Source organism: Quercus suber, unplaced genomic scaffold (assembly GCF_002906115.3).
Source record: "Quercus suber isolate HL8 unplaced genomic scaffold, Cork oak 2.0 scaffold_99, whole genome shotgun sequence".
Lineage (NCBI taxonomy): Eukaryota > Viridiplantae > Streptophyta > Magnoliopsida > Fagales > Fagaceae > Quercus > Quercus suber.
In genome coordinates, this window is record NW_027069564.1 from 154,056 (window position 1) to 223,230 (window position 69,175).

Below are 69,175 nucleotides of genomic sequence, written 5' to 3' on the forward strand. Positions count from 1 at the left end.
ATTTTTTAAATGCCAGTCAACATTTAAATTAATAAAAAAATGCCAGCCCTAAGAAAATTTTAAAAAAATGTAAATTAATTTTTTTTAAAAACCTTAAATCTAATTTAAACTAAAATCATTTTTAAAAAAATAAAAATTCATAATCGTTTTAATTTTTTTTGTTTTTGTTTTTGGTCAACCTCATAGCTTAAAAAAAATCTTCTACACTCTTTACCACTAATTTCAAACTCCCCCTCTCTCTCTTCACCCTCACTTTCTACCACTAAGCTCACAAGCTCAACTTCTTCTCCCTCTCTATTTCTCTATTCTTTTTTCCTCATCTCGTCTCCCTCTCTCCAAATCGGTGATTTCTAGTTGAGTGGTTGCGTTTCGATGGTCTGGCTCCCGTGGGTGGGTTCAGATCAGTACAAGTGGGATTCAGATCGTCGTGGGCTAGCTGGGGCCTTGGTGCTCGTGGGTGGCTGTGGTTTTGCTCACCATAGGCTGTCCAAGTCTTGGGTTTGGTGGTTGTGGCAGAAAATGGATCTAATTTGGTTTTTTTATTTTATTTATTTTATTTTTTTATTATTTGGGTTTGTGGGTATGGATTTGGTAGTGGTGGATGTTGATGGTGGTAGTGGTGTGGCAATGGGGGGATGGTTTGGGTTTTGGATTTGGAATTTGGATTTTGTTTGGTATTTTGAGTTTTAGTATGGGTCTTGGGTTTTGTTTGAGTTTGGGTTTGACTCTCGGCAGTGGGTTTTTGTTGGTGATTTGTGGTTGTTGTGGTTGTGGTGTGGGTGATTGTGGTGGTTGGAGGTTTCTGGGTTTGACATTTTTCTGGTTTGGAGGTTTGATGATTTTTCTGGGTTGGTTTTCTCATGTGGGTTTGGGTTTGATGATTTTTTTTCATGGTTTGGAGGTTTCGGTGGACGATAGGGATTTTGTATGAAATTTTGCATTGTTCTGGTTTGATTGTGCTCTTGTTCTGGGTTTGATTGTTCTTGGATTCAAGAAGAACACGAAGAAAAGTTCTTATGTTCTTACCTCCTAAAAAGTAAAGAAAGCAATAATAATAATAATAATAAATTAGATTTAAAGTTTTTTTTTTTAATTTAGTTTGAATTAAATTGAAATTGAAAAATATAATATTTTTTTTAATTAAATTGAAATGGCTTTTTTTAATTTAGAAAAATGCTAAGTGCATTTAAAAAATATCAAATAAAATATTTTATTATTATTTTATTAGCCACATCAGCAAATAGTACATTCCTTTGCTACCTTAGCATTTTCTGTCACTAGGTTGACGGAGAGATTATTTTAAAATGATTTTTAAAAAACAGGGACTGACCTAAAGCTAAATCAATTTAGGGACCAAATCGAGAATATGCCCAAAATGTTGCCACTCAGCATTTTCTATCACTGGGTTGACGAAGAGACTATTTTAAAAATGATTTTAAAAAACAGGGACTGACTAGAAGCTAAATCAATTTATAGACCAAATCAAGAATATGTTCAAAATGTAAAGACCAAAAGTGACATTTTTGTCTTTTTCAAATAATATTAATGTTATTCCACTTACATCATTTTTCAAATAATATACGCAATTCTATCTTAATGGACGGTACATTTATCAGGCACTTTAATGCACCTTATACTAAAAAAAATGGATGCACCAGATACTAAGAAAATGGATGAGAAGACCAATATAAAACTGTTTCTCAAAATAAATTTTAAAATTTTAAAAATTATGAAAAGATAAATAATGAAAAACAAACCCAAGCTTTCAAAGGAATGCTTTCCCTCATTGACTCAAAGCATGCCATTCTAACATTTTCCTTTAAAAAAGGTTTTCAACAGAGTAAACGTACAGAGGAAATCAAAATCGGTACAATGGAGGGAGGGAGCAAGAGAACCCCTAACGCAGTGCAAAAGCTTTGGTCTCTGGGAGGTCGGAATCTTGCTCATTCATTCACATCAGAGATTTTCTTCTGAAACGGACTCGTTAATAAGTGAGTTTTTCTTCCAGTACCGCTTATGTAACATGCTGAAGTTTCTTTAAACTATTCACCATGGAACTTTTTGTTGTGCCATTAGAGCCCATCAGAATTCATACACTGTTGAAACCCTCCCATCGTTGTTGTTATTATCATCCGTCAGATTCAGATACATTTCAAGCACTTCAACTCAAATCAACACTCTTTCACAGTCTCATACCTCATAAACACATGTGGGTTCTCGAGGGAAGCTGCTCTATCAGCCTCCAAAAGAGTTNATAAACTGTTTCTCAAAAAAATTTAAAATTTTAAAAAAAAAAGATAAATAATGAAAAAAAACAATTCAACAAAGGAATGTTCCCTCATTGACTCAAAGCATGCCATTCTAACATTTTCCTTTAAAAAAGGTTTTCAACAGAGTAAACGTACAGAGGAAATCAAAATCGGTACAATGGAGGGAGGGAGCAAGAGAACCCCTAACGCAGTGCAAAAGCTTTGGTCTCTGGGAGGTCGGAATCTTGCTCATTCATTCACATCAGAGATTTTCTTCTGAAACGGACTCGTTAATAAGTGAGTTTTTCTTCCAGTACCGCTTATGTAACATGCTGAAGCTTCTTTATAAATCTATTCACCATGGTACTTTTTGTTGTGCCATTAGAGCCCATCAGAATTCATACACTGTTGAAACCCTCCCATCGTTGTTGTTATTATCATCCGTCAGATTCAGATACATTTCAAGCACTTCAACTTCAAATCAACACTCTTTCACAGTCTCATACCTCATAAACACATGTGGGTTCTCGAGGGAAGCTGCTCTATCAGCCTCCAAAAGAGTTAATTTTGAAACCCCAGATAAAGCAGACTTGGTCATTAGCTTTTTCAAGAACCATGGTTTCTCACAAACCCAAATCTCAAGCATCATCAGAAGATACCCTCCACTGCTGCTGTCAAATCCTCAGATGACCCTTTTGCCCAAATTTGAGTTTTTCCGATCCAATGGCTTTACAAGCTCTGACATTGCCACAGTGTTAACTAGAATTCCCCACATATTGAAAAGAAACTTGGAAAACCACATAATTCCCTCTTTTGTTTTCCTTAAGAGTTTGCTTGGAACTAATGAGAACTCTATTATTGCTTTGACACGTTTCTGGTCTATTCCCGTGGTTAAACTTGACACTTGTGTGATTCCTAATGTCAATCTTCTGCGAGAACTTGGAGTTCCTGAATCAATTATATGTGGCTTTATTAAAAAATGGACTAGAGCTATTACGACAGATACAGTTCGATTCAAAGGGATTGTTGAGGGAGTGAAGGAAATGGGATTCAATCCTTTGCGTTTAAGTTTTGTTCAGGCTGTTTTGGCATATAGTGGAATGAATAAATCCACATGGGAGAGGAAGGTCAATGCTTATAAGAGGTGGGGTTTGTCTGAGGAAGAGATTCTTGTAGCATTTGGAAAGAGCCCCCAGTGTATTACGGTATCTGAGGATAAGATTATGCGGGTGATGGATTTTTTAGTCAACGGGATGGGTGTGGAGGCTTCCCTTATTGTCAAATGCCCAACACTAATAAGTTTGAGCTTGGAGAAGCGACTTGTTCCAAGGGCTTCGGTTATTCAAGTTTTACAATCAAAAGGTTTGGTTAAGAAGAATATTTACTTGCCTAGGGTGTTTGTGTATGTGGAGGAGTTCTTCCTGCAGAAGTTTGTGATGTGTTATAAGGAGGAAGCGTCTGACCTTTTGAAGCTATACAAGGAAAAATTGAATCTTTAGAAAATGGCTATAAAATTTAGTATGAATCAGGCAAGGAGTAAAATGAACCAGTTATAACCCACATTATGAATCAAATTTCCCTTCTATATAGTTACTTGATCCATTAGAATACTTTGGTGTTAATCTTGCTTTAGTTTACGCCAGAGAACTCCCATTTATAATCACCTAGTGCTTTTTCATCAAGCTCGGAGAAGAGAAGTATTACAGGGTTTTATGGAATTTTTGTTGACTTTTAATTAAGATTAACTTTAGAGTGACTTGTTTGTTTGAGGACCTGGAAAATTATTCCTGCAGAAATTTACGAATTATTTGGAGGAAACCTCTCAGCCATTGAAGCTACAAAGAGAAATTGGATCTTTCAAGCTAAGCAGGCAATTAGTAAGAGGGAGCTTGGATACAGGCATGCAGCTGCTGTAAATATTTATGTCATGGATTCAAAATGCTGTGTTTTTCTTATTGTGTTGCTCAACCCCATTGTTCTTGAACTTGCTTTGGTTCATGTCCAAGAATGTAATTAATTCAAGCTAGTTATGCTGTTTGTGTTTTTTGATTGTCTATTGTTTCTTGTCATGATTGAAGCTTGGGCTTTAACAATATACCTATATATAACCCATCTACCATGCTATAAAAATTGATTCTTGGTGATAACTTGAGATTGTTTGGTCATTTCAGTTATTCTTATTGTATAACAATCCTGTTCTACATGGAAGCCACTGTTGGGTCTCACAAATGGTATGATCTTTTTTGTTAGTGACTTGGCTCAGAATCTATAGGTAACGTGTGGAGCTTTTAAATGTAGTGCTCACTGGGATAGAGAGACATGACCAATTAGTACTGCCCATATGATATAAATTGCTCCTAACACAAAGTTCCTCTTAAAGTGTTTATCTCTGTGTGTGCATGACTCTCCTTTTTTTTCTTTCTTTTTTGCATTTGATTGAGATTAGGCCCAAAATTTGTAAAGACAGTGCACAATTGCTTCATGTTGTATAAGGGAAAAATCTTTCTGAATTTGGTTGGTACACTTTTACATCTATTGCAGTCAAAACTAAGACTCTATCATTGGCCTTTGTGGATTTTTCATTTTTGTGTGTTGTGCAGGTCCTCCAGTGTGAGGTGTTTTAAGGTTTTGATTTGGCAGCTTTCAAGAAAGCTGAATTAAAGTTCAAGTTGACAAAGAAAGTCTTAATAAGATATGAAATTGGGCTAATATTCAGGTAATGTTGTGGAGGTGCCTGGCAAAGCAAATTAACACAAGGTGAGAGCTCGACTTAGTGATGATGACATTTTTTTTAAAAGAAACTTCTGCGAGACTATTGTTTTTGCAAGGTTTATGAGAGGTGATTGGTAAGCTGCTTTAACCCCAATCTTAGAGAGGCTGATTCCTAAACTCGAATTCATGATATATCACTTAAATAGAGGGCATTGTACCAAAGTCTAATCCCCAGAAATGAAACATATTTTGTAACCCAAATCCATATTATTTAAAACACTCAAAATACACCAAAACTTCCATAAGCACAGTGAATATCATCAAAATCCATAATCATCTCCCTAGTTGACTTATTAGATGTAGCACCACCACCCATATTCCAATTACTTTCTCAGAACCTGCATTGGCCAGTAGAAGAAACTTTGCATGGGAAAGTAGAAACTCCTAATTGCTTCCTTGATAATGTTCAGTTGACTTCAGAATTTAAAACCAAGATACTCATGGCAAATGTTGACTAAAGATACTAGCAGTATATTCGAGATCACGATTCACGTGTCAAGTTCATTCTCTCTCTCTTTTTTTCTTTTTTTCTTTTTTTAATGAAAAGTTCAATCATGTTTATATAAATTATAAAGCAGCTTCACAATGTGATACATGTGAGGTTGTTGATCTGCATGACTTTTTTTCATTACAAAATATATGATTTTCGTCATCACTACTCGATGATCCAGTGAGAGTATAAATTTCATGTATGGCCCTATGTTGACACTGGAGAGCCCTCAAGCTAAGGCGACTCTGCATTTTTTTTTGAAGCCAAAACCAAAGTTTCATTCATTGTGAAAAATGGATTAAATCCTGAGTACAGAGCCTCTAGAGCTGGGGGAGGAGAATCCTCTAACCAAATAACATCATCAACTGTATGTTTAGAGAACCAACAGAGGCCTCTAAGTAGACACTGGACATCCTGCACAATATGGCCAGTCTGAGGCAAATGAGAACCTGAAATCAATGGAGATTCACGATGGTAATGTTGTCCCCCTCGATGATAAACTCTCTGAACCCATCATCCATTGCAAATTCAATTGCCTTTCTGCAAGGAAGAAGCTCAACCTCTTCACTATTAGCTACTGCAGGCCCTTTGGCCGAAATTGAAAAAAAAATGTCTTGATGCTCAAAGTTGCCTTTGTTATGCTAGTCTCATACATGTTCCGTTCTGTCTAAAAATTCTGTTCCGGTTGATTAACTAGTATATATATAAATTAGTCAGAATGTGAAATATATATATAAATTTGTTTGGCACAATTGTTATTTTCATTTAGGAAAGGTTTACCTCCAAACATGTTTTTAAATCTAGCTATCAAACAATTAGATACAAAAGTTTTCACAATTTTTTTCATAACTTGATAAGGTTATTAGTTTTTATTAGAATTACATCACTTTTATGTATAAAAATTTGTTTGGCACAATTGTTATATTCATTTAGGAAAGGTTTAACTCCAAACATGTTTTTTAATCTAGCTATCAAACAATTAGATATAAAAGTTTTCATAATCTTTTTCATAACTTGATAAGGTTCTAAGTTTTTATTAGAATTACATCACTTTTTACATAGGTCTAATATTTCCACCATTTTATAATTATTAACTATAATTGGGCCACATCAACAATTGTAAATAAAATAAAAATTCAAAGTTTTTGATTAGATTTATTGATGGTCTTTTGAGATGTACGCTAGAATTTTTTTTTTATAGAAATTCTACTCTAATCTAATTTAAGTGTATATATGTGTGAAACTATCTTCTAAAAACTTGAATCTCGCGCTAAGAATGCAAGGTGGTAAGATTGGACTATTGAGTGAAAAAAAAAAAAAATATATATATATATATATATATATATAAACAATAAATAAATTAATTTTAAAGAAAAAACTACAATGACTTTCCCTAAAGTTTTTCGTTATTCACTCACATCTCCTTTAGTTTAGAAAAAGATAATCACATTTCCTAAAATGTCAACCATTTACACATCCCTAAAGACTTAAAAGGAATTAATAAAATACTTGAATTATCTATTTTGGATTTTTATAACTTTTTTCAAACATTTAGGAGAGATCAATATAAATACTTTTTTTCCTAAAAAAAAAAAGTATAAATACTTCTTCTTTTTTATATTTTAAGGGAAGTTATGTGAGTATCTTCAAACAAAAGAGTTGAATGTCATAATAAAAACCATCAAGGGGTTAAATGTAATTTCACCCAATTTTAAAAAGCCCAAGGAAATTTGTGTGTTTTGGATGAGGCCAAACAAGTTGACGGTGAGGATGTTATCCATAACCGCACGCCGATCTTCCACAATTCTCATAAATGCCACGTGCACGGCCGATGATGCGATAGACCAGGGAAAACCCCGAAGGAGCGCTCACACCCAAAAACCCAAATAATCAAAATCAAACTCCAAAACCAAAAGAAATTTAAAAACACAAAAATCTGAGACTGATGAGGGAGAGAAAATTGTAATTACAAAACTCTCTCTCTCATTCCGGGTCTATTATTATCGCTTTAAAGTTTCGCGGTTATGCCCTCAAATTCTCATTCCCATTTCTCTTCTTCTTCTTCTTCTTCCTCATCTTCATCTTCATCTTCATCTTCGTCTTCGTCTTCTTCTTCTTCACTTGGTGCTGCGCTTCGCGTTCTCGATCGGACGGTGGCTCTGTTCTCTTCTGTCGCTGTTTAAAGCTCGGTTTCGTAGCGGCACATGATTTGATCGGTGAGAGCGCATTTTTCTTGTTGCCGAATTTCTCACTTTCTAGGGTTAATTGCTTAACAATTTCAAAATTGGGAACCGGTTTTTTTCGTTTTCGTAGTATTTTGGTTTCTGAGAAAACTGAGGGTTTGGAATGAGATCAAATCGAAGTGTCTGAATTATGATGTAGTTGTGTTTTGCTGCTACAAGTTCAGTGAGTATTTCTTTCTTTCTTTTTTTTTTTTTTTTTTTTTTTTTTTTGAAATTTGATTTTGGAATTGTGGATTCTGTTTACTTTTCTCGCTATTTGTTCTCTCAGCAATCAAACGGTTTCGGATCATTGATTTTGCTGTTTTTTGCTCTTTTCGTTTTCTGTGTTCTTAAGCTGTTTGAATTTTGATTGGTGTGAATACAGTTGTGGAATCTGAACTTTTTTCCTCTCGTCCTTTCTGTTTGGTTGGCGGGAAATCTGAGACTGAGTTTAGGAAATTGGCGTAAAGAGATAGATTGTTGTGGTTATTACTGTTTCAGCTTGTAAAATGGGAAGGATGACTTTACGTTAGCTGAATAGGTGGAGGATTTTTTGTTTTCTCTGATCCGATGAGTGAACTCGGAAATCTAATTAGCTACTTGAAGGGTATGCGATGCATTTGCTGATCTTGATTTGGCAAGTGGGTTTTTGTAAAACCCTGTCACGTGCTAAGGTTATGCCTGCAATGCTTGTGTATAGGTTATTTACTCCTGTGTTAGTGGAGGGAGCTATGGATTTGAATTTCGGTAGATTTGGCTCTGAAATGCTGGTGTAAGAGGGGTATTTAAGTGAGGGAAGAAACCAACTGAAAATGAGCAATCTGGGGATCTGATGGTATGAGTAACACCTGTTTGCTCTAAACATTGTGTTGAACAGACACACTTTTCGTTGCTTGTTTTTCTTGCAAATTGTTAGTGTGGACCAGCAGTTTGGTTCCCTAGGAAAATGAGGGAAAGACAAGGTTGTATACTTTTGTGTGTGTGTGTGTGTGTATATTATATATCAACTAAGTCAAATATTTTGATATGGGCTTTGCTGAGTCGAAAACTTTTCTTTCCTACATTTTCTGAACCTCAATTAATTGCTCTTTAGCATTAATTGTTTGCTTACACTTTTCTTCATGTTTAGAACACAGATGTGCTTTGATTGATGGTATTGCTTTGCTGTTGCTACTTTAAGGTATTGCCCAAGAATTTGAGCCATTTCTTAGGATTCATTACCTTACATAGGATTTCTATGACACTTAAAGAAAGAAAAAGAAGAAAACAATTTTAAATTTCTGTCCTTTGTCGAATCAGTTTGTATATCTTGGATCAAAAACTTTGCAATATTTCCATTCTTTTCCTAGCTTTGATTAGCAAAAAAAAGCATTAATGTTCTTTCCCTTCTTGTTGCTAATCTAACATTTATGAGAATGTTGACAGATTTGAAATTACTTTTGTAGCTTATTAGAGATTATAGTAGTTCAGAATTTAGCATATAGATGGCGGATGGCGGGCCTGTAAGACTTGATGTTCAAGAGATACCAAATAGTGAGAGTTTTTGATATCTTTAATCAATAATTCATAAAAATAGAAAGGTTCAACAGTGCTTTATGGTACTAAATGTTGAGTTATTAAGAAGAAACATATTCATAAATGTTGAGGTGTAGTGAAAATGAGAATGTTAAGATTGATAAGTGTAAATATAAAGAAAGATAGGATTTGAAATGAAGATATTCTCTTAAAGATTAAGGTGGTCCCTATTAATGAAAAAAGATGAGAGAGAGTCATTTGAGATGGTTTGGTCATATTTAGAGGAGAAATATTAATGCACCAATGAGAAAGAGTGAGTTGAATCAATTTGAGGGAACAAAAAAAAAAAAAAATGTAGAAGAAGACCAAAAATAACATTAATGGAAGTAGTAAAAAGGACATGGCAATTAGGAGAGTAATAGAGAGTACGAATTTGGATATAATAAAATAGTTAAAAATAGTACATGCTTTTGAACCTAACTAGTCTGTTGAGAGTCCGTATATGATGCCAAAATTTCGGGACTATGGCTTGGTTGTTGTTGTTGTTGTTGAGTTGACGAACCAAATTATCTTTTTTCAAATTTTTTTTTGACAATTCAATTTTTACAACAAGATGCACCAGTGTAATGGTGGTAGAATAGTATCATTTTCCAGTCGTTTATTGTTAGTCAATTCAAATATGATTTTATTCTTGACCAATACATTTAAGCAAATTGCTATTTTCAGACCAACCCCCCCCAACCAACCCATTAGGGGGACACGGGTGGTGGGAGTTAAAAATGTAGACAACTCTGGTGAACACATTTTTTTTTAAATGGAAAAGGGGTGGGGGTTAGTGATTGTTAAAACACTGCGTTAACTTTATAAGCTTTTCTTTTCATTAAGGATATTGCTTTGGTAACTCATGCTTTGCTTCTTCTTATTACAATATGATACAGACAACTGAGGAAGTTACTCATGGCCCCATCAAGAAAATCGAGAAGTGTCAATAAGCGGTTTTCTTATATTAATGAGGTTGCATCTAGTAAGGATGGAGAAAATGCTAACAAAAGTAGGCAGCGGGGTAGTCCTGGCTTTGTTCAGAAGGTAATCATGTTCTTAAACTGTTATTGTATATGAACCTGTCCCAGTATATTTATGCTAACAATAGTAGTATCTTCATATCATATTGATATAATTGAAACTGGTAAGAAGCAACTTGTGAAAAGTTGGATGCTTTTTTTTATTCATTACTTCTTCCTATCGTGTGTAGAAGAGGAAGTTGTCTGACATGTTAGGAGCTCAATGGAGCAAGGAAGAGCTTGAGCGCTTTTATGCAGCATATCGTAAGTTTGGGAAAGATTGGAAGAAGGTCGGTACAAACTTCATAACTACAATATAGTATTCTTATTAGATATAGGTTACAATAAGTGCTGCTACCTGGATGGAGCTTTTTGCCCTTCAAGCTTGCAACTTTCAAGCTTGAGAATTTGGATTTTTCTACTTTAATGCATAGCTGGAGTCATGTCCATCTTAGTATATGCTTATAAATCTGGTTCCTGTATGATCTGGTTTCTTTAGGTGGCTGCTGCAGTGCGCAACCGATCTACAGATATGGTAGAGGCCCTTTACAGTATGAATAAGGTGCTCATGGTTTTCAATTACTTGAATCTACCCAGTAACTTAGCTTTATTTCATTATTTATTTTGTGATGCTAAGTATCCGTGATTTTGTTGTCATATTTCATGTTTTAATGCTTATAATGATTAACAAAATACTTCTTATCGCATCAATAGGGTTGCTTCTATTGATTTATGTTTTTTCTGTAAATTTGAAGTTTTTCTGTTTCTAAGTGATGCCACCATTATTTTTTTGTTTTTTGGGTTGCCAGAGTTTGATCTTTTTGCACATTATGGGACACTCTAAGGAGAATTTTCGTTAGCCTGGCTTTAAAAAAAAAATTGTGGTGATTTTGGTTTGTGCTCTGTTTTCAGGCCTACTTATCTCTGCCAGAGGGTACTGCTTCTGTGGTTGGACTAATAGCTATGATGACTGATCACTACTGTGTACTGGTGAGAGTGGATTTCAGTTTTAAACCAGTTTTGTAGACTTTCACATGGACCTTTCTTTTTTAGAAATATTATGCAGCTGGGGCTCCAATTGATTTTGCCTTCAATATTTGTGAATTATGATCCTTTTGTTTTATCCTCTTTACAAATCCTGCAAGAGGAAAGGAAACCTTACTTTTGTGATGAAAAATTGAGAAACAGAAACAAAAAACCTGACTCAATAAAAATATCCCTATGGTAATAGTGCAGTGGTTCACTATTACTTTTCATGGGAAAGGGTTTGGTTTTCTTCATTCTTTACCTACCCTAGTTTTCCTGTTCAAGAGGGGAACCTTTACCCATCTGTGGGATCTTGTCTCGTCATATCACTATAATCTTCTACAGTGGTAGTTGTCAATTTTGTTAATTTTTTGAATCTTAAATTAGGATCATCAAGGATGCAGATGCTAGAATATAGAATTGGTGATTTGGGCATTGGCTGGTTGTAAAATTTTCTGGATTAAGACTTACTTGGAATTTGGTTTGACTTGTAAAATTCTAAGCTTGTATATTCTGAAGGAGTTTTTTTTTTTTGGTAATCGTATCTAACTAAGAAAAATTTCCCAGAATTGTTATTTGCTTAAAGTAAAATTCAAAATAATAAAATGCCAATGAGCTCTAGCTCAGATATGGAAGGTAAGTCAGGTCATAGGTTCGGGACCTAGTCGGTGTGTGTAACTTGTCAATTAAAAAAAAAATAAAAAAAAATAATAAAATTTCAATATCTGGTTGTTGTGTTCCTCCTATATTTATGATGCATTAGTTGGTGGTTTGTGTCCCTTGTATTTGAGTATGGAATGTATATGTTGACATATCTATTAAGTTCATCTGCATGTAGAAAGTGCAACCAGCTTGCGGGGATTGCACTGTTGGGACTAAATTAAATGTTTTGTTGGCTGTCAGGGAGGAAGTGATAGTGAACAAGAAAGCAACGAGGGTGCAGAAGCATCTCGGAAGCCTCAAAAGCGTGCACGGGTTAAAACCCAGAATAACACCTCCAAAGGATTAGATGGGAATTTTCCTGATGTTTCGCGGTCCCAGTCAGTGGCATCAAGTTATGGCTGCCTATCATTATTGAAGAAGAGGCGTTCTGGTGGGAAAAAAGATTTTGCTTGTGCTCTCTCTCTCTCTCTCTCTCTCTCTCTGTATAGGTAGTTTGGCTCTAGATGTTTTAAATTTAATCTAGGAATTGAAACTAGGCCTTCCATGCCTCATGGGAACATGTAGAATCTGTGCCTAGATGTTGATTCTTTTGATATCTTGTTGCTTATTTCTTACAATTGGTCTTTGGGTGAAAAATATCTTATCCTTTTGGGGGAGAGAAAGAGGGGGAGTGGGGGGAGTCATTTTTACACTATTTTAGCTTTCCTGAGTTCTTTGTTGATGTTGTTTGAAATTTCTCTTAGGGATTAAGCCCCATGCTGTTGGAAAAAGGACACCTCGTGTCCCAGTTTCGTATTACGATAAAGATAATGCAGAGAAGTATTTTTCACCAGCGAGGCAAGGTTCAAAACAAAAGGTGGATTCCAAAGATGATGATGTTGCTCATGAGATTGCACTAGTGTTGACGGAGGCTTCACAAAGAGGTGGTTCTCCCCAACTCTCTCGAACACCAAACAGAAAAACAAAGGGCGCCAGGCCATCACCTGTTAAGAATGGTGAAAGGATGGTAAGTAAACATTTTATCTAACAGTTTCTGTTGCTTTCTGTTAAGTTACTTTAAGATAATTGGTTAACCAATCGTGACCCTTTTTGCTAATCAGCATGCTGAATCAGAAACAACCTGTACCAAGCTTCGTGGTAGCCAGGTGGATGAGGGTGGTTGTGAATTAAGCTTAGGAAGCACTGAAGCTGATAATGGAGATTATGCTAGAGATAAAGGGTTTTTAAGGGGTAGAGAACGTGCTGGTACTGTAGGTCAACAGAAGGTGAAGAGGTACCACGTAAAGAAGCCAGAAGTTGAAGAAAGCATAAACAATGATGTGGATGACATAAAAGAAGCATGTAGTGGGACAGAGGAGGGACAAAAACCGGGTGCTGTCAAAGGAAAGCTTGAAAGTGAGGTTGTGAGGTCCCCTTTTAAGGGTCAGAGGAAGAGAAGTAAGAAAGTTCTGTTTGGAGGAGGTATATTATAATTTTTTTTCTTAAACCAAAGATTTTATTTATATTATTGTTCTTGTTTTCTTCTCTTTTCCTCTACAATAAGATCTCTGTATGCTTTTATTGATTGAATTCTATGTGGGGACTATACTTATTCTCCTATAAAGATCTTTGCAGGTAATTGCCTTTGTTTTATTAAGGAGATGGAAGCTGGTTTTATTTTTTATAGGAGAACAAGTTAACCTCCAAAATCCTAATTCTTTCCTAAATACATATTTTATGAAAAAAAGAAAAAAGAAAAGAGAGAGAGAGAGAGAGAGAGAGAATATTGAGCATAAATGACTTGTCATGAGCTTTACAGACCTTTGAACTGAACTGAAATGACCAAGCTTCATGCATATTTTCCTTGGTTTTAGTTTTTTGCATTATGTGGGTAAGAATGTGATAGAGCGTCATTTGTAATTTTTTTAGGACAAGAGGATTCTGGTAGTTGTAACTTGTATGTTTACCACCTCCCCCCCCCCCACTTTTTTCCCCTCCTAAAGTAATTTCATCTCTACAACAGGATAGTTTTTTGATGTGATACAGTCATCATATATTTCTTCCCAGGTTTCAACCTGGTGTTTAATTAACTTGTTAAAACTAATAGCATATTTGGATGAGATCTGTTTAACTTGATCATTTACGAACCTACCTCCTCCCCAGGTCCCCGCAAATTTATTTATTTTGTTGACCTTTAAGTTTGACCTGTTTCTCTCCATTTTGTTGGAGCATGTTTCTAATTCTTTTATTATTCATTTCTCCTCTTCATGTAGATGATGGCTCTGAATTTGATGCCCTGCAAACTTTGGCAAATCTGTCTTTGATGATGCCAGATACTGGTAAGAATCTGCACTTCAACAAATAATTTTTGAATAATAAATCATGCAAAAACTAATCTATGACATGAGGTGCTTCCTTGATCTAGCCTGCCATCTCTTTCATTTTGGTTATCTTTGAACTTTGATTATGGTGCACACTTCATTATGTGTTAAACTTGGATATTTTCTGAATATAAGTGTGCAACAATTGTTATCTGATAATTTTAACATATTCAATGCTAGACAATATGGTACTTCACTGAAGTTGGTTTCAGTAATAAAACAATTATAACAAAATGCTATGAATAGTCAATAGATAGAAATTTTTAAAGGAAATATCATTCCTTAAGACAAAAACCCAATCTGACTAGTAATCTCCAAAGTTGACAATCACATAATCTGATCTTAGGGAAGCTTTTTGTTATGCATGCAATTACATGACTGCTTCTCTGTAAAGTGGCGGGGCTAAAGTATGCTTTAGGATATATTTTTTCCTCCAGTAGATGCAATTTGTGGCATTAAAAATGTAGCTTGTGGTTAACTACCTAATTAGTTGCTTCTCCTCATGGGTTTTTCACCAGTTTGCAAGCAGGTGTGTATAAGTTCTCACATTAATATTGAATTTAGCATGAAATGCAAAGCATCTAATCTATCTGTCTAATGCAACTTGTCCAAAGTCTCCCTAATGCTCCTTTCAATATTCTTGATATCACTGGAGATTCTATTTTCCAAGATGATGTATAATTTGCATTGCTTGTTTGATAGCTGATTGTTTTTCTTTTTCTCAACCACTTCTGTACTTTTGTGGTGTCTTTGTATTAGTTTATTTCTGTGGTATACTTTTTGCTAGCCAGAGAATGGGAACAGTAAACCTTTGGGTTTTGCTAATGCTTTGAATAGATACTGTATTCGGAGGTAATTTTACTCAAGATCTGATTATCTCTGGTTTTCTGTCTGTTAAGAGTCATCTGCACAGGTCAAAGAAGAAAGTCTTGACAAGTCTAAATTGAAAGGGAATCATTCTATTCCAGAAGCCGAAGTCAGTGCTTTGAGGACATCTAAATTGAGCAAAGGATTTACTCACAACATTGGTGCTATTCCTGAAACAAAGGAGGAAGCTCACCTGTCCAATACTGGAATACGGAAAAGGAAACAGAAAACCTCGCCATTTAAAGTAAGAAAACATAAAAACTAACTTAAACCAGTTTGCCTGTATTTCTCTTAATTGGTGATATAATTTTTATTTGGCCTTGGCATGAAGCAATGACCATATGCAAATTCCTTGTCAGTTGCAGATTTTTGAAAAGGAAGCTCATACCAATTCTCATAGTGAACCTAAAAAGATCGAGGTGCGTAATTTACTAATTCTTTGTACCCTGAAAGTTGATAACAGAAGCTGTTACAGTGTCTTCATGATTTTTTTTTTTTTTTTTAATATTGAATATTATAACTTTGAAACAAATTTCCAACATGATCTTGCACCGTAGTATCCTGATATATATGTGTGTGTGTGTGTGAGTGCATTTGGTTGATGGCTTATGACTGGTTGAGTGAGATTACCAATTCTGAAGTTTACAGTGTACTGCTTCTACAATTTTAATGTGCATTAGTATCACATAAATTGCTTTTGGGGTTTGAATTGCACCCAAGTTACTTCATAAAGGAATATGGCACTTATCTTCAAAAGGGAACCAGACTTATGTTTGGTCTGAAATTATTTTTTCAGAATGGAGGGCAAATGTTAAAACTGCATTGTCTGTCATAATCTCTGTTCATAGCAGATTGAAGTAGATATCCTTTCTTGCAATTCTTTTCTTTGGTCATAATTCAGGAATTCATGCTTTGGTCTATATGTCATACTCAATAACTAACCTCTTGGTGTCTGTCCCAACATCTTAAGCTATTAGGAAGTAGGCCAACATTTATATAAAGCAGACCACTGGCATCCCTCCCTACAACATGTCCGGGCTTGTTAAATTAGCACCGAAATAAATGTTGGCCTTGAGCATGTGAAACTTGAGGAATCACCTAAATGGGAGTCATCAAGACTTTTTACCAAAAGACCTTATATACAATGAGATTCAGTTATCATTTTCATGAACCATTATTTTAAACACCTTAAAATTTTGGGAGGTGGGCCAGTGTATATCAAGCAATATATATATATATATATATTGGAACTAAGGCTTTGTTGTTGTATTGGTGATCAATGCATCCATGTGTTTGATTAAATTGGTGAAAATAATGTACTACACCTAAGGAACTGTATATATATATATATATATATTTGCAAGTTTTTTTTTATGGTGTATAGACTTTAAGTTGAAATTAGTTAGCATGTCTCACTTTATCATGTATGGTTTACGGTAACTGCAATCCAATTCTGTTCTCTGCATCTAAGTACCCTGCCCTTGGTTGTAGGCTACTGCTGAAGTCGTCTCGGTGAATAAAGGTAGACGCTCTTCTCATAATTCCGCACAAGCAAAACAAGGAAGGGTGGTGAAACCTAAAGAACGTACATCTTTGAGTACTGATCTCAGAGGGGAAGGAAATGATTCAGCTCTACCAACTGTACAAGTTACATCAGCAGACCAGGTCAACCTACCAACTAAAGCTAGGAGTAGAAGGAAGGTGGATCTACAGAAACCAGTAATACAGAATGATTCAAAGTCTTCTGAAAGTATTTTGAATGACCATCCCAGTATACAGATTCTGTCATCCCACGACAGAGTACTCAGTCTTAAGGTAAAATATATATCATTGTTTATGTTTCAATAAAACTGAGTTTCTTCAAATTCTTTTTAATGTTTCATATATTTTTGAATAACAGGAAAAGCTTTCTAATTGCCTATCTTCGGATCAAGCACGGAGATGGTGCACTTTTGAGTGGTTCTACAGTGCAATAGATTACCCATGGTTTGCTAAAAGGGAGTTCATGGAGTACTTGGATCACGTTGGATTGGGTCTTGTTCCAAGATTAACCCGCGTTGAATGGGGTGTCATAAGGAGGTTTTAATTCTTAACCTTCATTTAGAGTTCATACTGTGCTTTCCCACATGATTGATAAAGTGTCAGCTACCAAATGCTTCAATCACAATTTCTTGTTGATGCAGTTCACTGGGCAGACCCCGGCGATTTTCTCAGCAATTTCTGAAGGAAGAGAGAGAGAAGCTAAATCAGTACCGGGAATCTGTTAGAGGACATTATGCTGAACTTCGTGCCGGTACCAGGGAAGGACTTCCAACTGATTTAGCTCGTCCTTTATCAGTTGGACAACGTGTTATTGCTCTGCATCCAAGGACAAGAGAAATTCATAATGGAAGTGTATTAACTGTTGACCATTGTAGGTGTCGAATTCAGTTTGACCAGCCTGAACTAGGGGTTGAATTTGTCCTGGTACTTTTTCTTCCCTCCCATTACAATTTTCTATTGTGTTTTACATATTGTCTGATGTAAGGCTGTTTCGACTTTAAAAATTGGCACAATTAAGTAGTGTTGTTTTGCATATATAAGAAAGGTGAATAGGAAGATGCCTCTGTTTTTGCTTTTCTCTCTTTTTTTGTAATCTTTGATATGCTTTGTGCTTCTTTGCATAAAGTAGTTTTTTTAATATACATCTTTCTTACTTATCAAAAAAAAAAAAGAATAGGAAGATAATAATCTACCACTTGAAATTTTAAGAAGTTGTTTGATGTGGTACCTTGGTTTCTCATTTGACTTAACTATGTCAAATGGGGTAGCGCTCACACAATGCATTGCTATCTTACATACCCTCTGATGCCCTTTTCTATTAACCTTGTGTTAGTTCATGAAAATTATCAGAGAAGTTGAGTGGTGGTAATTAATCTAGGAAAGTTTTTTTTTTTTTGTTTTGGAAATTTTATTTTGCCTCCTAATGCTAAAGTATAGATGTTTAATATGTATGTGGAATTTTCATGTCATAGGATCACTTAAGTAGTAGGAGTTTATAGTTGTAGCAGGTTGTTAAGCTATTTGTGAACAACTGATTCAGCATATTGTACTCCGGTCTTTCTCACTTGTAAATGTCTTGGATCATTTTCTAGGAGAAAACAAATTTTTACTGGAATTTTCATTGGTGGATTTATTGTGTTGATGCTGCTCCATGTCTGTGGGGTGGGGGTTTGAGCATTTGGAATTTGTATTCTTAATTGGTTTTATGGCCATAACTTATTGTTAAGTATAGCATCAGTTGTAGCTCATCTCTGGTTTGATTGTTCTATATCCTTATAAAAATTTTACATGCATTTTATATTAAATTTCGAATTTCTGTTCCACTCATATTGAATGTTGATAATGCCTTTACAACTTGTTGGCTAACTCTGCTCTATTTAAATTCAATTGTCTTTTTAAATTTAGAAATTCCCTGTGTGAACTTTTGGATAAAAGGTGGTAATATTTTGCAGTTCTCATTACAATAGTAGTATAAACATGGTGATATAGTTCATGACTAGCCTCTCAGATTTATTTGTAAAATCCTAATGAGATGAATTCTGATTGCATCGCTGTAGTCAAAATCTAGAGTTCAAATTTCTCAGAAGTTGAATATGGTATTCCACAACCATGTAACCTTTAGAATGCAAGAATTTATTTGCCCATATTGTAAAAATCAGATGCCAAATATGGATTGGCTTGATTTTTCCTTTAGGCTCCTGACAATTATATAAAGTACTAAAAGCCAATTGTGGCATTATTTTGTTTTTACTTGTTAATGCCTTTGAACTGTGCTGCATTGATTTTAGTTATGATTAAATATTGTATTGTGTAGCAATATTATGTCTTTGAGAGACTATGCATGTGTTCCCTTTCTCAGGTTTGTTTGAGATTTGAAGATTTTTGCTATCAACTATTTCTCTGAATTTCAGCAAATTTCAATGTTTGGCAATCTGTTTATCATTTTTTTAAGGATGACACGGTGTAATACCTATTTTTCATCACAGGATATTGATTGCATGCCTTTCAATCCATTGGAAAATATGCCTGCATCTCTAACTAGGCACAATGCTTCTGTTAATAAATTATTTGAGAACTTCAACGAGCTTAAAATTAAATTTGCCCCGAGTGAGAATCTGGAGAGCACAGATGGTCCTTATATTTCCCCATCATCTCATCACATCAGCAATTTATTAAAGCAGGTAAAATTCAGTACATTCTGGAATTTAAGTTGTGTTTTTTGCTGATATTTGGGCTGTTGTCATACCCATGGAACTGTGGATCATACAGTAATTCTATTATTAGTATTTTTTCTGAGTGCTGGAACCGACGGCCCAACTAAAATTTTGCGCGCTAAGAAGAATTTGATATGGCAATCATCTAGAAACAAAGTGAGCGTGTTATTAACTAAATAGAAACTGTTTTATGTCAGGGTGGTTCACCAAGTTCCAGCTTACAAGCAAAAATAAGGCCTACTGATATTGCTAATACCCAACAAGCAGCAAATTCTCAGCCTTCACTTCTTGCTCAGATCCAAGCAAAGGAAGCTGATGTACAAGCTCTTTCTGAGTTGACTCTTACTCTTGACAAAAAGGTTTTACTTCTTAATTCCTATTTCTGCATCATTGTAAATGTTTTTTACCTGTTGGATATAGTTGTATTTAAATATTGGGTAAAATATATTAACTTACCTTGAGGTTTGAGCTAATGCCAATTAAGTCAAAAACATTTCAAAACTATCCAATTTGGTCCCTAAAGACTAACCTGTCCCTAAACAGCTAAACACCATTACTTATTCCCTTCTCCCTCTCTTCTCTCCCGTCCCCTTCTCTCTTTCACCAGACCTGGCCACCTGTAAAATCCATAAGCCTTCACCGGCATCAGCAACTCCATCAAATAACCATCACTGCCACATGAAGCCCAAGGCCAGTTTTGCATCAATTCACTCTCTCTCTCTCTCTCTCTTCTACCCACCCAAAAATAGTAACACCAACAACAACCCACAGCTGCCACCACCTCCTACCCAGTGCAGCAACAAAAAAAAAAAAAAAAATACTGAATGTTTCAAACGATGTTCATCAGCAACCCCAAAACCAAACCCATCACCACCACAAACCCTTACCCATATCCGCCAACCACATCAAACATTTCTTGATACACAACGCAGACCCATGCTCACGGCCACCCAAATCAAACCAATCCAAAAACCCACAGCAAACCAAACCAAATCTAGCAAGCCACGGCCACCCAAGCCACACGGCCACCGTAAATCTGAAAGGACACTTACCAAAAGTTAAATCCAAACCACAGCGCTAGACTCAAAGACATCCATTCAACCATCATTTACTGGAAACCCCAAAACTTAAATCAAAATACTAAACCCATAGATCTACGAACAGTAGTACCTAAAATCCCATTTTTCAAACCCACACCCAAATCATCTAAACCTCACCCAAATCATCCGAACCTAAAAACCAAAGGAGATTTAGAGAGAGAAGATAGTCAAAGAGAGAAGAGAGGGAGAATAGAATAAGTAACGGCGTTCAGCTGTTTAGGGACCAAGTTGTCTTTAGGGATCAAGTTGGTTATTTTTGAGAAGTCTTGGACCTGGTTGGCATTAGCCCAAACCTTAGGGATAGTTAATGTATTTTACCCTTAAAGATTTCATGACTAGTCCAGTTAGCCTTGGTGGTTAAAAGTGAGCTGATAGATAATATTAAAACTTGTAGGAAGCTGTACTGACTGAGCTGAGGTGCATGAATGATGCGGTTTTTGATAACCAAAAAGATGGGGATAACTCTCTCAAGGAGTCAGAATCTTTTAAGAAGCAATATGCTGCAGTACTCTTACAGTTAAATGAAGTCAATGAGCAGGCAAGAATTTCTATTGACCAACTTTCATATTTAATTTCGTTTCCATTGTATTGCCACTACTTTGCTTTGACCATGCAACAACTGCCTGAGTGATATTAGAGACTATCTTTAGATTAGAGATTGAATTTTTAGTTTAGATTTTTCTCTACATATTGTTCACGTGTGCTTTTGTAATCAGTTAGTTTTAGTTGAATTTTCTTGTACTTTTCTTGTGCTTTTTCTGTTTATATAAGAGAAGCAATTGATATAATTTACACACAATTATACAAGTTCATTTTTCCACTCTATTTTATATTGACCAACTTTCATATTTAATTTGTTGTCCAGCGTATTGCACTACTTTGCTTTGACCATGCAGAAACTACTTGAGTGATATGAGAGATTAGAGATTGTATTTTAGTTTAGATTTTTTTCTATACATATTTCCACGTGTCTTTTATAATTTCCACATGCTTTTGTAATTAGTTAATTAACTTAGTTTGTTAGTCTTCAATTAGTTAGTTTCAGTTGTATTTTCTTGTACTTTTCTTGTGCTTTTGTAATTAGTTAGTTAACTTAGTTTGTTAGTCTTCAATTATTTAGTTTCAGCTGTATTTTCTTGTGCTTTCCCGTATATATAAAAGAAGCTATTGATATAATTTACACATACAACAATACAAGTTCATTTTTCCACACACTATTTTCTAATAGATCACCTTTCATTTTCAGGTTTCTTCTGCTTTGTTTTGCTTGAGGCAACGCAACACATATCAAGAGAGCTCCCCACATTTGTTGTTGAAGTCCATGGCTAATTTAGGTGACCCTGGTGGCCAATTGAGCTCTCTTGATTGTTCTGCTGGTCATGCCCAAGAATCTGGATCTCATGTTTCTGAAATTGTTGAAAGTTCAAGAAAAAGAGCAAAAACTATGGTTGATGTGGCTATGCAGGTATGGAAAGGTCATTTTACATAGTCTGTGTCCTGTTGCCCCTTGCAATTACTGATGATTCATGTAACTTGCTATACGTAGTCCCTAGGATCAATTTTATGATTATTACAATTTGTTCCATTTTAGTCCTTTTTCATCATATGGTTGGAATGTCATGCTTTAACATTGGCATTTGCACACAAATTGTAGAACTTACTAGCCGATCACTTGATGGCATTGTTCCACCTCCATTGTTGAAATGCTCATTGCATTAAGGGGTTCCCATTTTCTTTGATCACAATTTGAGACATGCGTACTTGATCCTAAATTGAGAAATTCAATGCAAACATATTCTGTTGATGTCCTAGAGAGTAATACTTGGCAGAACCAAATTTATCAAATTAGAGACAACAAATATGTTAAAATTTATTTTCTTATACCAGTTTGTTAGAATTTGGGACCAGCATACATTATGTAAGACAAATTGGGGAATCTGTCTATGTGCTGTTGTGGTGGGTTTTGGGACCAGCATACATTATGTAGGACAAATTGGGGAATTTGTCTATGTGCTGTTGTGGTGGGTTTAGGGTTAGGAAAGAATAAAATTAGAGAGAAATTAGGGCTGTTCAGGTGCTGTATGAACATAATCCGTAGACAGTAATTTTAGAAAGAGAAGAGAGGAGGAAGAACCAAAAAAAACCAATGTGCCCGTTGCTCAATACACTCAATTATATTATTCAACTGATTCCATCTCTTTTGAATACATTGAGCACAATATATATAAAGGCTCTTTCTTGTACTAGTAGTAATGGGACTCCTAGTAGTATTAGCCTATTAGGACTACTAGTTTGACTAACCTAATAAATAATAACTTGGACCCAAAGAAAATAAACCTAAGATACTTAGGATCTCCTAGAAGATTCTAGACTAGAGCAAATTTCCGAAATACCCTTGATTTGCAGGAATTGCGGAAATTACAAATTTGCCCCGAATATAAAATTGACCATAACTATAAAATAAAATCCCATATTAAAAACTGTTTTAACCCTAAAAGACTCCTACTTGGACCATCAAAACCACACAACTTCACTTGAATTGGACTTCAAACGAGGACCCAATAAAATAATTCTTGAATAGGCGAATTTGCAAAGTAATAGCATATTCCATGACTACATCAATACATGCATTCACACGAACAATAAATAAAAACATCTACACAGACACAAAGTTTAACATGATTCAACTTCCATGCTTACATCCACAAGCAACACCAACCAAAATATACTCTTAACGACATGGATACAACCATATTTAACCAAGCCTCACAAACACACTCAAAACCTCTCACAAACACAAACTAATCTATATCCCATTACTTCCAAAACAAACTCTCAATACCAACTCATAAATTGATAGTCACAAGCCCAAAACCCTGAATACATCCAGCGGTGATCTCTTACTCAAACAATAGACAATCTCTCAACTAACACGCGCAAATATATTTCAACTCCAAAAGAACTACCAAACTACTTTCAAAGAGAGCCATTCATGTACTTAAAGGAGTCTTCTTTCTCTCCCCGTATGGGAGGACCTCTCGGGTGAAAGTCATAAAATCCTTTATAGTACAATCTATATAGAAGGCTCCAACTCCTATTCTTTGGTTGACAAGGATTATAAAATTACTTCTTTGACCAGGATTATGAAATTACTTATTTGACAAAGAATAGACTTTCATTCTTCACCAAGAAGACCTAAATAGGTAACCAAGATAAAATAGGAATTTGAGACAATTTTTAAAAAAATACACAAAAGATAGTTTTTAGACGATTTTATGGAAATTGGGGATTTTCTTTGTAACTTTTTTTAGACCTGATCTGACAGCATACATTAGTTTACAAGGTCAATCCATCTTGTTTGCCATTTCAGTTCTCTGGTTGTCAGTGCAGTGCTTCTATCTGACTAAAATTTCCTCTTGATTTCAGGCAGTTTCATCTTTTAAAAAGGGGGGAGTTAACATGGAAAGGATTGAGGAGGCTATGGATTTTGTAAATAATCAGCTTTCAGTAGATGATTCTAGCATGTTAGTCGGGAGGGCTTCTGCTCCTACAGATGCAAATCATGTTACTTTAGCATCTCAGGATCAGTCGACTGCTTGTTCATCAGTTTCATCTGCAACTAATAATGCACCTGATCCTAATTTAGACAGATTGGCCAACCAAAATGAAGTGAAAATCCCTTCAGAACTTATTGTTCATTGTGTGGCTACTTTGCTCATGATTCAGGTAATTTCTTTTATATATTCCATAGTTTTCTGTTTACGATCTCATTTATCAAAACAATTTCGGTTTACTATCATGAATCCATTAGTTTCAAACCAAAAGGTTGAATATGCTGCAACTTTATTTTGTTTAGTGGTGTTTCTATATTCAAACCGTCCTGCACAGTGTCTCTTATCAACCATTTTATAAAAACATTCCCTTCATTATATCTGCTTTTCCTGAATGCTTTGTCTGAGGACGTCACTTGTAGACTTTGGTTACGACATCACTGGTACAAGTTTCTGTATCAAATGGTTGTGTTTTTTCCCCTAAAAAATATGTAGCTGTTGGATGAAAGACATTTTGGATATGCCAATTCTTTGGGCCCGATGGTATTTCCTTCCCCAGTAAAATGCTAATTTTTTTTCTTGGCCTTTTGCTTTGTATTTACCCATCAAATACAAGTGAAATATTATATATTTAGAACAGATTTGCAAAGGATCAAAAAAGTGCATAGTGAAAATTTAAGAGATACATGAGTTGCTTATTAAAGTCCTGGCTCTTCATGATATCTTCTGGTTATAATGTTTGGATTTAATATCAGTCATATATTACCAGATTCATGGTTATGTTTGTTCTTGTACTGGAGGGGCTGATAACTTGTAATCTCTGATTCTAACAATCTTCATTAAACAAAATGCAGAAGTGTACAGAACGACAGTTTCCACCAGCTGTTGTCGCCCAGGTACTTGATTCTGCTGTTAAAAGTTTACAGCCCTGTTGTTCACAGAATCTTCCAATATACGCAGAGATACAGAAATGCATGGGAATTATTAGAAATCAGATCTTGGCACTTGTACCTACTACATAGGTACATTCTTGTTCCTCAGTCTGTAAATTGCACAGCCATGAGTCACATTTTGAATGTGATGTGCACTGTTTCACCAAACCCTTTTTTCTCTTCACCGTCATGTATTAAACTATCCCAAGTAAATTGTGTATAATTGTTATCAGTACATGAAGCACCACTCTTTTTCTTTTTCTTCTTTTGCAAGCTTTAAGCAGAACTGTTTTAATGCTCAAGCCTTGTATGCCATAATTGGAATCTGATTTGACAGGTCTGCTGAGGGAGAGTGCCATGATATTAGGCGGAGAGAAGGCTATTATTATTATATAATTCAATCAGATTGTGGAGGATAAATTGGGGTTTGTTTCTCACTAGTGTGTCCACTGGCTGCATCACCTCAGGTCAAACAATCAATCACTTTCGGAAGAGACCAGGTAAAATGCTACGTGGTCCAAACCAAAAATTCATTGGAATGTAAATAAAATTCATGTGGAAGAGGTCGCTTCTCGGAATTTCACCAATTGCGAACTGTCACTTGTTTCATATGAGCCTCGCCTGATACATGTAGCAGAGTGAGAAACCTTTGGATCCCACCCGTAAGGTATGAGGGCGAGATTCCAACTGGTAGCACTTCCCTGAGTGGGGTTTTATACTAAAAGCTACTGCATGTTGGTTATACATTGCAGACTCTTCCAGACGTGAGAAGATATATTTGGCACACTACAAATAATCTGCTAGTTATGTACACTTACAAGATTCAGGCTTACTTAAAAGGCAAGGTAACAAGGGACTTGCTATTAGTCCCAAAATTGATCTGTAAGTACTGTTGTATTTGCCATGCTGGCACCTTGTAACTCTTAATTCACAGCACTTAACTCAAAATTAATAAAGGCAACTTTACTGTGGGTGATTCTTTGGGGCAATATTTGCATCTATAATATTGGACGAATTATTGCGATCTATACATATATATATATATATATCTAAACTAAAAAGACCATCTTTTCAAGTATGAGATTCCAAATATTTTTATATTTAAATTTAGAACCCAAAAGCAGTCCCAATTGTTTCAAAGGCAGAATCTGAGCCAATGCTTCTGCTTCTGGTGGTATCCCCAGATTTATTTTTAAAACAGAAATTGTATGATGATGCTAGTTACATGGTGTTCCAGATATGCTAATGGGATACATATAGTGATTGAGATATGCTAATGGGATACATATAGTGATTGAAATTGCCGAGGCAACTTTGTTGCACTTTCCAACATTATAGAGAGCATTTTTTTTTTTCCTTTTAATAACAAGTTATATTCAATTGTTGCACTTTCTGAGTTAGTTGTTATTATATGTGGCCACTCCAACATATGTTCAGAGCTCGTAATTGTTCATATTAATGGTTATGGGCTTTTGTAAAACCCAAAAAAAAAAGGGTACTCGAAGAGGGATTGAGATTTTTTTAGCAAAACCCAAAAAATTTTGAGAACAAGAACAAATCACCTAGGTACAGTGAGGTAGTGCGGCGGCAAACGTTGGTCTAGCAAGGATTGGCTGGAGATGCAAGAGGTGAAGAGGGATTGAGATTTTAGGGAAACGTGAAATAGGTTTTGTTTATTTGTTTGTTGAGATGTTATTAGGTGTATTAGGATGTATTGATTTTACAATGAGTTTAAGTAAAAGTCTGATGTGGCATGTCTTTATTGGCTTGTGTAAACCAAGGGGTTTACACCCCATCCTGGGTTTTTTTTTTTTAAATAACTATAAATTTCAAACTATATTATTAGTTAGGCAAGTTTTGAAACATATTTGGTTTATAGCAATTCGACATTTCTGGAGTCGATTTCGCCCTTTGAAAATCCATTGGGAAATTGAGTGTTAGAAACTCAATTTCCAAAATCGAGTTTTTAACACTCGATTTCCAAGTGAATTTTCAAAGTGCGAAATCAACTCCAGAAAAGTCGAATTGCTATAAACCAAATATGTTTCAAACCTTGCCTAACTAATAATATAGTTTGAGGGATTTGGTTATTTTTTAATAAAATCCCCCAATCCTTATTGAATTTAATCTCTCTCTCTCTCTCTCTATATATATATATATATATATTAAGATCAATTTAAACTATACAAGTGATTACGGAAAGCTCCTAAAAAAAAAAAAAAAAAAAAATACTGAATGTTTCAAACGATGTTCATCAGCAACCCCAAAACCAAACCCATCACCACCACAAACCCTTACCCATATCCGCCAACCACATCAAACATTTCTTGATACACAACGCAGACCCATGCTCACGGCCACCCAAATCAAACCAATCCAAAAACCCACAGCAAACCAAACCAAATCTAGCAAGCCACGGCCACCCAAGCCACACGGCCACCGTAAATCTGAAAGGACACTTACCAAAAGTTAAATCCAAACCACAGCGCTAGACTCAAAGACATCCATTCAACCATCATTTACTGGAAACCCCAAAACTTAAATCAAAATACTAAACCCATAGATCTACGAACAGTAGTACCTAAAATCCCATTTTTCAAACCCACACCCAAATCATCTAAACCTCACCCAAATCATCCGAACCTAAAAACCAAAGGAGATTTAGAGAGAGAAGATAGTCAAAGAGAGAAGAGAGGGAGAATAGAATAAGTAACGGCGTTCAGCTGTTTAGGGACCAAGTTGTCTTTAGGGATCAAGTTGGTTATTTTTGAGAAGTCTTGGACCTGGTTGGCATTAGCCCAAACCTTAGGGATAGTTAATGTATTTTACCCTTAAAGATTTCATGACTAGTCCAGTTAGCCTTGGTGGTTAAAAGTGAGCTGATAGATAATATTAAAACTTGTAGGAAGCTGTACTGACTGAGCTGAGGTGCATGAATGATGCGGTTTTTGATAACCAAAAAGATGGGGATAACTCTCTCAAGGAGTCAGAATCTTTTAAGAAGCAATATGCTGCAGTACTCTTACAGTTAAATGAAGTCAATGAGCAGGCAAGAATTTCTATTGACCAACTTTCATATTTAATTTCGTTTCCATTGTATTGCCACTACTTTGCTTTGACCATGCAACAACTGCCTGAGTGATATTAGAGACTATCTTTAGATTAGAGATTGAATTTTTAGTTTAGATTTTTCTCTACATATTGTTCACGTGTGCTTTTGTAATCAGTTAGTTTTAGTTGAATTTTCTTGTACTTTTCTTGTGCTTTTTCTGTTTATATAAGAGAAGCAATTGATATAATTTACACACAATTATACAAGTTCATTTTTCCACTCTATTTTATATTGACCAACTTTCATATTTAATTTGTTGTCCAGCGTATTGCACTACTTTGCTTTGACCATGCAGAAACTACTTGAGTGATATGAGAGATTAGAGATTGTATTTTAGTTTAGATTTTTTTCTATACATATTTCCACGTGTCTTTTATAATTTCCACATGCTTTTGTAATTAGTTAATTAACTTAGTTTGTTAGTCTTCAATTAGTTAGTTTCAGTTGTATTTTCTTGTACTTTTCTTGTGCTTTTGTAATTAGTTAGTTAACTTAGTTTGTTAGTCTTCAATTATTTAGTTTCAGCTGTATTTTCTTGTGCTTTCCCGTATATATAAAAGAAGCTATTGATATAATTTACACATACAACAATACAAGTTCATTTTTCCACACACTATTTTCTAATAGATCACCTTTCATTTTCAGGTTTCTTCTGCTTTGTTTTGCTTGAGGCAACGCAACACATATCAAGAGAGCTCCCCACATTTGTTGTTGAAGTCCATGGCTAATTTAGGTGACCCTGGTGGCCAATTGAGCTCTCTTGATTGTTCTGCTGGTCATGCCCAAGAATCTGGATCTCATGTTTCTGAAATTGTTGAAAGTTCAAGAAAAAGAGCAAAAACTATGGTTGATGTGGCTATGCAGGTATGGAAAGGTCATTTTACATAGTCTGTGTCCTGTTGCCCCTTGCAATTACTGATGATTCATGTAACTTGCTATACGTAGTCCCTAGGATCAATTTTATGATTATTACAATTTGTTCCATTTTAGTCCTTTTTCATCATATGGTTGGAATGTCATGCTTTAACATTGGCATTTGCACACAAATTGTAGAACTTACTAGCCGATCACTTGATGGCATTGTTCCACCTCCATTGTTGAAATGCTCATTGCATTAAGGGGTTCCCATTTTCTTTGATCACAATTTGAGACATGCGTACTTGATCCTAAATTGAGAAATTCAATGCAAACATATTCTGTTGATGTCCTAGAGAGTAATACTTGGCAGAACCAAATTTATCAAATTAGAGACAACAAATATGTTAAAATTTATTTTCTTATACCAGTTTGTTAGAATTTGGGACCAGCATACATTATGTAAGACAAATTGGGGAATCTGTCTATGTGCTGTTGTGGTGGGTTTTGGGACCAGCATACATTATGTAGGACAAATTGGGGAATTTGTCTATGTGCTGTTGTGGTGGGTTTAGGGTTAGGAAAGAATAAAATTAGAGAGAAATTAGGGCTGTTCAGGTGCTGTATGAACATAATCCGTAGACAGTAATTTTAGAAAGAGAAGAGAGGAGGAAGAACCAAAAAAAACCAATGTGCCCGTTGCTCAATACACTCAATTATATTATTCAACTGATTCCATCTCTTTTGAATACATTGAGCACAATATATATAAAGGCTCTTTCTTGTACTAGTAGTAATGGGACTCCTAGTAGTATTAGCCTATTAGGACTACTAGTTTGACTAACCTAATAAATAATAACTTGGACCCAAAGAAAATAAACCTAAGATACTTAGGATCTCCTAGAAGATTCTAGACTAGAGCAAATTTCCGAAATACCCTTGATTTGCAGGAATTGCGGAAATTACAAATTTGCCCCGAATATAAAATTGACCATAACTATAAAATAAAATCCCATATTAAAAACTGTTTTAACCCTAAAAGACTCCTACTTGGACCATCAAAACCACACAACTTCACTTGAATTGGACTTCAAACGAGGACCCAATAAAATAATTCTTGAATAGGCGAATTTGCAAAGTAATAGCATATTCCATGACTACATCAATACATGCATTCACACGAACAATAAATAAAAACATCTACACAGACACAAAGTTTAACATGATTCAACTTCCATGCTTACATCCACAAGCAACACCAACCAAAATATACTCTTAACGACATGGATACAACCATATTTAACCAAGCCTCACAAACACACTCAAAACCTCTCACAAACACAAACTAATCTATATCCCATTACTTCCAAAACAAACTCTCAATACCAACTCATAAATTGATAGTCACAAGCCCAAAACCCTGAATACATCCAGCGGTGATCTCTTACTCAAACAATAGACAATCTCTCAACTAACACGCGCAAATATATTTCAACTCCAAAAGAACTACCAAACTACTTTCAAAGAGAGCCATTCATGTACTTAAAGGAGTCTTCTTTCTCTCCCCGTATGGGAGGACCTCTCGGGTGAAAGTCATAAAATCCTTTATAGTACAATCTATATAGAAGGCTCCAACTCCTATTCTTTGGTTGACAAGGATTATAAAATTACTTCTTTGACCAGGATTATGAAATTACTTATTTGACAAAGAATAGACTTTCATTCTTCACCAAGAAGACCTAAATAGGTAACCAAGATAAAATAGGAATTTGAGACAATTTTTAAAAAAATACACAAAAGATAGTTTTTAGACGATTTTATGGAAATTGGGGATTTTCTTTGTAACTTTTTTTAGACCTGATCTGACAGCATACATTAGTTTACAAGGTCAATCCATCTTGTTTGCCATTTCAGTTCTCTGGTTGTCAGTGCAGTGCTTCTATCTGACTAAAATTTCCTCTTGATTTCAGGCAGTTTCATCTTTTAAAAAGGGGGGAGTTAACATGGAAAGGATTGAGGAGGCTATGGATTTTGTAAATAATCAGCTTTCAGTAGATGATTCTAGCATGTTAGTCGGGAGGGCTTCTGCTCCTGCAGATGCAAATCATGTTACTTTAGCATCTCAGGATCAGTCGACTGCTTGTTCATCAGTTTCATCTGCAACTAATAATGCACCTGATCCTAATTTAGACAGATTGGCCAACCAAAATGAAGTGAAAATCCCTTCAGAACTTATTGTTCATTGTGTGGCTACTTTGCTCATGATTCAGGTAATTTCTTTTATATATTCCATAGTTTTCTGTTTACGATCTCATTTATCAAAACAATTTCGGTTTACTATCATGAATCCATTAGTTTCAAACCAAAAGGTTGAATATGCTGCAACTTTATTTTGTTTAGTGGTGTTTCTATATTCAAACCGTCCTGCACAGTGTCTCTTATCAACCATTTTATAAAAACATTCCCTTCATTATATCTGCTTTTCCTGAATGCTTTGTCTGAGGACGTCACTTGTAGACTTTGGTTACGACATCACTGGTACAAGTTTCTGTATCAAATGGTTGTGTTTTTTCCCCTAAAAAATATGTAGCTGTTGGATGAAAGACATTTTGGATATGCCAATTCTTTGGGCCCGATGGTATTTCCTTCCCCAGTAAAATGCTAATTTTTTTTCTTGGCCTTTTGCTTTGTATTTACCCATCAAATACAAGTGAAATATTATATATTTAGAACAGATTTGCAAAGGATCAAAAAAGTGCATAGTGAAAATTTAAGAGATACATGAGTTGCTTATTAAAGTCCTGGCTCTTCATGATATCTTCTGGTTATAATGTTTGGATTTAATATCAGTCATATATTACCAGATTCATGGTTATGTTTGTTCTTGTACTGGAGGGGCTGATAACTTGTAATCTCTGATTCTAACAATCTTCATTAAACAAAATGCAGAAGTGTACAGAACGACAGTTTCCACCAGCTGTTGTCGCCCAGGTACTTGATTCTGCTGTTAAAAGTTTACAGCCCTGTTGTTCACAGAATCTTCCAATATACGCAGAGATACAGAAATGCATGGGAATTATTAGAAATCAGATCTTGGCACTTGTACCTACTACATAGGTACATTCTTGTTCCTCAGTCTGTAAATTGCACAGCCATGAGTCACATTTTGAATGTGATGTGCACTGTTTCACCAAACCCTTTTTTCTCTTCACCGTCATGTATTAAACTATCCCAAGTAAATTGTGTATAATTGTTATCAGTACATGAAGCACCACTCTTTTTCTTTTTCTTCTTTTGCAAGCTTTAAGCAGAACTGTTTTAATGCTCAAGCCTTATATGCCATAATTGGAATCTGATTTGACAGGTCTGCTGAGGGAGAGTGCCATGATATTAGGCGGAGAGAAGGCTATTATTATTATATAATTCAATCAGATTGTGGAGGATAAATTGGGGTTTGTTTCTCACTAGTGTGTCCACTGGCTGCATCACCTCAGGTCAAACAATCAATCACTTTCGGAAGAGACCAGGTAAAATGCTACGTGGTCCAAACCAAAAATTCATTGGAATGTAAATAAAATTCATGTGGAAGAGGTCGCTTCTCGGAATTTCACCAATTGCGAACTGTCACTTGTTTCATATGAGCCTCGCCTGATACATGTAGCAGAGTGAGAAACCTTTGGATCCCACCCGTAAGGTATGAGGGCGAGATTCCAACTGGTAGCACTTCCCTGAGTGGGGTTTTATACTAAAAGCTACTGCATGTTGGTTATACATTGCAGACTCTTCCAGACGTGAGAAGATATATTTGGCACACTACAAATAATCTGCTAGTTATGTACACTTACAAGATTCAGGCTTACTTAAAAGGCAAGGTAACAAGGGACTTGCTATTAGTCCCAAAATTGATCTGTAAGTACTGTTGTATTTGCCATGCTGGCACCTTGTAACTCTTAATTCACAGCACTTAACTCAAAATTAATAAAGGCAACTTTACTGTGGGTGATTCTTTGGGGCAATATTTGCATCTATAATATTGGACGAATTATTGCGATCTATACATATATATATATATATGTGTGTGTGTGTGTGTGTGTGTGTGTGTGTGAGAGAGATTAGATTCATTAAGGATGGGTTGTAAACTCTCAAATAATAAAAACATGTCACAGCAGACTTTTACTTAAACTCGTTGTAAAATCAATACATCCTAATACACTTAATAACATCTCAACAAACAAATAAACAAAACTTATTTCACGTTTCCCTAAATCTCAATCCCTCTTCACCTCCTGCATCTCCAGCCAATTCCCATCAGACCAACGTTTGCCGTTGCACTACCTCATCGGACCTTCGTCTGCCACTGCACTACCTCGCTGGACCTAGGTGATTTGTTCTTGTTCTCAAAATTTTTTGGGTTTTGCTAAAATCTCAATCCCTCTTCAGGGACGATTTTTTTTTTTTTTTGGGGTTTTACACTTGTTACGACTCTAAACTAAAAAGACCATCTTTTCAAGTATGAGATTCCAAATATTTTTATATTTAAATTTAGAACCCAAAAGCAGTCCCAATTGTTTCAAAGGCAGAATCTGAGCCAATGCTTCTGCTTCTGGTGGTATCCCCAGATTTATTTTTAAAACAGAAATTGTATGATGATGCTAGTTACATGGTGTTCCAGATATGCTAATGGGATACATATAGTGATTGAGATATGCTAATGGGATACATATAGTGATTGAAATTGCCGAGGCAACTTTGTTGCACTTTCCAACATTATAGAGAGCATTTTTTTTTTATATTAATGGTTATGGGCTTTTGTAAAACCCCCAAAAAAAAAAAAAAAAAAAAATAAAGGATACCCGAAGAGGGATTGAGATTTTTTTAGCAAAACCCAAAAAATTTTGAGAACAAGAACAAATCACCTAGGTACAGTGAGGTAGTGCGGCGGCAAACGTTGGTCCAGCGAGGATTGGCTGGAGATGCAAGAGGTGAAGAGGGATTGAGATTTTAGGGAAACGTGAAATAGGTTTTGTTTATTTGTTTGTTAAGATGTTATTAGGTGTATTAGGATATATTGATTTTACAATGAGTTTAAGTAAAAGTCTGATGTGGCATGTCTTTATTGGCTTGTGTAAACCAAGGGGTTTACACCCCATCCTGGGTTTTTTTTTTAAAAAATAACTATAAATTTCAAACTATATTATTAGTTAGGCAAGTTTTGAAACATATTTGGTTTATAGCAATTCGACATTTCTGGAGTCGATTTCGCCCTTTGAAAATCCACTGGGAAATTGAGTGTTAGAAACACAATTTCCAAAATCGAGTTTTTAACACTCGATTTCCAAGTGAATTTTCAAAGTGCGAAATCGACTCCAGAAAAGTCGAATTGCTATAAACCAAATATGTTTCAAACCTTGCCTAACTAATAATATAGTTTGAGGGATTTGGTTATTTTTTAATAAAATCCCCCAATCCTTATTGAATTTAATCTCTCTCTCTCTCTCTCTCTCTATATATATATATATATTAAGATCAATTTAAACTATACAAGTGATTACGGAAAGCTCCTGTTGTGTCCCATCCTTATGCAATATGAGGTAGATGTCATGTGACTGGTGCATTCTTGGTTATGATTATAGAGCCAATTGTATGGATTAATTTTTTACAAAAAAATTAAAAAAATAATAATAATAAAATCTAAGGATTATTGGTATTCTCACTTTAATGTTAGCTTTATTAAATCAGTAACTAAGAAAATTTTCATTAAAAAAATATATTAAGTGTTAACTACTCTTTCTGCCTCTATATTGTAACTTCCTGATACCGTGTCAGATTTAGATAATCTATCTCATTTTAATAAATTGGTAAAAAAGGAAAGGGAAAAATTGTACTTAATTGCACCCCTTGTTCACAAGGGCATGTCAGTTAGTGTTAATTGTCATTCTCTCTCCACATTTGCAAAATCCATTCTTCATGTCTTGAGAGATTGTCCTATGGCTAAGAAATTCTGGTCCAGGAATCCTTTACCTTGTCCTTCATCAAAATTTTTTATCCTAATTTGAAAAGTTGGCATCACAGATTTAACCCCTTAATTCTATTGATCACAGTGATTCTTATCCCTGGAAATTATACTTCCTTCATGGCATTTGGTTCCTAGGCTTTAAAGGAATAATTGGATCTTCAGTCAGGCCCAACCCAAATCTCTCTCGAGAGGTTCATAATAGGGCCATGGAGTACTTTCTCATCATATCTCCGAATTTTACCCGTAACCATGGTAGTATTAGATGGATCAGTACTGAAAAACCTATCCCTTTTTAGTACAAACTTAATGCTGATGACTCTTCATTGGGTAATCCTAGTAAGGTTAGGGGAGGAGGCATTATTAGAGACCATCTAGGCAACCGGGTGGGAGGTTGTGCTCGTGCTATTGAATCATCCTCCAGTTTTGTGGCTGAGTTGTGGGCTTTAGAAGATGGCCTTGCTCTTTGCAATCAGCTGCACATTGATTTTCTAATTGTTGAATTAGCCTTTATGATTATCAATATGTTAAATGATGCTGGTTGATGACTGTAGGGTCCTCAGCAGGATTTCTCATCACAAGGTTCAACATTGTGAGGAGAGCTGACTTGGCTATGGATTATACTGCCTGTGAGTTACCCCTCGCTTGTATCTTGAATCAAATTAGGCTTGATGCCATTAGTACTGCTAATTGTAGGCGTTGCAGTAGTAGTGTCACAATTCTCTAGCCTTTCTGTTTTATCTATTCAAGTTAACCAAAAAAAGGTACAAATTTTGGGTGAAAAACTGAAAATAGGGACAAGTAATACGAAAAAGATAACCGCTTGGGGCTCATTAGTCTTTTCATTATGAAATAAGTCTAGTTTATGCTACTTCAAAAAAAAAAAAAAGTGCTAGTTCATGTTTTTCACCCTATCTAATCTTTGGGTTGACAAAAATTTTCCATCTCACTTGACCCACCTGCTTGGTTTTCCTGCTTCAATAAAGTGAAGAGATGGGGATAAGTTCTATCTTGCCCTATACCACCCTAAATGTGAATATAAATATATATATATATATGTGTGTGTGTGTGTGTGTTTTTAATATTTTTTTTATTTTTTATTTTTACATATTCTAATTCTATTATTATCCCAAAACACTTGTTTTTTCTCCCTAGCAATCTCACAATTATATCTTTTCCCTTTCAAATCAACCTTATTAATACAACCGCACAATCTTGACGTGTAGTCACTGCACAAATACAAAGTTCTTGTAAAGGTGGAGGAGGGGGCAAGGACCAAGGTTTAAATCTCAAAGAGAAAGCTTCACACACATTCTCTTCAATTAAATTAGAGTATAATTTTTATCTTGTATAAAATAAATAAATAAATTTAAAAAAAAAAAACCAACCCTTATTAATGTCTAGGCAAAGGAAACAGGGGAAAAAAAAAATATCACTTCACCCAAATGCCTCATTTGCAACTTGACAATTATTTCCTGGGAACAAGACACATTCAATTGTGCAACGAAGAATGAAGAATGTGGATTACGATTATCCCAAGGTGAGTTGCACTTAAAAACTTCCTAATACACATCCTCCAAAAATCAGAGGGTAAATGACTGGTTCTAGATTGCACTCAGCCAAAGAATATTTTACACAATCAAACATATCATAACTAATTTTCAGGTATAGAATTTTCATAACTTCAATCTAATTACAATTTCAATTTTTGTTTGCACTTCTTGACTACAGCATTTCCAGGATCCTCAGCAAACTGCAGCAAAACAAAATTCTTATTAATGAAGAGTCAAAACATAAAACACAAAAAGACAAAAACATCTCTACCAAACAACCTTTCGTTTTTTATTTTTCCTCTTTTCTTTCTTCTCTTTTTTGTTCTTCTTGTTATTTTTCTTGTTCTTGTTCTTCTTTTGTTTCTTTTCCTCTTTTCCTTCATCAAAAGAATCCTGCAAAATTTGCAACAATTTGGGTAGTATTGAGTTATCTCAATTACCATGACAGGATCAATTAAAGGGATGTAGAATCAAAGCACCTCAGTGTCACCAAAGGAGTCTACATGCTGAATAGTGGTTCCTGAATTTGACGTACCACCTGATATAAAAGAGAATTAGGAACTGATTTCCATTTGATGACTTCTGCCTTAAATTATATGTGATGACATTAAAAAAAAAAAGAAAAAAAGAAGCAAACTAGACCATGGATGTGGACTCGTAAGTAGACAGACAGAAAAACCAAAATAACTCCAACTAAAATGTTCCCTTCCCTGACAGAATTCTGTCAAGCTACCTTTTTGGGGGGATGATTGAAAAGGTTGTTTACCAAAGATAAGGGGAACAATAAAGATCAAAGCAAACTTCCATAGGCAGAAACACACACAGACACACACACACATACAGAGACAGATAGACAGGCACAGGGACATGGACGCATAAGCAGATTGACAACAACAAACAACAACCAAAAAAAACCCCTAATAAATTGTTCCTTCCTGGTTGTTAGGTCTCCCTGTTCTGGGGATGATTGAAAATGTTGTTAACCCGAAAGAAAGAGAACAATAAAATCAAAGCAAACTTCCATTGATGCGCGCGCGCACACACACACATATAGCCATGAATTTCATTATAAAAGTACAAGAAGGGGCACAACCCCAGTGCATGGAATGTATACAAAAACAGAACCCACAAAAAAAATTAACACAAAGCCAGCACAGTACACTCTATCTAACTTAAAACACATTCAGCAAGCTTTACAAAACACGCGCATAAAAAAAATAAAAATAAAAATTCCATGGCTAGACACTAAAAAGAGAACTTAAAGGATCAATATCCACTGCAGTTAGGTTGAAAAAAAATTATTCATGTAACCACAATACAAAACACTAATTCAGACAAATGTTCTTAGTTTTGCAAAATTTTTGAAGTCAAAAAAAAGAAAAAAGAAAAAAAAGGAATATGACATGAATCATAGTTTATAAGCCACAAGTATCAAGGCCAAATGGTTCACTCTTTCAAAGTCATTATGTCTCCTCTCCCACATCCCAAAATGGCTCCCCCACCCCCCCCCCCCCCCCAAAAAAAAAAAAAAAAACTTCTCAAATATTAGATTTTTACCCCTAAAAATTTCAAGAGAAATATGGTTAGCCCTCCCAAACGCTTCATATTTTTTGTATGACACTATCAAATTGGATCAATTTTATATTTTTTATTATTTTGGCCCCCCATTCATAAAATTCTAGCTCCGCCCCCTGCTCTCCATTGGCTTTAAAATGGGATATAATCCAATTCATTGTTCGTATTTGGTATTTAACAAATCTATAGACAAATACAGTGTCACGTCATTTAAAATCACCTATCATTATTCCTTATCGAGTTTTAAATGGATCCGAACAATGAAATAAATCCGCCTAGTTAACTTTTTTTTCCCTCTCTCATTAAATCCTTAGCTACATTAAATATCTTAATAAAACCACACAAAGTAGTTTTTCTTATGCTTTCAAAAACTACAAGGATATTATGGGTTTTTTTTTTTTTTTTTTTTGTGGGAATTTGAAACTCGTTAATTTTCCAAAACTACAGCGTATGACAAAAACATTACTACATCAGTAGAAGACGTTGGAACCATATTAAAAATTTAAAAAAAAAAAATTACGACGATTAAAAAAAGTAGTAAAAAGGAATAGTATAAAAAGGAAATTACAAGAAGGCAAAACGGTGCGTTTGGCATTTTGGACAGCGACTTCGACGAGATCGGGATTGATAGAGGCCAAACCGTCAGGCTCCTGTAGCTTTCTTTCTAGAAACTTCGCCAATGCCGCCGCTTTGTTCGTCCTCAACGGTCCTCCTGGGTGCGCCAACCTTCATTTCAAAATCAATTTCCACTATCAATACCACAAAAAAAAAAAAAAAAAAAACTCGAAGAAGAAAAGGAACGAGGGCAAAAAGGTCAATAAAAAAAAAAAGAGTACGTACTAGTACCTGGGTTGGGAACGATGAGAAGAAGAAGGTAAAGAAGGGAGAGGTGCGAATTTGCTTCCTCGAAGAGCTCTTCTTTCTTCTTCGCTCAGTGTTTCCAACTCCGATGGTACCATTCTCTCTTTCTCTCTCTCTCTCTCTCTAAAACTGTTTCTCTTTTTTCTTTTTTCCTTTTTGTATTTTTTGGAGGCGACGCAAATTTGATCTCCTGAGATTATATAGGGTTTGTTTTTTTTTTTTTTTCGGTTGTTGAAGGTGCCTACTTGGCAACGACGTCGTATATTGGCTTTGTAGAAGCCAAACGGCTCCGTATTTTTAAATATTTTATTTATTGTCTGCGTAAGCTGACTGTGTTCCAACAATGCACATCGTTTGCTATGCAGAAACCAAAATGATATTATTTATTTAATTTGGTTAGGTGTTTGGTCTAGGGAAAAGTGACATTTCTTGCTTTTTCTTTTTTGAAGAGTAACATTTCTTGTATTTAATCTTAAGCATACTTTCAGATGGTCACCTTTTTTTTTTTTTTTTGGAAAGTAATTGGAAGGTCACTATTGATATAACTACAAATTCACGCTATGACGTTTCACACACCAAAAGCATTCCCAATGGGTATTGGGTAATGCATTTTGCATTACCCTGTAGATATTATTCATCAAATGCTAGTTTACACTTTGCTTATTTTATTCACTTTCTCCACTTGACTGATTTTGTGTTTTGTTTATCAAAAAAGTTATTTTATAATTATTTTAATGAGATGAATTGTAAAATAAAGGAAAATTTTGGCTTAAAAAAAAAAAAATGCTTACCATTTTGCTCCTTACCGTGGGGTCACACCTTCAACTCTATACTCTTCAGAAACTCAGCTCTATATTCTCTTTAGAAACTCATTTCCTAAACTATCTCTCACTTGCACTCACAAAAAACTCATCTTACACAACACTCTCAGGTAATGTTTTTACAATATTGTGATTATTTGCTAGTTTTTTTTTAAGAAAAAATTTAGAACATATTAGGAAAAGTTTTGTTTTTGTTATTTGTTAGTGTAAATATTGTGATTAATTTATTTGCTAGTATATTGTGATTATTTGCTTTTTTTTTTTTTTTGAAATTAATATTAGGACACATTTATATAAGATCATGAATCTACTTTAGAAAAATATCTATAATGACTAGTAATATTATGATTAATTATTGGGAACATTTAGTAAATGATTGTGATTAAATTACAACATATTGGGAATTTTTTTTTTTTTTTTGTAAGTGTAAATATTGCGATTAAATAATTTGCTAAGTTTTTTTTAAAAAAAATTAATATTGTGATTATTGGGAATATTTAGTACCAAATATTATGATTATTATGTTATTACAACATATGGGAATATTTTGTTTGTTTGTTAGTGTAAATATTGTGATAATATGCTAAGTTTTTTTAAAAAATTAATATTGTGATTAATTATTGGGAATATTTAGTACTAAATATTGTGATCAATTGTTAGGAATACTTTGTACTTTTAGGTCTTTATCATGGATACGAAATGGATTATGAATTTGATACCTAAGATAGTATTTGTAGTCCTTTTACCATAAATTATTTCAAGATATACCTCTTGGGATTTGTAATAGAGATTTCAATGGATAACTGGTTGGTATATAATATTTTTGTTCATCATAACTTATTTGAATGGGTTTTGAAGTCATGCCCCTAGAATGATTTGGAATTGTAAAATAATAGGAAATTGGTAATGAGTATTTTTGTATGTGACCTGAGGTGAGTATATGCAAATTTGGTTGAGGTTAGTATTGTTGGCATTTCATACGCAAAGTTTTGTGATTGATGTTGATTGAGCGTTATAAATTTGTCACTAACACAATCGCACTTGATGATCTATAGGTTGACAATGATCCATATAAATATATACTATGGTGGACCCCTTAGCAATGCCAACCCTTATGACGGATTCCCATTTCAAGGTCCGGGTATGCAGTGCATCTATATGATGATACGCCGTAAGCTAAAGACCCTGAATGATTTGAAAGGAAAAATTATGGAAGAGTTGCAAGTGAACCCTGCTTTGCATGACATACATATTACTTCCCGTTCTCCACATGAAGTTCTCAATCAATGCATTAATTACAGATATATGGCAATAACTGAGGACAAACATGTGAAATTCATGTTTAGTAAGATGCAGAAATGGGAAAAAGTAGCAGATTTTGAGTTGTACGTCACTTTGGAGCCGCGTGCAGAAGTCGGCGTAAAGGAAATTTTACAAGCAACTACAGCTCTACAGTTTGCAGTCCTAGATGATCGATGCACCACATTGGGAGGCTATATACCCCCTTTTCAAGAGACACCAACAACAATTGAGAGCAAACCTGGAAATAGATATGAAGATCAATTTTGTACACATCGAGGTGAATCCTCTACAGTTCCAGTAGTTGAAGATGAAGACGAAAACTGTTTTGGGGAAGATCCTGACGATAGAGATGAGTATGAAGAGAGGATTGAGCGAGGCGACTTTGACAGGGGTGTTAATGATAATGAAATTACTCCCATTCCTGATGTTGATGATATGGTTAAATGTGATGAAGATGATGCGGACGCTAATGTCAGAGTTCAGCATGTTACAAATACGACCCCCGTTTATGAACCTCCTGCCTTATCATTTTATGAAAATACTTGGGAAAATATGGTTGATCCTGAAGTTGTTCAGCAAGAATTTGGTTCTTCTTGGAACGCGGACATGAATTTTGTGAAAGAGTTGATTTTTGCGAATAAAGAGGCAGTGAAACATGCATTAATAATTTACGCCGCAAATCATAACAGAAACATTATCACTAGTAGGTTGACCAAAAGTAGACTGTCTATAAAATGCGTTGATGAGTCATGCATATGGTACGTTGGGGCAGTCGCGAAGCTTGAACATGGACTATGGACGGTCACATCTTATAAGGGTCCTCACAGTTGTATACCCCTTGCCACGGCCCTTGATGGTAGAATGATGGATTGTAATTTTCTTATAGCAGAATTTATTATTGCAAGAAAAACACACGGCAACAATTTATCACCTCAGAGATTTCATTAAAGGGAAGTATTATAGGCATAAGCTTTTGTCGGGGACGTTTTTGCCACAAGGGCCAAAAATGCGAGAACGGCCCAAATCTCCCCTTGGGTTCTTTAGAAGTGTTTGTTTATGGAGAATCAAGCCCAAAATTCACAATGTATAAAAAACAAAGGCTAATGGTGCTTTGACAAGAGAGAATCAAAATGCTAACAACAAAAGTGCAGAAAAAGTATAAAAACATAACAAGTCTGAAACTTCGACCCACAGTCACACAGAAGAGGAAATTGCGGGAGGTCGTGAGGAAGAGAGGGAAGGTTCTCCTGTACCCATATTTCCACCCCTAAGTTTCGGAATTGTGAGATTATTGACTGGTTGACTAGGGTTTTGCTCTGAAGTTTCAGGTCTGTGGGTAGAACGTGGTTGGTTGTTTTTTTAGTTGAAGAAAGACTCTTGTATTGAGCTTGGGGTGTTGCTCTTGGAGTAAAACGTCTTCCCCTTGTTTTGAATCTGATTGTGGAATTTATATTGAGTTTGGGGTGCTCTAAGTGACTGGTTTTTGGTCAATAGAAAAGGCTTTGGACCCCAAGGTTTTAAGCAATGAGTGATTTTCAGGTTTGCTTTTGAATTGTGGAATTTATATTGAGTTTGGGGTGCTCTAAGTGACTGGTTTTTGGTCAATAGAAAAGGCTTTGGACCCCAAGGTTTTAAGCAATGAGTGATTTTCAGGTTTGCTTTTGTTTGGATAAAAGGAAGGATTACTTTTATCATCATTAAGGGAAAGCTTGACTAAACCCTCATTGGCTCCTCATTTTCAGTTGTTTCAGACTATTGGAAAGCTTAACTAGATAAGAGCTAGCAGCTGAAGTTGGCCAATGAGAGCCAACAATTTTTAAAGAAAAAAAAAGGTTCGGACATAAACTTTGGGCCACAGTCACACAGAGCATAAAAGCTGTTTTGGGGTGGAAATTTTGGATACAAGACCTCCTCCATGAGCCTGAGGTGCTACTAGTGTCCCTTGCCCACTTGGTAGCACGCATGGGCTGGGCTCATACAAAAGGTCCGAAAGGAACTGACCCATACCCTCCAAACCACACTTCCTCAATTTCCCCGATGTGTCGCATGGGCTTGGGCCATGCTTAAAAGAATAAATAAAATATAATACATAAATTGAGCCCACAAAGAAGTCGGGCTTAGTTGAATCGGACTTGTATGAAATGTGTCGCGAAAACAGGTATCAACAGCTTTCTTAGTATAAGATATGGGATGCGAAACAACGAGTTATTGCAAAGATATTTGGGAATTGGGAAAAATCTTACCAAAGGTTGAGAAAGTTATTGTTGGCATACTTGGATCAAGAACCTAGCACCCGGTTCTGGTGTCACACCATACCCAGGGATGAGTTTGGTGATATAATATTGCACTATATATTTTGGGCTTTCGCTCCATGCATTGAAGGATTCAGACATTGTAAGTCAGTGATCAGTATTGATGGGACCCATTTGTATGGTAAATATCGAGGGGTGTTGTTGATTGCAATGGCCACTGATGCCAACAACAAGGTTTTGCCTCTCACCTTTGCCGTTGTGGACAACAAGTTAGGGCCTAGTTGGAGGTAGTTTTTAGAATGCCTCATGAATGCACTGGGAGATGTGATAGCAGATAAGGACATCTACATAATTTCTGACCAACATAAGGGTATTCAAAACGCAATTGCAAACAGGCTTAGAGATGATGATGGACGAGTACGAGTACGAGTAGTTCACAAATATTGCCTTCGACATGTAGCTAGCAACTTCAACACGCATTTTCAGGACGCCACTTTAAAGTCATCGGCTTTGAAAGCGGGGTATGCTACTCAGGAAGCTAAATTTGAGTTGTACATGCAACCTATCAAGGAAGCAGAGATTGAGGCCCTTAGGAAGAAACAAAGAACCAAGCGGCAGGAAAGTGAACCCAACTCATTCATCATGCCATACACATATCTAATGAAAGAGGATTTAAAAATGTGGACCCAGCTATATGATGGTGGTAATCGTTATGGGGCTATGACAGCCAATGTCTCGGAGTGCTTCAATGGAATACTCAAAGGAAAAAAAAAAGTTACAACTTTCAAGGGCAAGGGAGAAATTTACAGAGTCAAAACCATATGCTTGATAACTGCAGCTAGTTGTTTATCTTTCTCAAATTTGTTGGAAGTTATTGTTCTTCCAAAATTGTATGACAGGAAAGCAATAAGGAAAATGGGATAAGAAAAGAATCAGTGCATAACAAAGCACACCATAATGGTCCAACATCAAACTAAGATATAAACAACTTAATACAATGAACCACTTTAATTAAAAATGACATTTTTTTAACAAAATCAAAACATAGCTGCTCTTTATTAAAATAAGGTTAAAGTGCAAAATACTTTATTGGGACTGGAAACAATGATGCAAATCATGCTAAGGAAGGAAAGATAACAAAATAGATCTGGGAGGTATCAATAGGTCATGATCAATTCTTATTTCTTAATCACCCAAAGCAAGCAATACCAACTAAAGAGCTGAATTCTCCTTGTTTTTCAGTAAGAAGATAGGCATTTAAGGCAATGGAAGAATTAAAATGTACAAGCAAATCTTTAGCTTACACAGATTACATTTGATAGAATGAGGAACTTTTTGAATAAATAATACAAGTAAAACATGAAGAACAATTAGTATAAGTGTAAAAAAAAAAAGGCTTAAGCACATTTTATTAAAGGCCAGCTAGATGACCATAATCAAAATCCAACATTTTCCTTGAATTGAACAAATCATTTCGAATAAATTTGGTTATACAAAGTTACAAATGCTAAGTATACTCTGCACCCCCCAAAATCTATCAAGTACAATCAATGCATGCCAATCATCCATTACCAATAAACCCAGAAAAAAGAGAGAGTCCTTACTTTTGTGAGGTAGTCAGAGCCAACCACTAAGGGAGAAAGACTGAGCGAGGTAGAGACGGAGCGAGAGGCAACGACGAAGCAAGAGGGAATGAGAGTGACAGCGACGGTGACGGAGCGAGAAGGAATGAGAGTGAGACTGAGAGTGAGAGGGAATGAGAGTGAGAGAGAGACTGAGAGTAAGAGAGTGAGAGAGAGGGAATGAGAGTGAGAAACTGTGTGTTTTGAACTTGAGTTTTTTTGAGTGCGTGCGATGATGGACACGTGGACCGAAAGGAAAAATGGACTCGATTTCCTTTAAACCAAACCAAGTCCAATGAACTCGGTTTTTGGGCTTGCAAACCAAGTCCAATGAACTCGGTTTCTAGGCTTACAAACTGAGTCCAATGAACTCGATTTTTGGCATAGGTGGACACTCTGGCCACCTCAACTGCTGGCAAAACAAGAAACTCGAGTACAATATACTCGATTTTATAACCCAAAAATTGACTCATCTGAACTCGAATTGTTAGAAACCAAATATGTTTGAAACGTTATCTAACTAATGATATTGTTTGGGTTTTGTAGTTATTTTCTAAAAAAAATCATAAAATACATGTCAAATTTTATATCAATATAATGTTATTTACCATTCAATCCAAAAACTTATTTTTTGTGCATAATTTTAAATTACAAAAACTTGAAATTTAAACATTGATTTATGACAAGTTTTAATCTTTAATTTTCTATAAATTTTGCAAGTATAGAGAATATAAGAAGAAGAAGTTGTCCAATAGTAGATTTTCCAAAATTTACATCCAACTAAAATATATTAAATAAAGTTGTAGCCAAACTTTGTCTAATAAAGAATGCAATATAGGATATATTGTTAAAGTGAGGGTGTAAAATAAATTGTGTTTTGGTGATGTAAAATGCATTTTCTGATCAGTTGAATATAGCTATAGCTACTTCTATCTTTATTTATTTATTTTTCATGTTGAGCTTAAATCTTACCCTTCTTACAATTACTTTCAGCCAATCTCCAAGTTTTCCTTTCAACCCATTGACTGAACACAAAAGCTCTGGCAGGGGAAGACATAACAAATTGATTCAAGGCGGTAAACAAAACCAGGCCTTTTCTGGATTTGCTTCAATAATTTTCCCCAGCTGCAACCTTCAGCAGTAGTTTAGTAACTCGCTTTCCGTACCACAACAGCTGCAACTCTAGCAAACAACAGACTCAAATCTTATCATCCCCAAAGTAGCATAAGAGGAGAAGGCCTTGGGTAGCATTTACATTTAAAGCATAGCAAAAAGATGGGATGATTGGTGCTGGTATTTAGACAATTTCTTTCTTTTCTTTCTTATTAAATTAGACCACAAGAAATTGAAAAGGCAATGCATATTAATGGGTTAATGAAGCTTAACACCATAACTTTAATCATTTAGTATTCATCTTCCCTAACTCTTTTCTGCACTTGCTTCATTGCAGAATAGAAATATTACAGGCGACAGGCTCCCCATTAAAAATGCATCTAAAGGTAACGACATAATGTACTTGATAACAATATGGACAGGGGATGATGAACAAATTTGGGAGAGAATCAAATGCTCTCAATTTACAGCCTCTTTCTTTAGCCTAAAATCCTAAAAAAGCAGGCGTTGGAGCAAGAGGCCAATCCAATTGTATATTTTAGCGAAACGAGATCAAGTCATCGTGTAAACTACTTGAGTCTCTATGGAACAGTTGAGCAGGTGATGATGCCCATAAACATCTGGAAATCTTAAGTGATTGCCCAAGCCTCTTCAATTATATCATCAATCATTGATTTGAATTAGCCAAACAAGAACTTGAAAATGTCACTGAGTGAAATAATGCCTTCCACTCGCTTGCTGCCAGCCTCCACAATGACAAGCCGTCTGACACCTGAAACCCAATATTAGATACGGCAGTTAATCTGGTGTAGAAATTTCAAGAGGGAGCGACTGACCTATTGACAAAACCAAATGGTATACAAAATTGGTTTAGAGCACAAGAAAATGCCATCTACAACACATTGATAAACAATAACTCCCCATCATGTGTAATTGTCTAGAAGTATCGGGCCCCCCAACTCCACAATAGTGACAATACAATACACTTTATGCAGAGTTCGGACTCTAAATAATGCTCAAGTGAATTAACTTTAAGTGACCATGTTTGTTAGCATGCCAAGTAATCACAAGTATAAATCCATTTGTTTTGATGACAGCATCACGTAATTGCAACATTGGCAAGCAAATGGTATTAAACCACATGCACAACAAAATAAGAACACAAGTGGCATTACAGGGTATACAAAACAAATATATACACAAAAAAGAAAAACAAGAACAGCATATCCAACTTATATGTTGAAATAGTGCAATTAAGAGCAAAATTGGATGAAAGAACCATAGTTTTTCAAAAAGTTTTGGATGCTAATTACAACAATCTATTAATTGTCTTGCAACTTTGCAATCATAAGGTTATAAACCACCATTTCTAACATATACTCTTCCCATAATCCCTATGAAGCTTATGCATAAACCTCATAATCCTGTATTATGCATGTTCATATGATATTAGTACTACACCCTTTAACCCTATATCCAACAGCAACAGACAGGTTCTTTCAAAAGTTTAATCTTTAGTTGAAACAAAGAGGACATGCTTTAAATAGAAAATTATTAACAAAATATGCTTTTACCTGGATTTGCCAATCGCTCCATAACTTTATGGAGTGAATCAGAGCGCAAACACATCTGACATCTTTGACTCCTTAGCTCATAAGCAGAGTATAAATCTTGACCCAACTGCTGCAATGCCTAGAAAGAGAGAAAGGGAGAGAGAGTAAGCACCAAAAGGCAGAACTCAAAATATAAATGCAGCCAATGCAATTAGTTGGATTTAAGGCTTTAATTCAGTTGAAAATTAAATAAAACCATAATAGGGTCCAAAGGAAAAGGATTTTTGCCTCTATAAAGCTTAACAAAAATAGATTCTGTAAAAGGCTTTAATTGAGTTGATATTTAAATGAAACCATAGTAGGGTCCAAAGAAAAAAGATTTTTTGATAGGTAAAAAACTTTTATTGAAATAGCAAAACTTCCAAGTATTGAAAGAAAGATCACCATCAGCATCTCAAAGAACAGAACTCTAACAAATCTAAAAAAGAAGCACAAGGGAAAGCTTGGAGAGCTCTAGCCTATTCCAGAAAAGAAGAAAAGAAAAAGGATTTTGCCTGCTTAAGCTAAGAAAAAAATTGATTCTGTAACCAAAGTCAAGTACGAGGGAGTACAACTTTGCTGTTGATGAAGGTGTGAAAAGGACAAGTCATTGAACCAATAATTGAAACCTCACAGTTGGAATGCAAGATTTTTCTGACAAAAATTGCTGCTCATAAAAATTACACCAGAAAAATCACTGAAATTCTAGAGCTATTGGAAATTCTAGAACTATTGGTTCACTTAATTGCATGTACTTTTAAAACAAGTCCTCCACTCAAACTCATATGATATTGTCAATGACTGCATAGTAACAAGGAATTGGATTCTCAAAAATAAAAAGAGAGAGAGAGATTGACATTGCACCCCAACTTACCCACACCTGAACACCCAAAAAATCTTTTATGAGAATAAACAGCAGAACACCCAAAAAATCTTAAATGCATAAATTCATGACATCTGGGAATGTTATCATATAAATCTATTAGGTCATATGCCACTGTTGCACACACAATTCCTATTAGCTTATCTAAAATATATTCCATTAGGTTTAGCTTAATTTACATCTTTCTTATGGTTAAGCACAAGCAGCTGGTGAGACATGAACCCATGACCTTGCTCTTACAAGGGGAGGGGGAGCAATTTAAGGTAGAGCTCATTGGCAAGATTGATAGATATTATTAGACGGATGTACCATCAACTAGAGCTTTTGGGACTGATAGTGTCCATGGCTTCTGTAAGGTTCTTGATTTGAGCACTGCAGATCCTCATTCTGTCATCTCAGTTTCTAGTTCGACATTTATTTCTGTCTACATTCTGCGTATGCAAAGCCCACATTTGATTCAATGTTATTGGGCAAGCTGCACGTGGGGCTTGTTAGTGCTAATGTGTGTAGCTTTATATACAGGAATGCTTCCTATCAACTTAAGCTCTGGGGAGAAGTGGTAATTTATCAGTCCCACCAATTGGACAGGTTTGGGCTTAATAACTACGTCAAATATCTCCTGCAAGAACATATTCACTCCAATAAAAGGTAGAACCTGTTCATATCACCTTCATTTCAGAGTCATCCTCCTTTGGCTGCCTCATCAAAGACCAAGCCACCCCCCACCCCCTTTTTCTAACAAAATTATAATAATAAATCACGCTATCATCCAAAACCTTTCCCTCACACCTCCAAGATGCCAAACTCCTCTGTCAAACCCATTGTAGTCAAAGGCAAGCCAAGCGCCTGGGTGAGGCAAGGCACCACTAGGGTGCCTTAAAGGCTCTAAGGCGAGGCACCTTTAGTGAGGTGCTCACCTTTGGAGCCTAGGCAAGCAAGGCAGCCGCCTTAGCCATGCCAAAGGCACTCAGGCTAGAGCTTCAAAAAAAAGGAACGTTATAAAACCTATTATTAGATTATTAATTTAAAAAGGAATGTTATAAAATCTATTCTTAGATAAATTAATTTACAAAAGTTGTAAAACTTATTGTCAGATTATTAAATCTATATAGAAGCTTGTTGTCAAACCTATTGTTAGAATAACTACTAGTCTAATTGAGCGTAAACCATGTTAATCCTGTTTTGAAATAATTTGATAGACCTAAATTCTTCATGCAACACATTGAAAACTTATGTCACCTCACACCTCGGGTGATACAAGGCCTTGGCACCTTAAGGTCGCCTTTCACCCTTGACCACCTGGGTCACACCAACTGAATTCCACCTGTAAGCTATGAATTGTATATATATCCAGCTAAAATATCCTTGAATCTGAAAGGAATGCATCATAGATCCAACTTTCTCATATATACATAAACCCCTCAACCTGGATCCAAATATTATTCTCAAACTAAAAATTACATCAAAAGCTCTCAACACCCACAATCACACTAAGTACATATAACATGACTAGACATCATTTTGCACAATATGCATCCAATTCTATCTATAAAGAGCAACTGCTAAATGTGCCAATATAAGAAAACTAGCTCATCTGAACATGACAGTATCACAGCAATTATTGATATTCAAAGTAATCTATTAAGTCTCAAGACTGAGGTTGTTGATCAGTGTCATCCATTCATCTTAACTGCACTATGACATTTTTGAACTAACAAATTAAAACATTAAAACTATGTTTACTGAACTATAACATTTTTTTAAAATGTGTAAAACTATGGCATTTTTTAAGGACCAGCAAATAAAAACAACACTAAGTTTGGAAGTTCAAGGGAAAAGGAGGGAATAGTTATCCATTTCATTTATTTGAATGTTTTACAAAATATAAGGAGAAGAGAGAAGTATCCCTCCCTTATTTAGATGTATGATGGAAAATAGAGTATAAGATATTATACAAATTAACAATAGAATGACTCAAGTGATAAGAGTTTGTTTAGACATTATTGAAATTTTAATAAATTGTGATGGGCAAACAAGAAAGTACAGAAAATTTAATAAACAAGGCATTCCCTCCTTTCAAATTTATTACATGTAAGAAAGTTGTATAATGATGACATATATATATATATACATTTGTACTTTTGTTTATACAAGTAATAACACAAAAGGACAATTTTTACTTCAGGGGGAAAAAGGTGTATAAGAAAGTTGATCAATTCATTATAAACAAGTTACAGTCGTTACCTGATGAACTGTCATTTCATCAAGATTAATATGCGTATAAGCTCTGTCTTTAGCCAATGCTGTTATATCACTGTCAACAACATGCACAGATAATGAACAATATCCCGCACAGTCAAAGAAAAGGTAGCTAAGAATTAATTCTAAGCTTCTTAAAAACAAGCATCCCATAATTAAAAATATAATGAGACTTGTATGTCATGTACTAACCTCCGACAATATATATCCAGTAATGAGTCATTGTCATCAACAATTGGTATTGAACTTACTCGAGCTGCAAAAGGAAAGGATAACATGAATGATAACACACGCAAAAGTACATTTTTGCAAAAATATGGCTAAAAGAACCAAAGCTGAAATTTATTCAATTAGTCAAGTTTATCAAATATTGGGATGAAATTCACCTTCACAAAGGATTACGTTATTTTATGTAAAGGAAGAGGTCCTCTACCATGCTTATCCTTAGGCTCAATGAGATAAGGGAGGCAAATATAATCTCACAAACCTATCTTATATCTATTGTCATGATAATAAATTTGCACTAAAGAACTATAAATGAAACTCTTTTCCACCATCAATCTCAATGAATTTTGCTAATTATTCTCCATAAAATTCATAGTTCATACATCATTGAAATCACTTTACTCTGTCTAAACTCAAACAAAACATACTTAAGGCTATCTGCCTTAATAGTGTGCTACATATCCCAACTAGTGATAATAACACAACTGCCACATGTGAAACCAGCCATTAGAGATGCATAGCAACAAGTGCTGTAAAAAAGTGGGCAATGGGGGAAATGCGCCATACTCAATAATTTATCCATTATAAATGTTTCAAGATATGGGTGACTGCACACTTCAATAAGACTTCAAGGTCAAATTAGAAAACAAACATTCCTTGGCATGAGACCACTGCACAGAAACAATAAAAAATTCTATTCCACAATGAAGTGTAAGCATTTTATTTAAAATATATATACACACACAAAACTTTAATAATTATTAATTCTACATATAGTATCCATCAAAACTTCAGTAACACATACAGGCAGTTTACATACACAATACAAACATGCAGATGAACATCCTCAGTCCTCACATTCATAATAATGTGTAAATGGGTATGCTGTAGAAAATCTCTTCCCCCCCCACCCCCCAACCCTTTTTTGCCTTTTTCTCTGCATGTGATGCAAGCAAGAATCCTACCTTGAACTAACAAATTTAATGCTGAACGAAGAGAAGCACTAGGTCTCAACATTGCTAATGGTTGACGATTTGATTCTCCAATTTTAGGAGCCCATGTACCCACAGGAATTGAACAAATTGGCAGTTGGAGGATAGGTAATGAGCTTGCAGAATGTCTAAAATATCGGCAAATACCTGAAATTCCGTCCACAAGTTTAGTATTAAATGTGTCATTAGTTAGCAAGCTAGCTTTACAAACCTTGTACTATTAATTAGCAAGTTACTAAAAGGCTTACATTTTAGAATTCCAGTAAGTGAAGCAAGATGTAATAATTGTGGAAACGATCCGTCTTCGGAAGATGAATAGATAATGGGAACTGTGGCTACCTCATTTTGCAGTATCTTGAGAGCAACATCGTTCAAATTATCATTTGGACCAGCCTACAATTAATAAATGATGAGGACAGTGGACAACAGTAAAAAATGCTGCCTTTCTAAAACAGAAAGTGCTGTGAGAAATTCAGTGATATAAAATCACAAGAAAAAAAATTGGCAAGTTAATCAACCCCGCAGTTCAATTTACAGAGAGAACTGCATAGTTGACCTCAAAAAGCTATAATAACTCTACATGCACTTTTGAACTTGCCATGGCACAGCAGTACATCACTACAATAAGTGTTGACAGAGTGTTAGGAATATGAAATAATTGTTGTAATCCCTTTAGTTAAGTAGTTAGCTAGTTGGTTGAGATTAGGATGAGTTAGTTAGGATTTGAGCACACGTAACTCATTTAACACGTGGCTTAATTCATAGAGCACATGTTGAATTAAGTAGCCAATTATCTATATGCTTATAGCATTCCTAACATTACCAAATGTTAGGAACCTGGTGGTTCCTAATAGAGATTGATGGGAATTATAGGGGAATTGATGAGAATTGTAGGGAAATTGACTTAATTCGAGATAGTCACCCTCCATAGAGAAAGAAAGAGATTAAGAGAGAGAAATGCACTAATGCACTAAGAAATTGGTTTATTCTTCAATTGATATCTAATGTTGAATTACAATCATGTATTTATAGGAAACTAGCTCTAATGTCATTGGCCCACATGGCTCAAGATAATTGGCTACTTAATTCAACATGTGCTCTATGAATTAAGCCATGTGTTAAATGAACTACGTGTGCTCCAATCCTAACTAACTCATCCTAATCTCAACGAACTAGCTAACTACTTAACTAAAGGAATTACAACAATTATTTCATATTCCTAACACAGAGCCGTTACACCACATGTAGTCTGTGTGTGTGTTTGGTATAGCTCATTTTAAAGAAATAAAATAAGCTAGCTTAATGTATAAATTAAGCAATAGATACAACACCATAGTATTCCTGTTGTCATTGCATTTATTGTTTATTTACTAGCTCATGGCTGAGAGGCCATTTTCTATCATGATAGATTATGATTAAAGCCAAGTATCAAACAATACCTAAGATTTACAATGGCACCTTCAACAACTTCAATAAAAGTCTCTATTTTCTTTGACACTCTTAAGATTTATAGGAAAAAATTTTTATGATGGCCTCTTCAAAATTGAATTAAGGGTTTCAAATTTCTATGTTACCTCAAGAAGGTGTCAAACACCTTAGTTTTATGCCTACTAGAAATTGTCAAAATTTCTAATTTATCAAAAACAATGTTTCTAAGTCAATTAATACATGGAAAGATAGGATTCAAAATGAGGAAATTTGCTTAAAGATAGGTGTAACCCCTGTTGATGAAAAAAATAAGGGAGAGCCACTTGAGATGCTTTGATCATGTTCAAAGAAAAGAGACAAATGCACAGGTAAGAAAGAGTGAGTTGATCCAAGTTGAGGGAACAAAAAGAGGTAGAGGCAAACCAAAAATCACTTTAGTAGAAGTAATAAAACAAAGACACGTCAATTAAGAGAGTAACAAAGTATATGACTTTAAATAGAATAGAAATTATAGAAAGGAGGAAAAGAATACATGTGGCCGACCTGACTAATCTGATGAGGATCCATAGCCAAACCCAAAATTTTGGGACTATGGTTTGTTGTTGTTGTACATCTTGAAAAATATGAGGCATGTGTTGTATGAAAATATATAGACACATAAACATCCCCACGTACACATCATTAACATATCTCATTTTTGTAAAAAAAAAAAAAGGTACACATCATTAGCATCTCTTGGGCGTTATTAATCCACAGGTAACTAAAAAATGAAAATAGCAAACCCAAGTGGTCCATTCGCATGCCAGAGATAAAGTCACACCAAATGCTACACTTACATGGATGAAACGCCTAGGAAATGCTCTCCCATGACAATCGTTCTGTCTGTAAAGATACGCCTTTCCCTCTTTCCAAGCAGATATAGTATGTGTTTCAAGTTCTTCCTCTGTTAGATTTGACGCATTATTCCCAAGCTAAAAATAAAACATGAGTTAGCATGCTTAACAATTGTTATTAACCATTAACCAAGCAAGTACACACATACACGAGTACATATGTAACTGAACTTAACAAGAAACACACGAACAATAAGATCTTATGTAGTATGAATTGCACCAAATATTAAAAATCCAATAAATATATTGTTGACACCAAAAAAGAAACACACGCACAAGTTAAATTTGTTGAATGCTGCACTTGCTTTTATAAGTAACAAGACTTTATCAATAAAAAATTTGCCCAAGTACACGTCATTTACTATGGGTAAAACACTCAAGTTATTTGTCTAATGCAGCATTTTGTGCATCTGAAGATGAAAATTTCATAAATACCATGGTACTAGACCTGTTACTCATACATACAAGTATGAAGAGAATTAAATACTCATTCCTCTAAATGTCCTGTTTAGACATCATAACTAATGCTTCAGATTTTTCCTTCAAAATATTACAGGGTAAGGAAACCCAAAGGAATAATACCAAAAAAAAAAATGATCTGAATAAGACGAATTGGACACTCCTCTCCTAATGGTTATGTTACCAAAAGGTTCAGCAAAAATTTTCTCATGATTTGTCAAAAATTGATACTAGAAGAAAAATAAAACAAGGTGACATCTAACAGGCTTATCTTACCTAGCCCATAATCCCTATACATGGCATATTGGTAGCTTCAAGAATAATGCATTAGTTTTATCGTGAAAGAGATCATAAAACATAATAGCCATAAGAAGAGTTTGCACTTGGAAAACTCACTAGCAGAAAATGTTCATAATTCCCTACAAACACATACCTCTCTTAATATTAAAATAAAATCAAATGCACTAAGAACTCCAACAAACTGCCCCCTGCGGATGTCACAAAGAGGAGCCATCGGGATTCCCTGAAATTAGTTTGAATTAGAGAAATGCATATCCAAGCCCTTTATTAGAAAATAAGTGAATACTCAAGAACACCAAAAACAAGAGAAAAACTACAAATGTGAAGGCAGAGACTAGGTGAATTTCATCCCACAATAGCTTTAATGAATTGACTGGAACAATTAACTCCATTATCAGCACAATGCTAGGTTACATAAAGGATGGACATGGATGCACAGGGGCCCCAATAATAAAGAGATTACTATGGAAATTTGTTTCTCTTCTCATCATTAAAGCTTTAATCTCCCCCACCCCTCCCCCTAAAAAAAAGAATTAAAAAGACATGATCTGATTCGCTTTTCAGAATTACCTTAGCTCCTCCAAAATGCTAATTAAAAGTCACTGTAGATTCATTTCAGGTATGTTCATTATTCTCTTAAATATATCAGATTAACAGTGTACATTGACCCAAGAGAAAGTGAGAAAAATTTTAACCTTCTTTTCCCCTTTTTGGGTTAGTGGCAAGTGAGGTGATATTGGTAATAATCCAATACACGTTTCTTAGAAAAAAATCTTTCAAAATATGCAGAATTGACTTCAACTCAATTCTAAACTTGGGGGAAAATAAAGTAGATACCTGCTCATGTAATATGTGGAATGCTTGCTTCACTGGTAAATCAACGTCCAAAGCAACAACCTGTAAGCTAGATGTTTTCAAATTAGGAACAAAAATAACTAATTCATAGTGATCAACATAAGATAGACAGTAAATTGTGAGTCTCAAATGAAGGCTAATGGTAAAGCATCCAAACCTTGCCTGACTCAGGAAGTAACTCATAAACAGTGTGATTAGTCAAAAAAGCAGATATACGTTGACGGGATGCCTGTAAATCAGTTTCTGATATGCTGGGCACTACCTCAGTCAGTGTACCATCTGTAACTCGGACCTGCATTGTACATCAGACCCCCAGTCCACTTATATAATTCATAACAGAAGAACCTTTTTTTATATAAGTGGAAAAGATACAGCCCATATGAAGTTAAGGGTTTGGCCTAGGTCCAGTGCCCCAATGCATTGGACCCAATACAATTCAGACACATCCAAAATATGCCATGTGTCCACATCGTGTTGGGTCTAGTGCACTAGAGCATTAGACAGACACAAGCTTAACCCAAAAGTTAAATGTTAAGATGCAACAGAATACCAAAAGTATACTGTGAACCTATTGTTGCATTGCATATGACAAGGTAAGACCATCCAAAAGATGCTCACTCAGGAAACATGAACTGGTACTTACTGATAGTTATGATTGACTTAAAAAAAAAAAAAAAAAAAAACACTTGCTCCATAGGCTCATAGGTTTCAAATAAGCAAAAGCTTGGATGGGAGTTAAAAACACTAAAGTTCAAACAATTCCTCAAGTCAAGCCCACAGAGACATATAGATATCGCTAAGACTTCTGACTTCCATCAAAATCAAAACAAAACAAAACAAAAGACAACAAGAAGAGCAAAAGTATCATGGTAATCATGATTTCAAACATATGGCATAACTGACTCACCACACGCCGAAAGGTTTCAGTATCGACATCCATGTCATCCGTAGACAGATGTAGCGTGTTCACAATCCCATATTCACCAGACACATGATGTTCAGATTCATCATATCGCCATTGTCCATCAACATAGAACTTGTACTGCATGCAAGATAATCCACATATAAGGACATTCATGTCTGTTAAGAATCAAAATTTAAACATCTTTACCATCATGGCATAAAATGTGTATGCCTCACAGTAGCATTCTTTGTTCAAACAGAAGGAATTTCTAAGGCTTAAATTTATTTTGACAGATTCAAGCACTTTAAGCCCATATATCAGTATAGTAATAATTAAAACCTTAGAATATAATTTTAGAAGAAATAAAAGAAACTTCACTAGTGAAGAAAGAATTTATTTATATTGTATCAGTTTTTTCAGCCACAACCGCACTCCTTTCTACTTTATAAACAATCTGAATCACCCAGAAATCCATTCCACTTCTATATTGCCAAGATTTAAAAACAATCGACCTTGATGCAGAACTTGATAGAAGACCCAAAAGGTAATTCCACACTACAAATGCACAAAGTTTCAATGGTCTCTTTCTAAATAACACACGGGTGCGTGATTATGCGTACACACACACACATAGTAAAAAGTCATCAATGGGGACACAACTCTAGTGCTCATGAGTATACAAAAGGGCACCCTGCAAAAGAAAAGAACTAAAAATCAAAGCCCAAAGTTTTGAACATCTATAAAATCAAAGACCCTGAAAGTCCAAAAGAAGGATGAACCAAAACTCACTCAAACAGAATTTTGAGAAAGCCCAATCAATGTCAATTCTTTAACTCTGTGAAAGCTTATATCCATTTATATTGTCATAAATATTTACACTTGGAAACTAGTTCTTGTGGGTTTTACTCACTAGAGGCAAGTCCGAAGGGCTCTTCTTTAGAAAGTTTCACTATGTTATCCAAAAAACAAATCATATCCTGCCTACATACAACTCTATCTACTTGAGAACATGTGGCCATTTGTGTGTATTTGGGTAGCACCCACTTAGCTTTTCTTCAAATAACTTACCATAAAACAATTTGTTTTCATTCATTTTAATCGCCATGAAGGAGAACTGGTTCACAGACCCTAATTCAAAACTAGCAGCCTTTTTGGTTTTTTTCCTCAATAACTGTCAACCCAAATATTCTCTTCTTGGCAGAAATACATTCAACCAAATTCCACAGAACAATACGCCTAATTACGGCCAAATATTTCATTTCTTTGACGATGATCATAACAACATAAGAAGTAAATAAATAACAATACTACGAAGTGATTAAGTGCATCCTTATATAGAAGATCTTCTTGATCAGCTTCAGTTCCTGATATAGATCTCACTGTTCTTAGCCACAAGCCTATTTACTTCTTCAACCATTTCAATACCTTATCGCTTTTTGCCACCCATTCTACACCCTAGAAGTGCTTCAGCACTAACCCAAATCTTCAAGCCCATTGTCAACAAGTCAAATCACAACCCACTATGAAACAACGCCCAACTTGCTAACACAAGCTTGACAATTGAATTCACCAACATAACCATCATATCATAAATGCAAATATCTTAATAATGTGATCCAAAATTAAATTCCACACGGCATTGCTTCAAAGTACCAAAAAAACCTAATTACCCACAAACTGACCTGATGGTATCCAGGCAATAAGCCATAAACAGTTTGAAACACGTTATCACAATTCTCAACGGGCAACATCGGCACAAGCTGAGCCCACCTTCACAAAAACAAAAGCACTTCCAATTAAGCACTTTTTCAAACTAAACTAAACTAAACTAAACTAAAAGCATTCTATAACAATCAAATAAAAAAAAATTAAAAAAAAAAACCCAAAATAAAATCGGAGACTCACTGAGTGAAAGAGCCACAAAGAAAAACACTGTTTCCACCATGTCTCCAAACGAACCGCATTGGGATTAACACTGTGCCCGGAACTGCGGCTTCTTCCGGCACAGAATTCATGTTCGGCGAAAACATTTACCCCTGAATTTTTCAACAATTTACGAAGAAATGCCCCTCCAAGAAATCAACTCTCTTCTTCTTCTTCTTCTTCTTCTTTTTTTTTTTTAACACACAGCTCGCTTTATCTATTAACCATAACAAAACCCCAAAAAAAAAAAAAAAATCAAAGCAAATTCGCTGCAATTCAGTACAATCCAAGCACAAAATACAATAACCAAACCCTAAAAAAGTTCAAAATTTTTCAAAAGAATGAAAAACCCCAATCACTGCTTACCAATTATCAACTACTACTACCACTACAACTCGTAGTTAACAGAACGCAAAGCTCGGAAATGAAATTGTACAAACAAACAAAAAAATATCTAACCCTAATTAAATTTTTTTTTTTGGGGCAAAAATCACAAACTCACCGTTTAAATTTTAGAGCACCCCAAAACGACTTCGAATTTGAAAAAAAAAAATTAAAATTAAAATTCTATTTCAGGAATTGGATTCGAACAAGCAGAGAGCGAAAGAGGTTAACAACAAAAAGATCGAAACCCTAAATGAGAAAAAAAAAATTTCCCAAAAAAATTAATAATAATAATAAAAATTAAGGAAGAAGAACAAAAAAAGAAAGTGGGTGTGAAAATCGAGAGGGAGCGATACGATCGAATCTGATTTGGAACCCTAAAAGACGAAACTTTGAAAGAGATGTTTAGAGAAATATAAAAAATAATAATAATAAAAAATAATTAAAATTAAAATTAAAATTTTAACCCAAAGTGAAATAAAATAAAAAAGGAGGTCTACTCTATCTAACTGTCTAAAGCTAAGCTAAGAAATTCTAGTTTCTCAAAAAAAAAAAAAAAAGCTAAGAAATTCTAAAGCTTCTTTTTTTTTTTTTTTTATTATGTAGTGAAAATTTTACTCTTTTTATTATTACAGTGAAAAATGAATTGTAAGCGGTAAATAAAAGAGAAAAAAATGTATGTGTCTCATTAGACGTTGATGGAGTTTTTATGGTTATATGTCGAAAGTTTCAACACGAGCGGCCTGCTAAGTGAAAGCCAACCAGAAATAAGATATTATTATTTAGTTTTTTTTAATATTTATATAAATAATCCAATGAAAAATATTAGATAATAATAAGTTAATTAATAATCGGAAATCATTGGGGTTTTTTTTTTTTTTCTAGGGAGAAATCAATGGGCTTTATTGCCCCATGTTTCAATCCATTTATTTAGTATATTACGGCCACTTTTTTTTTCTTTTTTCTTTCCTCTTTTAAGTAAATGTTATAGATATAAAAACAAAAAATTATAATAGTTTTCACAACAATTTTTTTATCAATAGGATTGAATTTTAACAAACTACGACTATTTTATATTAACTGTTACACAACACTTAAAGCTAATAAATTTTTACTTCTCCTCTAAATTTTTTTTGTTGACCATTTACAACTTACTATATTAATGGTTATGAATTTTTTTTATGTCTCTAGAGATTGCGTCTTCTCTCACTTTCCAAACATACTAACTAATATTCATGATCCAAATTGGTTGTTTTAAGTATTTAATATATACATCGTGTTTTTATAAAATATCAAGGTTTATCATATTTTTGTAATAATGACATGTTAACATGATTTTGTAATACAATAGATTTTGTGATTTTAGATCATCATGCCGAACTTAAATGCATTCTTGTATTTTCCTTGCATAAGATTAATTACTTAATTGTAACTTCTTCTTCTTCTTTTTTAGGAAAGAAATAACAAAGAAGTAACATATAATTTAAAATAACAAAGATTTTCATTTTTTAGGAAAAAAATAACAAAGAAGTGATTGTTGCTTTCTGTGATAGATATAATTCGTCACGCCGAATCACCTTAATTCTTTTTTTTTTCTATACTTCTATCTCTACATTACTTTAATACAGTATTTTTTTTTCCTTTCTATTTTAAAAAACTAATGGTAGTGATTACAAACACTTAAAAAATTATTGCAGGATTTTTTTTTTAGTTAATATGTTTTGGGAGTTTTCCTCTTCTAATAAGGAATATTCTTGCATGAACCTTAGCATATTACAACAGTTGTCGCTAAGTGCACGACTTGCCTTTGAATCCTATTGTTTGACGCAAATTATTTATGTAGATGTAAATTTCGTTGTCCATATCAAACTTTGTATGAAGAAAATCCCCAAATCTTTATATTATATGGTGGTCTAGTGAACATTTTGAGGATTATGGGGACAACGAATTTGAGATTGCCAGATCTAATTATATTTCATCAGTTGTCTAAAAATACCATTGACATTTTATTTCAACCCCCACAAGCCACTAACTTACACTCAATTCAACTCTTCCACATATCTCTTATTTTAGAAATAAAGAAACTTTTTCTACCATTTCAGTCAAAAGAAATAAAGAAACTTTGTAGTACAATTTCTCTTTGGTACGGGACTTTGAAGTACAATGATAGAAAAACGAATGAACACAAAAAGATCATTACTTTCCCTGTTTATGCCATTGTAGTGTTATGAGGGATGCTAATAGTTGTCTTTTCTTTTTTTCCTAAAAAAATACTTAAAAAAAAAAAACAATATTTACCATTATTCTTTGAAATTGTATTTTCTAATGAAAATAAATAAGAGGGAAGCTTCAACCCTAGGATTCTGTAATTTCGTTTGATGTGCAATCTGAGAATGACTTTGTAGTTGATTCCATCACGTGGACCCCGCTAATATGTGAACCATCAAAATTGTCTCATTCCAAGTGTATTTTGGCCATGTTGGTTTCAAGATGACTCAAAACTCAGTTCTCAATATTTTTCATCACTCAAAACTTTAATTCATATCTCAAAACTCAGTTCTCTATTTTTCTTAACTCTATTTTTCTGAACTAGTGGACCCCACATGTTGACACATATCAGAACAGTAAACTCTTTTCTTTTCTCTCTCCCCATTCCTCTTTATTTTCGGTCTCTACCTCTCTCCTCTTTCTCTGCAATTTTCTCTGTTTTGTTCTTCCCCACTCATCAGATCAAGTAATAACAGCAACAACACAGATTTTCTCTTTTCCCCCTCCAAATCTCAAAAAAAAAAAAAAAAAAATCTTATTATTATTTTTATTTTTTTGGGTCTTAAGACTCAGTCTACTCCCAAAGCTTTCAACCAAAGGACTAATCACTATCGTGAGACTCGCGATGGGTGAGCAGAGGTAAATCGCTGGCCCAATGAGTTTTTTCAAAGTGCTGGAACTCAAACTCGGGTTCTTTCACCTCCACTCAAGACAACCACTTTGGGACTGAGTGTCCAACTACTTAGCCAATCCCACTCGGTTATATTATTACTTTATTAGAAGTTTAGAGCAACATTGCTATTTTTTGGTGGGATAATAATCAACGAGTTTAGAAAATTTAATTTCAAGACATTTAGGGGTTGTTAGTAGTGTAACTAGAACAACAGTTTTTAGTATTTAAACTACATTACACGTATTTCTACACATTTTTTTACTCACAGATATTTTCAAAAAATACAAACAACATTACTAGAACAACATTACCAAACACCCCCTTAAACCCTTTAAAATTTAGTTTTTAGGTTTATATCAAATTATCAATGCTTTCCATCCACGCAAAAAATATTAATACTTGTTGCAATGCAGGTTTTTTTTAATTAAAATTATCTTAATGATGATTTCAAGAAATCTTGATCTTTCAACTTGGATTAAATTCCAATCCATCAAGTGCCCAATTGGTTTATTGTTAGGTCGATTTCTTTCAAACCAATTAAAGAGATTCTCTTTCATCATTGCATGTTTGGATTGGCTTACTTGCTAATTTGTTAAAAATAGTTTAAAAAAAAAAAAAAAAAAGAGCTAATAATATAATAAGCTGGCCTAGTTTTTTAAGTGGCAAGAAACTATGAGTTTTGGGGAAGAAATATTGCAAATGCAAGTTAAGAACATCTCATCCGGTAATACAAAAATAAATAAATAAATTAAATTAAATTACCAAAAAGCCACATTATTTATTTTACTTTTAATCACTTTTGCAATACACCTACCTCCATTCTTTATTTTACAATTCATCCCATTAATAATAAATTTTCTATCCACACCAACAATAGTAACTAAGTGCAAAATACCACTACATTATCTCATGGCCAAACCCTCTACTAAGGGTCCGTTTGGATAGAACTTATTTTGCTGAAATTGAAAACTAAAAACATTGTAGTAAAATAATTTTTAAATGTGTGAATAGTCCCGCGGGACCTATTTTAATGAAAATATTGCTAAAAAGTGAAGTTTGTAGGTCCTGTGAACAATGCACAAGACCCATGAGTGTGATGAAAAGTGGCTGAAAAGTCAGAAATATACGACTACTGTTCATGAACAGTAGCCATTTGTCCCCCTCAAACGCGTGCTGCAGTAGATGAAAAAAAAGAAAAGAAAAGAAGAAGAAGAAGAAACGCAAAAGCAAAACACAACGGCCGGATCCAAATAGATACTAAGACTTATACGCAGGTCAGATTGGGTGTGTTGAAGGAAAAAATTTCAACCCAGCCACTATTGGTGTGTTGGAAAAGAATAATGCTAGGACACATAAAATGACACAACTTGTATCACAACTCGTCCAAGTTGCAAGTTGTGACTAAGAGGTGTGCCCCACATGGACCCACCATCACACCTCTACCACTCCAACTTGCCACGTGGGCTAGTTGTGGCATAAGTTATGCCATTTTATGTGTCCCTAACATTATTTGTTAGGAAATTTTTAAACCGCCGCCAATCCACCAACCTCACAAATGACAGGTCGGTTGAAAATTTGAACAATTTCTACTCAGTGGATTAGGTAAGTTAGTTTTAATTATGTGTTGTATACTAAATTTGAAAATTTATTTTGCCATTTATGAATAAATTTAAGAAGTTGTATTTTTTTTTAAGGCTTTGTTTGTTTTGATATAAAAAATTTTCCAAGTAATATTTTTTGGAGGTATGGGTGTTTGGTGGGATGAAATGATTTCAAAATTATAGTAAAATAACCATTTTGTGACTAGGAGTTTTGATTTGTGACTGAGCATTTTCATCTCAAACCCATTGTGTAATTATGGCCTCTCACAATAAAGAGACGAGACATAATACGAGTGGTGAGCTTAATGAGAGAAGCATGGGCTTGAATCTCAATCCTCAAAGTAGGAGAGGTATGGACCATGAGTCCACCATGTGATGTTGGTAGTCCATGAAGTAATAAGATTCAAACTTGTAGCCAATTCCATGAAGTGACAAGATTAGGCTTTAAACACATTTCATGGGTGTTTTTTTTCGCTAAATATTTGATTTTTTAAAATTAGTTTGTTAAAAAGCTTTTATTGCAACTTTTTTAGTTATATAACACTTGACTATCTTAGAATCGAGTTCAAAGAGAACTCAATTTCGCCAAAGTCGAATTTTTTGCAATTCAATGATATGCGGCAAACATAGAACTCAATGTTCTCAAACTCGAGTTCCATGTTCCACCAAATTGTATAGAAGAACTTGACTTTGGGAAAATCAAGTTCCAAAATGGAACTCGACTTTCGGAAAACAAGTTCAAAAAATAGACCACATAATTAAATAAGTTGCAATAGAAGCTTTGTAACGAAATAATTTCCAATAACAGAATATTTAGCAAAAAATGAATATTTCATGAAATGAGGAAAATAGTAATAATAGTTCAATCCGTCCATGACGCTTAAAAGTGTTGAAGCTTGAGAGTCATGGGTTGAACTCCGAAAACATGGTGCTTTTGGGCAAAAAAATGTCCAAATAATCATTCAACCTCCGCATAGGTGTCTTCATTAATTTGTGAACATTTATATATTGCGAAGTTATATAAAAGTAATGAAACTATGATCAAACGTGGTGAATCTGGTGATTAATATTTTTATTGGGAATTTTGTATATTGGTCCAATACCATTTCAGGCACTGCATCTCAGACCCGATTACATGGGTGATATTTAAAAACAAAAATATTCTAAATTTGAGTCATGAATCGTTTCAAAAGTTTGTTTTAAAATTTAATATCACGAGTTTAGTTGTCACCTAACAAATTACATATAAACTTTTAACTGTTAATATATTGACAATATATTCAAAATGGACAGAGATTTAATCATTTGTTTATATTAACCTTGTTAATTATGATTATAAGACTTTGACAAAAGAAAATTTTTATTCATATGAACCCCACTTAGAAGTCATTGTTTTTTTAGTGTCTCCAAAACTTTAAATAGTGACAATCATTTTTGAATGAGTCGATGTGATTAAGTTTTCAGCTAATCCACCGCCATCTCTCCCCACGCCCTGTAAGCATGCGTTTAGATTGCGTTGGGGATGAAATTTTTTTGCATTTTGTTGAAAAAATAGTAGGTCCCATAGTACTGTTCATGCACATTTTGATATTATTTATGGGTCTCACTGTACTATTTCAACTAACTTTTATTTTTATCTACAATACTTTCAATAATAAGTTTTCAGTTTCAACAAAATAAGCAGTATTTAAACACACCCTAAAAATCATAAAATTCGTGTTGTTCTGAATACAGTGATATTGTGTGTTGCCCAAGATCCAATAGTTTTATTTTGTCATTCTGCTTGTCTCACTGAAAGAAATAGTCGCAACATTAAAGAACAACACTTGTTTTGGGCCTTTTTATTTTCAGTTCGCCACGTGTTTGAACTTGATTGAACTTCCTCACTAATGCGATTTTAGTTTGAGGAGTTGAATGCACTACTCACTTCCACACAAATGATGAAGAAGGCTAACGATGTGTTTTGAGGTTGTGTGCCACTCGAAAAAACCCGCAAAGGAGAGGAATAACCTTTCAACTAGTTCATAAATCATAATAGCTTATGAAATCATATTTTACTTCCAAATAAAGGATAATTACGAGCAGTGTGATACAGGAGAAAGAAACACTTTAGTCAGGGGTGGCACTACACTATATTAAGGGGATTCAAATGAACCCTTGACTTCAAAAAAAAAAAAATATATATATATATATATAAATTTTTTTTTTTGGTTTAATACTTTAATATATTCTTAAAATTATTTTTTCACATCCTAACTTAAATTTTGCACTCCCTTATTACAAGTATTTTCAACTCTAGAGCATCCGCAGTGGGCTTTCTATATGCTAAATGTTAGATATATTTGGCATACAAGCCCAACAAATACTCAGCAATTAGGAGGCCATATGGGAAAAGCTTTTTTTTTTTTTGAGATTTAGCTACAGTATCATCTCAAATGTAAGATGGTACTGTAGCTATATGGTATAAAAAAATAATTTTTTAATGCTTTTTTACCCGGCAATTTTCTCTCTCAGCTCTCATTTTTCCTCTTTCTTTTCTCTCTCTGCCCTTCTCTGTTTCTCATCGCCTCTCTCTCTCGCCATTGTCAAGCTTCTCTCTCAGAGCTCACGCCGAATCACCAAGCCAGATCGGAGCTCACGCTGGATCGGATTTTTAAATCAGTGTGGTGGCAAGGCTGGTGGCGCGGCTGCAATGGGCGTGGTGGCTAGAGGTCAATGCGGTGGAGATCAGCAGAGAGACCGGTATTTGGTGAGTTTGGTGGTGATGACATGGTGGCCGTTTCTGGGTTTGGTGGCCGGTGTTTGATTGGTTGGGTTGCTTTCATATTTTGGTGGGTTTTATTTTTTTATTTTGGGTTTTTGGTTCCGGTTTCCGGCGTTTGGGTTGGATTTGGGTGGCGTTGGGTGGTTGGATTTAGGTTCGGTGGTTGTGATTTTTTCCGATGGGTTGGGGGATTTGTTCCGATGGTGGGTTTCGGTGTTTGTTGGGCTTGTGTGTGTGTGTGTGTGTTTTTTTTTTTTTTCGTTGTGACCATGCCTAAAGGAAGAGGTCTGGGTTCTGCTGGGTTGCGATCTGGGTTTTTTTTTTTTTTTTTTTTTTTTTTTTTTTTTTTTTTTTTTTTTTTTTTTTTTTTTTTTTCTGTTGTGACCGATGGCTTAAGGAAGAGGTGGGTATGGCTGAATTGGGTATGTGTTTGATATGGATGGTGTTTGAATTTTATCTCTGCTCTTTCTTTCTTTGTGAATATGGCTGAATTGGCAGTGAAAAGAAGAAAAAAAATCAAGGATTTTTCCAAGTTGCAGGCATGTTGGGTGGTTGTTCTAGGTTTGGGTTGGTGGTGGTTGGATGAGAGAGGGAAAAACAGAGAGACAGGGAACAGAGATGAAGAGAGAAGAGAGAGATTTTTTATATTATTTTATTGTGTAATTTATATTATTTTAATAAGTAGAATGAAAAAAAATGAAATATGGGATGTTGGGTGAATTGTAAAATGGTATGGTATAAGTGATAAAGTAGCTTTTTGGGATAGTAAAATAGGATGGGATATAAGATCCAGATGCGGATGCTCTTAGGAGTAAAGAGTAAGTGTCACTCTTTTTTATAGATTTATATTATGTATGTGAGTGTGTCCAATATTGATTGTGTGCCTTACTTTTTGTTATAACGTTATTTATGTGAATTATGATTTGTGTGGATGTTTGTGTATACAATATAAATATAATATAAATTTATATAATTTAATAATTAGAAAATATAGATGGTTTGTTACATGTGTGTGGATTGTTATCATGTTATAATAACTTTTTGTTATAAAGTTAGTAAAATTCAAGAAAAAATAAATCATAAAGTTCATGATTGTCCAAGCATTTGATTGGTTAAGTAGACCCGTACTATATAATTTTATGTATAAATGAGTATGGTTGTGTGTGTCAATAATTAGTACAAAGCCAATGAGTTTAGTTTAGTCATTTAGTTTAAAATATTTTTTATAAAAACAATAACAAATAGATAATAAGAACTGCGTAAAATTAAAAATGTTAGATAAACTTAAAAAAATAGGATCGTAGTTATCCACATTGGCAATAGATACTCATAAATCATAATGAACTATCATATAACAATTCAAAATTTGAAAACTTGTAAAAGGAAATTGTAAAACTTCATTGTAGGGACTCAGTTTGGATTTGACCCTGAGTATGAATGGGTTTTCAGCCCAACAAGCCCAAACAATAAATTTATAGAGAGTGGGTTAAAGGTTTAGGCGCTGGCCGTCGTTCATCAAGCATGAACTCTTTTTTATAAAAGAAAATACTTAGAGTTTCTTTACAACTGGGGGGGGCCGAGGAGCCCCTTTTCTTCTCCTTCTTCCCCCCCTTTCTTTACTTTACTTGCTTTTCTTATATAGTCTTCATCTTCCTATCTCATTCTTCCATCTGTTGATCACCCATTCGCCTCTCTTCTGGCCGTCCGTCCCATCAGAGGCCTTATCGGTACTCAAGTGGTTCACTCTGATCAACGTTACCCTGCTAAGGGGTTATATCCCCATTAATGCGGCCAGAGGGGTTAGGTGAATACATTAAGTGTGAATGTGACAGCTTGCTCTGGGCTTGTCCCCTCCCAAAAATTATCCTTAGTATGCCGAGGACGAAGAGGTCCTCGGCGTGGGTCAAAAAAGAGGCTTTCCCTAACTTAGCCTTGGCTGGTCAGTCTTCCTCGGCGCTGGCCTTGGGCCTACTACGCGATGGGCTGTGGCTGTCAGGCCCACGGGCCCCACAATAGCCCCTCAAAACCCTGCTGCACGTTCCCTCGGACGGGGAGGAGGGTTTTGATATCCACGGGCCCTCTTAGGCGAATCGCCCCACTTCGGTTTGTGCTAATGCTGGTGACTTTTCGACTGCTCGATGGCGTTTTTTGCGTTTCAAGACTTAATGTGTGCCCACATTAAATTTTGGGGCACCACGTTTCCCACTTTCAACGGTGTGATGGTAATTGTTCGGTGGGGATCTCCTGCTTTTATGGGTAGGCAGTTACATTTGGGGAACCTAAGGGGGAGTATAAGTACCTGTTTGAACCGTCTGGTTTCCTCATTTTCGCGCTTACAATCATTGATGCGTATGACTTGAGTCTAGTTCAACTTGCACACTACCTGAAGAGAATCGTCATATTTCTGTAAGTCTTCTTCTTCCAGTGACCCCAAATTTCCTTGATTCTACTTCTCCTTTTCTTCTTTTGGAACTTTCAGTCGTCCTTGGGGAATGGGTAAGTTTAAGAAGTTGGTTGAGTCCGACGAGATGATGAACAAATTCATTGTCGACTATGGGATACCCAATAATGTGAGTTTGAAGTACTGTGAAGAAGGGGAGTGGTACATTAAGAGGAGAGAGGGTGAAGT

The 69,175-nt window shown here is 34.9% G+C and overlaps 5 protein-coding genes across 12 annotated transcripts; 3 read left to right on the top strand and 2 right to left on the bottom strand.

Moving 5' to 3' along the window:
- Positions 1-2,342: 2,342 nt before the first annotated feature.
- Positions 2,343-4,293, top strand: LOC112020624 (uncharacterized). The gene has a single exon (XM_024053175.2). It carries the CDS (start codon positions 2,579-2,581, stop codon positions 3,746-3,748), a length of 1,170 nt encoding a protein of 389 aa, XP_023908943.2. The 5' UTR covers positions 2,343-2,578; the 3' UTR covers positions 3,749-4,293.
- A 3,140-nt stretch (positions 4,294-7,433) lies between these two features.
- Positions 7,434-26,053, top strand: LOC112020602 (protein ALWAYS EARLY 3). Of its 6 annotated transcripts, XM_065774820.1 has the most exons (23): positions 7,434-7,727; positions 7,825-7,917; positions 8,863-8,913; positions 10,187-10,334; positions 10,501-10,599; positions 10,809-10,871; positions 11,222-11,299; positions 12,239-12,428; positions 12,742-13,004; positions 13,099-13,459; positions 14,251-14,316; positions 15,258-15,469; positions 15,585-15,644; positions 16,717-17,040; positions 17,126-17,304; positions 17,409-17,691; positions 19,254-19,448; positions 19,679-19,840; positions 20,976-21,119; positions 21,828-22,046; positions 24,008-24,307; positions 24,987-25,154; positions 25,402-26,053. In XM_065774820.1, the coding sequence occupies exons 4-22, from the start codon at positions 10,206-10,208 to the stop codon at positions 25,152-25,154; spliced, it is 3,495 nt and encodes a 1,164-aa protein (XP_065630892.1). In that variant the 5' UTR covers positions 7,434-7,727; positions 7,825-7,917; positions 8,863-8,913; positions 10,187-10,205; the 3' UTR covers positions 25,402-26,053. The 6 variants fall into 6 exon arrangements, with proteins under 6 accessions (XP_065630892.1, XP_023908920.1, XP_023908921.1 ...); XM_024053152.2 differs by lacking the exon at positions 8,863-8,913; XM_024053153.2 differs by lacking the exon at positions 7,825-7,917.
- Positions 26,054-27,952: 1,899 nt separating this feature from the next.
- LOC136061512 (protein ALWAYS EARLY 3-like) lies at positions 27,953-33,047 on the top strand. The gene is made up of 5 exons (XM_065774822.1): positions 27,953-28,113; positions 28,822-29,040; positions 31,002-31,301; positions 31,981-32,148; positions 32,396-33,047. Exons 1-4 carry the CDS (start codon positions 27,997-27,999, stop codon positions 32,146-32,148), a joined length of 804 nt encoding a protein of 267 aa, XP_065630894.1. The 5' UTR covers positions 27,953-27,996; the 3' UTR covers positions 32,396-33,047.
- A 3,433-nt stretch (positions 33,048-36,480) lies between these two features.
- LOC112020630 (nucleolar protein 58) lies at positions 36,481-39,225 on the bottom strand. The gene is made up of 5 exons (XM_024053182.2): positions 39,019-39,225; positions 38,741-38,898; positions 37,077-37,135; positions 36,877-36,990; positions 36,481-36,797 (listed from the first exon to the last, which is right to left on the bottom strand). The coding sequence occupies exons 1-5, from the start codon at positions 39,129-39,131 to the stop codon at positions 36,738-36,740; spliced, it is 504 nt and encodes a 167-aa protein (XP_023908950.1). The 5' UTR covers positions 39,132-39,225; the 3' UTR covers positions 36,481-36,737.
- A 7,150-nt stretch (positions 39,226-46,375) lies between these two features.
- On the bottom strand, positions 46,376-59,715 carry LOC112007703 (sucrose nonfermenting 4-like protein). Of its 3 annotated transcripts, none has more exons than XM_024040068.2 (14): positions 59,359-59,713; positions 58,839-59,073; positions 58,616-58,703; positions 56,937-57,071; positions 56,187-56,321; positions 56,012-56,071; positions 55,308-55,397; positions 54,359-54,493; positions 52,343-52,487; positions 52,068-52,241; positions 51,070-51,133; positions 50,863-50,932; positions 47,718-47,835; positions 46,376-46,915 (listed from the first exon to the last, which is right to left on the bottom strand). In XM_024040068.2, the coding sequence occupies exons 2-14, from the start codon at positions 58,961-58,963 to the stop codon at positions 46,824-46,826; spliced, it is 1,431 nt and encodes a 476-aa protein (XP_023895836.1). In that variant the 5' UTR covers positions 58,964-59,073; positions 59,359-59,713; the 3' UTR covers positions 46,376-46,823. The 3 variants fall into 3 exon arrangements, with proteins under 3 accessions (XP_023895836.1, XP_065630895.1, XP_065630896.1); XM_065774823.1 differs by having other exon boundaries at positions 59,223-59,713; XM_065774824.1 differs by lacking the exon at positions 55,308-55,397 and having other exon boundaries at positions 58,839-59,715.
- Between the last annotated feature and the right edge of the window lie 9,460 nt (positions 59,716-69,175).

What these genes read in the sequence shown, in the direction of transcription:
- LOC112007703 (XM_024040068.2), bottom strand. Translation starts at nt 58,963, where the DNA reads ATGTTTTCGCCGAACATGAATTCTGTGCCGGAAGAAGCCGCAGTTCCG. An exon ending in TCCACATATTACATGAGCAG is followed by an intron (nt 55,398 to 56,011) that starts GTATCTACTTTA and finishes AACTAATTTCAG; the next exon opens with GGAATCCCGATGGCTCCTCT. An exon ending in TTATTTTAATATTAAGAGAG is followed by an intron (nt 54,494 to 55,307) that starts GTATGTGTTTGT and finishes TTTTATTTTTAG; the next exon opens with CTTGGGAATAATGCGTCAAA.
- LOC112020624 (XM_024053175.2), top strand. Translation starts at nt 2,579, where the DNA reads ATGCTGAAGCTTCTTTATAAATCTATTCACCATGGTACTTTTTGTTGT.
- LOC112020602 (XM_065774820.1), top strand. Translation starts at nt 10,206, where the DNA reads ATGGCCCCATCAAGAAAATCGAGAAGTGTCAATAAGCGGTTTTCTTAT. An exon ending in ATTGAAGAAGAGGCGTTCTG is followed by an intron (nt 12,429 to 12,741) that starts GTGGGAAAAAAG and finishes AATTTCTCTTAG; the next exon opens with GGATTAAGCCCCATGCTGTT. An exon ending in GAAAGTTCTGTTTGGAGGAG is followed by an intron (nt 13,460 to 14,250) that starts GTATATTATAAT and finishes CTCTTCATGTAG; the next exon opens with ATGATGGCTCTGAATTTGAT.
- LOC136061512 (XM_065774822.1), top strand. Translation starts at nt 27,997, where the DNA reads ATGAATGATGCGGTTTTTGATAACCAAAAAGATGGGGATAACTCTCTC. An exon ending in TAAATGAAGTCAATGAGCAG is followed by an intron (nt 28,114 to 28,821) that starts GCAAGAATTTCT and finishes TTTCATTTTCAG; the next exon opens with GTTTCTTCTGCTTTGTTTTG. An exon ending in TGGTTGATGTGGCTATGCAG is followed by an intron (nt 29,041 to 31,001) that starts GTATGGAAAGGT and finishes TCTTGATTTCAG; the next exon opens with GCAGTTTCATCTTTTAAAAA.
- LOC112020630 (XM_024053182.2), bottom strand. Translation starts at nt 39,131, where the DNA reads ATGGTACCATCGGAGTTGGAAACACTGAGCGAAGAAGAAAGAAGAGCT. An exon ending in ACGCACCGTTTTGCCTTCTT is followed by an intron (nt 37,136 to 38,740) that starts GTAATTTCCTTT and finishes CTTTTATATCAG; the next exon opens with GTGGTACGTCAAATTCAGGA. An exon ending in ACTCCTTTGGTGACACTGAG is followed by an intron (nt 36,991 to 37,076) that starts GTGCTTTGATTC and finishes CAAATTTTGCAG; the next exon opens with GATTCTTTTGATGAAGGAAA.